General features: G+C 42.4%; 3 protein-coding genes across 3 annotated transcripts in view; 1 reads left to right on the top strand and 2 right to left on the bottom strand.

Moving 5' to 3' along the window:
* The first annotated feature begins 2,586 nt into the window (after positions 1-2,586).
* On the top strand, positions 2,587-16,682 carry LOC144526217 (uncharacterized). The gene is made up of 18 exons (XM_078263523.1): positions 2,587-4,431; positions 5,572-5,704; positions 6,037-6,157; positions 6,283-6,387; positions 7,947-8,034; positions 8,132-8,260; positions 9,595-9,648; positions 10,159-10,259; positions 10,477-10,605; positions 11,266-11,362; positions 11,452-11,521; positions 12,399-12,529; positions 12,637-12,869; positions 13,197-13,262; positions 13,403-13,607; positions 14,326-14,418; positions 14,587-14,775; positions 15,828-16,682. The coding sequence occupies exons 1-18, from the start codon at positions 2,587-2,589 to the stop codon at positions 16,080-16,082; spliced, it is 4,044 nt and encodes a 1,347-aa protein (XP_078119649.1). The 3' UTR covers positions 16,083-16,682.
* A 1,709-nt stretch (positions 16,683-18,391) lies between these two features.
* Positions 18,392-43,955, bottom strand: LOC144526218 (integrin alpha-6-like). Its single transcript, XM_078263524.1, has 26 exons — positions 43,690-43,955; positions 36,472-36,599; positions 36,270-36,349; positions 35,160-35,421; positions 34,487-34,618; positions 34,014-34,227; positions 33,509-33,702; positions 33,288-33,385; positions 32,634-32,761; positions 32,461-32,550; positions 32,290-32,351; positions 30,967-31,130; positions 29,805-29,948; positions 28,235-28,347; positions 27,988-28,144; positions 27,007-27,090; positions 26,825-26,904; positions 25,006-25,083; positions 24,265-24,367; positions 22,779-22,949; positions 21,232-21,330; positions 21,003-21,113; positions 20,391-20,489; positions 19,287-19,412; positions 19,040-19,118; positions 18,392-18,482 (listed from the first exon to the last, which is right to left on the bottom strand). The coding sequence occupies exons 1-25, from the start codon at positions 43,863-43,865 to the stop codon at positions 19,053-19,055; spliced, it is 3,159 nt and encodes a 1,052-aa protein (XP_078119650.1). The 5' UTR covers positions 43,866-43,955; the 3' UTR covers positions 18,392-18,482; positions 19,040-19,052.
* Positions 43,956-56,434: 12,479 nt separating this feature from the next.
* The window catches only part of metap1d (methionyl aminopeptidase type 1D (mitochondrial)), a 7,547-nt gene continuing 2,213 nt past the window's right edge, over positions 56,435-61,768 (bottom strand). The window contains exons 2-10 of the mRNA XM_078264745.1: positions 61,346-61,506; positions 61,020-61,169; positions 60,447-60,595; positions 59,190-59,232; positions 58,916-59,079; positions 58,692-58,789; positions 57,852-57,899; positions 57,688-57,766; positions 56,435-56,802 (exon numbers count right to left, since the gene is read on the bottom strand). Of these exons, the coding sequence (XP_078120871.1) occupies positions 56,718-56,802; positions 57,688-57,766; positions 57,852-57,899; positions 58,692-58,789; positions 58,916-59,079; positions 59,190-59,232; positions 60,447-60,595; positions 61,020-61,169; positions 61,346-61,506 (977 nt within the window). The 3' untranslated portion in view covers positions 56,435-56,717. The remainder of the gene's footprint in view (positions 56,803-57,687; positions 57,767-57,851; positions 57,900-58,691; positions 58,790-58,915; positions 59,080-59,189; positions 59,233-60,446; positions 60,596-61,019; positions 61,170-61,345; positions 61,507-61,768) is intronic.

Here is a 61,768-nt window from a genome sequence, read left to right as displayed (position 1 = left end):
CTCCACCTGTGGAGATAGGGCTCGCAATGCGAGACTTACTGTCCACAAACCCAAACGAACATGACTGTCATCATTTCAAAACGAAATGTGAGTTTGAGGAGGCAGTTTGAGGAGGGAAAAACACAAAGAAGATGTGTGGAAAGAAGTGTAAAAAGTCAAGGTGACCTGCTGCTGGTGAGAGAAATGGGAGTTGAGGATTATGTCAGCCCACACAGATCTCTGTATTTCTAACCCGCCATTAATTACCACTGGTGAGGGTATTTGCTTTTATTCTGAAGCAGCAATCATACCTGTCATTTACTCCTCTCTCCAATTGTACCACTCAATTAATATGCTTGCCACCCACTTTCACATTTCCACTGCTCCTACCAATCCAGGTTAAAATTCTGCCTCCAGTCTTTGTCTCCGTCTACTCTGCCTCGTTCACTTTCTTGCAGCCTATAACTCTCTAAATTTACTTTGCCACCCACCCTGACATCACTCCCTCATTTTCCATCTCTACTTCAATTCACTTTCCCTCCCTCCCCTCCCTCCTTGGGTTAGCCTCATTCAGAAGAAGGCTTTTGTGATTGGCCAGTATTTATATCAACTAGGTCCCAGTGCCACCTGGGACAATGGTCACCAGTCAGATCCAGGTCACGCTAAGCAGAAGAACCATTCTTTCGGCTCTGCACGGATCAGTCCAGTCCAGTCGAGTCCAGTCCATTTGCCACACAAGCCAGCTTACAGACAGACATAGGTACTGCACCGACTTACCCACTGGCATCACACACACACACACACACACACACACACACACATACACACAGGTAGGTAGGCACAAACACATACATCAGCAGGTGCTGCATCACTGCTCTACTCTGCCTCACACACACACACAGGTAGACAGTGCAAGATCTGGCTGAATGCACAAACCTGCATCATGCACACAGGTGACTATTCACACAAAGCTTACCTCTGAGCCCAGGAGAACTTCTGTCAGAGTGATATCGGTTTTCACCGCAGATGGCAAAGCTGGCAAAGATGCTGAAAGACAGGTAAAGGTAAGTGAATGTAGCAGTAACCTGCATGTTTTACAGTAGTGTAAGCTACAACTACAGTAGATCACATAGCCTATACAGTGTATGATGCCAAAATGTAAATCACTGGCTATTATGGAGAGAAAATGGTAAAAATGGTAATAAAGGCAGTATCTGTTATAATAGAAGGCATCACTGTCATTATATTAGCCTTCCCACTTAGGCATACTACAAATGTTCATTCAACACATGGCAATATTTTAACAGGCTGAAGTAAACTGTGACTAAATGTTCAGACTGCCTGCTGTAGGTGAATAAATGATAGGGCACAGATGCATAACAATTGCCCCCCCCCCCCAAATGTAGGCTAACTTGCCCCAGTGCTGGTACCCGCTCACCGTCATTGTCTCACAGTTACCGGAGTAGTTTACACAGGATTACATGAGGATAATCCATTTACAGTATTTAGAGACATGAGTCGCCATCTGTCTGTATTTATCACAGTGAGGGAGCCGTCAGCACCGACTGACTGCAGACAAACTCTTCTACGGTAAGATGAAGCTGTCGATAATAGTGTACCAAAATTCTACATAGCTAGCATTATTGTACACGGGCTAATAATTCAGGTTAGTTAGCGGTTTATTGACACTCAGGGCGACCCAACGTTTCTCATGATGAACTATGGTCACGACCTTTAAACTGCGCGCGCACTCTAGCCAGGTCGGTGAGATTTGCTGCCTTTATATGCTGTCGTAAACTCCTGGACCTCAGCTGATTAACTTACCAAGTTCAGTAAACAACACTTAAAACGTACACATACTTGCTTCAGTTTTTTATTTGACGCATAATGCCAAGACGTCAAGAGCAAAATATGGCTAGATCACAGCTGTTATTAAATGCGCATTTTATCAAGTCCCAATGTAGGCCTACTGTTAGTTAATTTCCCGACCGCAAGCGAATGCAGCGGTTGTGCAGAGGACTTTATTGCTGCTCCAGACAGGTTAATTGTAAGTAGCCTAGTTGTGTAACAGAAACGCCCAATATGTCAACGTTTGTGTTTTTGACGGCGCTCACAATCGTTAATCTTCCAATTACGCACTGAGTGTGAGTACTGAGCAGCCTGAAACGTTGTTGATTTTTAGCATCGATAGCTGCAAGTCATAAAGTAAAGCACTTGACAGTTTGACTCGGCAGTCATTTGCATGAATGACCCGCTGAGTTGTGTCAGTTCAGCTTAGTGAATGTGTTGTACTTCACTTTTTTCTCAAACCACTCTTCCAGGAGACTTGCTGTGGTGATGGTGAATCAATATCTTAAGACTACCTGATGACAATGGACTTTCTAGGGCCTGCCTTCATCCCCTGCTGTCACCAAACAGATGCAGTATAACCTTTTTAAAACCCACTAGCTCTATTATCCAGCATAGTTCTTGCCTTATTGCTACCATTCCACTGTACCAGCACATCCTTAAACATTATCTACCTGCTCAACACTTGCCCAGGTGCTTCCATTAGCTGTGAAAAGCTCCTCCAGTTTTTTTCTCCCTTCAGAGAACCTCCATTCCCAGATGATGCGGACGGACATTAAAGCCCGAAGCGCCTCCCCTCACAGGATAACCTATAAGTCTGACTTCCACGCCATCAAATGTTCATTTGACACTGCGACCAGTCTACAACCAGCGACCAAACCTGCTGCTGCCCAGCACTCTGCCGTGCACCCAACCAGACTGCCATCCAGCCTGTCAGATCCAATGATGTCCCACAGCAGCACAGGCAGCAGAGGGAGAGTCCACAGCACCAGGGGGACCAAGATCCGAGACAACATCTTCCTGCAAATGGACACCCAGCAGCTGAAACCAGATGGAGGTCCGGTGCAGAGTTCTGGCTCCACACCCCTCCTTCCTCCCCATAATCCCACCCTACAGCTCCAAACGTCACCTTTCTCTGCATCCAGACATTCAGTCGTCATTTCCTCGTCTGTTCTGAGCACCACGGCCAACGTTTCTCTTCCAGAATCATCTCTGCAGGATAAATCAACCAGATCAGAGGAGATGGCGGATATTGACAGAGCTGCTCTGGCTCAGAAGTTCTCTGTCACCCGGAGGTTGTTTGAGACCAAGGTGATGGAGGTTGGAGGTGGTGGAGGGCAGGTTTCGAAAGGGAGGGGAAGCAAGGCGGATGGGAAAGAAGAAGGGGAAGAGGGGATAGTAGGAGCCAGCCAGGTGGAAAAAGAGGGGGGTGGCTTTGATAAAGACAAATCTATAAACCCACCCATCGTAAATGTTTCCTTGCCAAATCCTCCTGCACAGGCCTCGCTGGCAAGGCACCCTACATCTCCCGTATCGGATGGCCCGAGTGAATCATCCAACAAATCTCCCTCCTGTCTTGACAAACATGGTCAAACCACAGAATCACAAACCAAGGAAGAAAGGACAGCAAGTGCAACTCTTAACCTGGACTTGACTCCTGAGGAGCCAGTGAGGGCGGAACTAGTGGACGTAAAGAATGGGTCATCAGAAAGTGATGAGAATGAGGAAGAAAAGGAGCGGAAAGAGGACAAAAACTGGCGTAAGGATGAGGGGGGAAAGTACATGGACATGGTTGTAGGAGAACGTGTGCAGGAACTAGTGGATGATGTTTTTGAAGAGCCCAGCATGGAAACACCTGGACCCTGTATGCTGGAAAACAGAGTGGAACCGAGAGTAAGAGGAGGTAGGCCAGTTGTTCCCTCAGAAGAACACCAGAAGGAGTCAGCATCAGCCAGCATGCCATGTGAAAGAGAGACTATGGAAGGCCGGGAAGGTGAAAGAGACAAGTATCAGCAGGTGAATGAAGAATGGGAGGATGAAAGGGAGGGGCAGAACACCCAGTTCATTGCACAGGTGGAGGAGTCAACAGACAAAAGGGACATCAGGGAGAAAAAGACTGTGGAAGAAAGTGCTGCAAGGACAGAGAGCGACATGATGCAAGAGGAGGACGATGACAAGGAAGTTGAGCGATACAGTGTGGGATTGAGGAAAGGTGGAGAAGAAGAACGCAAAGAAAGTCAAGAGAAGGAAAGAAGTGAGGAAAAAGGAGGTTCAACATCTGAGCTGCGAGAGGAGATCCAGCACGAGCAGCGCAGAGAAGGCAGTGATGGAAAAGATGAAATCAGAGAAGGCCAAGAGGACCAGACAGGATGTGCAGTTATCTGTGGGATTGAGAACGAGGCTTTTGTGCATGAGCAGGAATCCCACTCTCACCCAGAGCATCCAAGTCAGGAATTGGAAAACTCTTTACATGGAAATCTGCTTTCATTGCAATATGAGGAAATTCCTGGTGTGCCTGAACTGGCCGATCAGGAGGAGGAAGAGGATGAGGATGCAGCAGAAGTTGCAAAGAGAAAAGTCCGGTTCACGTCAGCACCAATCAAGGTAAGGGAAGCCTTGAAAGACAAATGGTACAAATGCAGGCTTTCTGCATTTATTATTCACTTAATTGACAGCTGAGGGTCACATGTCTCTAAATTCATGCTTTTTACAGAAGCTCTTTATGGTAGATTTGTGTGACTGTCACTTCCAGCTGGTGTTGGAATCCGTATAAGCAAAGTGTTAGCCCAAAGCCATGTTTCTCATCCATTAGAGTGGGAGGAAAGGCAAGATCCCACATGCTTCGTTGCGCCAGCGCTCGGCTCAGAGTTGTCTCGGTATATAAAGGCACAGAAAACATTTCTGTGGGTGTGTGTGGCGTTAATCTGGCTCAGTTCATCAAACAACTGTTGTAGGATTAGGGTTAGAATTAGGTTATGGTTAGGGTGAGGGTAAGGGTTAAGGTTAAGGTTAGGCATTTAGTTGTGATGGTTAGGGTTAGGGTAAGGGGCTAGAGAATACATTATGTCAATGACGGGTCCCCACAAAGCTAGTTAAACGCTGTGCGTGCGTGCGTGCGTGTGTGTGTGTGTGTGTGTGTGTGTGTGTGTGTGTGTACACATTTGAGATTTCCTTTTGCAATCCTATAATTATGCGTGTACGGTTTGCTGAAGTCTCTGACACTCTCACACGCTGACAGACTTGCCAACATAAACAGTGTCGTGTTGTGTCAATAACTACAGATGGTTGTCCTTCCAGTCTGCTGTGTGTTGAACACATGTACAAGCTATCAAAGCATGGAACTGTATCTTTAGCAGCGCTGCAACTAACGATTATTTTCATTGTCTATTATTTTCTCGATTAGTTGTTTGGTCTATAAAATGTCGGTAAACGTTGAAAAAAATGTCGATTTGAATGTCGTTTCCCTAAGCCCAAAGATGATGTCCACCAATGTCTTGTTTTGTCTACATCTCAAACATATTCAGTTTACTGTCATAGAGGAGTGAAGAAAATATTCACATTTAACACATTTAACAAGCTGGAATTTTTTTCCATTAAAAAATGACTCAAACCGATTAATAGTTGACAAGTAATCAATTAATCTTTGCAGCTCTAATTGTCAGTAGGTCTAAATTGGACATCAGCGTTAACATAATTGAGGCCGTCGCAGTGACTTAAACCATATGTTGAATGCTTGTCTTTCAGGTGTACAACACTTATTCTAATGCAGAGTACGACAGACACAACGACGACATTGACCCGGTGTCCGCCTCGGCTGAGTTTGAGCTGGAGAAGAGAGTGGACAGGATGGATGTCTTTCCAGTGGAGATAGAGAAGGGTGTGTAGGGTCTCTTTACCATGTTTATCTTCTTGTTTTTGGTGTCCATATGTGTTTCAAGTGCAGGCCCCAGCAAGAAAATAAATCATGTAACGGGTCATATGTAGTGGCATATGGGTAAGCTAAACAATTCAGTGGGACTGTATGTTTAAAAAAGACTACAAGGCTGATATATAATGGGTTAAAAAAACAGACTTTTCCCAATATTCTCACCTTCCACTCTTATTTCAAGTACCAGGTTTCTCCTGAGAGTTGCTTTTAATGGTGCAGCAGTCTTCTCCTGACAATAGTTGTTAATTTGAGGATACATTAGTCATATCTTTTCCTTCTAGGAGAAGAGGGCCTTGGCATCAGTATAATAGGAATGGGTGTAGGAGCTGACCAGGGAGTGGAAAAACTGGGAATCTTTGTCAAGACAGTCACTGAAGGAGGAGCAACACAGAAGGATCAAAGGTACATTTTAACATCAGTCTCTCTTGTTAACTGGGGATTGTGGAGTGTGGCTCTAATAACATGAGGTGTCTGTCTGTCTGTCTGTCTGTCTCGCTCTCTCTCTCTCTCTCTCTCTGTGTGTGTAGGATTCAGGTGAATGACCAGATAGTGGAGGTTGATGGGGTGAGTTTGGTCGGAGTGTCCCAGCTGTTTGCAGCCACAGTGCTCAAGAATACGTCAGGGCTAGTCAAGTAAGTGATCATGTTTCAGTATCTTTCCCACTATTCCATATATGTCTCTGCTCCTTTGGGAGAGAGGTGGAGCGTGAAGTCGTTTTCCCATTTAGTGATTCGGAGGCATGGAATTACAATGCATTTTTGGCCTGGTATTTCATTTGTGAGTTTCATACAAACAACTGTCCATCTGATCAGTGACAGAGTCAGACTTCTAAACGTTTGTTATATCACTGGAGTTATTTAAAGATGAAACGGTGGCAGCGAGATAAATATAATTTTTTTTCCCCCTAGATGTTGTTTTTAAAGAACCACACCAGTCCTTTTAAAAACACCATCTAGGATGTTTTAGCCTGTCAACTACATTTCTATCAGGAGGAACTTCATTTAAGAGTGAAATAAGTGTAATGAACATGGTGCATAAAAGGTCGATATGTTAGTCTTTGGCAATTAGACCCCATCGCAATGTTAAATTATAAGGGGTATGGAGGCCGTGGATATATAGGAATATCCCCCCCCCGATGGAGTCTAGACACTGGTGGACGTGATGAAGAGATATAGGAAGCCTGAAGATCTGGATGGATGTGATGTGGAGCGGAATTCTGATGATGGAGGAACTCTGGGTGCTGGGAATGATGAGAACTGGAGGTCGCATCCATTTTGCCTGAAATGACAACTGACAGCAGCAAAGAGTAGAGCAGATTTAAAGTTTGAATGTAACAACGCGATAGCTCACAGAGATTGTGGCAAAATCCGGTTGGTTTAAGTGGAAGAGTAAACGCCCAGATTCATCTGATGACAATGCAGCTGATTAGGATGGGAGAGAGGAATGTGAAGCATAGAAGTCTTTACTGAATGAACTTATGCTGAGCTTCATGTAATGTATACTTGATCGTACTGCCAACCATTTCTCTCATCATATCAGTGTTCAGATTGTCTGCCAGCCTTTCAGATATTAACGATATTAAAAAGTCTCCATTAGTGGCATTTTCTAGAATGCTTCAACACGTGAGAGTTCAGATCCGGATGCCAGCTAGCATTCTGCCAGTCTGTTTGATGGCAGAAAATGGACCACATTAACATTTCCTCACATACTATTTAGTAAGCCAAAAAGAGATTTAGCATGTTCACAACACATAGTATGTCAAATGGAGCGTGCTACAAATACCAGGATGTCCTACTGCATCCGGTCGCATTTTGCTGTATGCAAGCCAGCATGCTTTTCTGGCTATTCTGAACCACAATCTTTTTGCGCAGCATATATAAACATATGAAGTAGTAGTATGTCCCAATTGTATACATACTGCATACAACAGTATGTACTTTGTGAGGGCAGCTGCAGTACATACTAAAAGTAAAAAGAAAAAGTATGTGATTTGGAGATTTCGTTTGAGGAATAGTAGCGTTAAACCCGGAAACGGTAGCAATACGGTGCACACGGTTTTCAAATTGAACGTGCCCTTGGTGTTGTGTCCTAACTTCCTATGGCATCGTTAATGTTATATGAGCAACACCTGGGCTTTACCTGGACGGGGTGATTGCTCACAGCTTTGACTGAGCTCTCTGTTCGGCTGCAGGTTTTTGATTGGCCGAGAGAAGGCGGGCGTGGAGAGCGAGGTGGCACGACTGATCAACGAAAGCCTGGAAATGGATAGAACATCCAAGGTGTGTTTTCTAAAAGAAGAGAAGCAGTTGTGATCGTGTTAACAAATTCCATATGGTTTGCTTGTACTGGGTTTTTTGTGTGTTTTTATCTATGAAGAGGGGAAGAGCAAGCGGGGATGAGGATAATGACTGTAGCATGTCAGTGGAAGAGGAGGAAGATGAAGAGGAGGACGTCTCTGTTCTTTCCGGTCTGGACAACTACCAGCTTTGCCTCAAATACCAGCAGGTACTTTACATTCAACGTGAATTCATTGATTAACCTCCATAAACTGGGTGTATCCAGTGAAGTAAACAGTATACACCAAGCCTACTGTTGGATATCAGGCCAGCTCTAAATAAAATAAATAAAATAGGACATTGCTACATTGTAGCTTGTATGAGAGTGTTGGTTGGCCTTCTTTGTACATTCGCAGGTTGGAGCATTGGTATATTTTTCTTTTTAAGGCCATACTGCGTAAACTTCCTTCTTACTTATGTTCTCTCCTGACTCCTAAAGTCACCACCAGGAAATGTAATCTTCGATCATATGGGCAAATCATGTATGACATTCCCCGAATGCGAGCTGTCTTCGGTGAAAGTGCCTTTAAAGTTTTTGCACCCTCATCCTGGTATAAATTGCAGAATCATCTTAAATTAGACTACCTACCAACAATGACAGTTTAAAATTAGGATAAAGGACTATTTGAGTATTAAATGCACATGTGCTGTTACTGAGTGTGTTGTTGAGATGATGTTAAATTGCCAACTGTCTTTATCTTGTCTTTTTCACTGTATATTTTACTATGGAACTATTATACTGCTGTCTTGGCCAGGGCTCCCTTGAAAAAGAGATTCTGAATCTCAATGGGATTATTTCCTGGTAAAATAAAGGTTACATTAAAGAGGAAGTGGACAAAATGTTCAGGACAGATTTCACTCTGGACCCTTTAATTTTTTTACTGGAGAAAACACCTGAAAACTTGCTTTCTTGGGACCACGCTACATGTTACATATTTTGTTAATGATCGCAAGAAAAATGATCACTATTAATTGGATGACGCCTAGCCCCCCTACAATAGCTCAGTGGATACAAAAAATCAAACGGGTCCGTACAATAGAAAATATGACTGCTATTTTACATTTGAAAGTACCTTTGTTCATAAGACGATGGACTCCTGTCATTCTAGGCCTTGATTTAGAATAATAGCTTGGACATACTGTGATGTGCAATGATTTATTTACCCAGCTTCTATGTAGTCAATATGTGTTGAATGAAGCTCAACCACAAGGTGGTCGGTATTTTTATTTGCCTTGTTTTGTTGCATGAACCTCTCCTTGATAGTGTTTGCGGGTGTGTGTAGGTTTATGTTGGTATTGCATTGCTAAAATTGCCGGCAATGTTTTAATATGGGCAATAAAATAAAAATAAAATAACGGTTAATAAAAAAACATGAAATAAACATTACATTAGAAAAGAATCCCTCAAAACACTAAAAGGTGTGTAAAAACTAGCAAACGTGTATCTCCCTTTCATAGAAATTGTAATATCAAATGGGTTTTCCACCCTTTCTGTCTTTATAGCTTCAGTCAAAACTACGAAACCGAGCAGCCCAACTTCACCACGCCAGAGAAAAGGTAGGCCACTCAGTCGCTGAGATTGAGAGCTCTTCTCTCTCACACGCACAAACCAATAACTGCACTCCCTTTCATACACTACCTTTTGCATCCATGTTTGGAACAGTCTGACCCATTTAATTGAGCACGAGATGGCTCGGTGTGGAGTTACTAGGACACGGGCCGCGTTCCAACACTTCTCCCCGTCAGCCCTGCTTTTTTTTTCCCTGCCTTTGCCTTGAAGTAATCACCGCTGTGACATAATTGGGTTGGCAAAAGCCTTTCTGTAGAAAGTCTGGCTCTCTTCTACCCCCATTGTGTTAAATCAGTGGGTGCTTCTTTTGTTGTGTCAAAACTAAGAGGATTGAAGAAGTGTACAGTTTCTCCAACTCTGAGAATAGTTTTTGGCACATGTGACGTACACGTAAAATTCCTAAAAGTTTTTTTTTTTCTCCCTTGTGAATATGACATTTGTCACAGATGTTCGTAAAAACCTAGATAATCTATTCTTTTTACTGTATGTCTGCCAAGTTAAGGGCATGGGAGGAGCTGCAGGCCTGTTGGGAGAGCCTGAGGATTGAGCTGGAGCAAAGAGTGGAAGATGGAGAGGACAAAGCTGACAAACTAGAGAAGTACAATGCTATACTGTAGATGGACTCTATGCTTAGTGACCATTTTTCTTGTCATTGAAAGTGTATTTTGCCATGGTAGAAATGATAGATGACTAATTGTAAGTATATACAGATCTAGCTTAAAGAGTGGGTGGGAGCAAAAGGATAATCATTAAGAAACATTGTGAAGATAATCATGGTTAAGGTGTTTATGCTCCCTCCCTTTTTTTATTATCAGGTATTGGCAAGAGGCCCAGACACTGTGCAGGGTTGTGAGCCAGCGACTGGCTGATGCCCAGAGCCAATCGGAAAGCTTGGAGATCAAATACAGCAAAGCCAAGAGACTGGTCAGAGAATACCAGAGCAGGTATTTCTCGTATCTAGTTATTTCTCTGACAATGTGGAGTAATAGAGCTCAACAGTGGGGTTCCGGAAGTGCAAATCCCACTTATTTTCTTTTTGAGGCCAAGGATTTTGTTTATTAGCCATAATACTAAACCATCCAAGGTAAAATAACCACAAGCTAAAATATTGTGAAACGATGGTTTATGGCCCTGTAGAAGCCAGAAGTCCGTATGAAGTCACCATTGTTTTTAAAAATGCGACGTCATGGAGAAGTACTGCACTACCCACAATCCTCAGCGTAACGGCGACATCTCTGACCATGGAAATGTTTACCGAACCTGCAAACGCAAGCAAGCTGTTACCACTGAAGCCTATGAGCGTTAATGTACACATGTCTTCTACCTTTTACCGTTTTCTAAATGTTCTTTTGCAGCGACCCAAATGTTTTATGGCCACGATTCATCTCATAGCTGGTTGGCTTTGTTCCAGGCTTAAAATAATAAAAAAAAAATAATAATAATTATATACGCATTTTCTGAAACATCAATGGTGACATTGAATGGGGAAAATCACTTCCGGAACCAAAAGTGGGCACTCACTGTTGAGCTCTATATTCCTAAATAACTGGGAGTATATTTTGTAAGCTAGTAAAATTGTGCTTTTCAAATGTTTGTTTTTTCAGAGAGCAGGAGAGGGAGAACAGAGAAGCAGATTTGAGAGGACAAATGGTGGAGAGAGAGAAGCTGCACAGAGAGACAGTTGAAAGACTACAAATCCAGGTGAGGGGACACTTTTCACTCCTGTGTGGATTTACTTTACTGAGCCTGCCATTTTCTCTGTAGTCATTGTGTCACACTGCTCATCACAGATAGCACAGCTTGAGAGAGAAAAACCTGCAGCTGAGAGAGAGAACCACTCTGGGGACACTTCAGTCACAGGTAAGCAGCTAAAGTACTGTTAGTGTACAGTTTGTGGCTGTGTGTCTCTTTGACTTCGTATAGCTGCTGGCAAAACTATTCAAAACATAAATATTTGACATTTTGAGATAGATAGAATAATTTTTTATTTTATGGATTCAGATTAATGTATTTGTCATAGTTCCTTGCATACATAAGAAAAATGAAGGGGAAAAAAAAACTTCTCCACTAGGGGGTGCACCGATCGGATATCGGACCCGAATCCCAAAATAGCTGGATCGGGGATCAGAAAAAATAACAGATCCACGTGTGTCGCATGCTGGAAGAGTTGAGTGTATAACTAAATAAGAATTCAATACATTACATCTGTTATTTGGTCTTAGTTAGGAAAGAAATGTTTAGTTATGAAAGTCTGGTGTCTTTAGTCTCTTCCACGTGGTGGAAGGAAGGTATAAGGTGGAAAAGGTATACAGTGTATTATTAATTCAACAACGGTATCGACAGATACACAAAGCCCAGGTATCGGGACCGAAAAAGTCGGATCGGTGCATCCCTATTCTCCACCAGCCACTTGCAGTGCAACAGGAAAAGACAAAGGCATCATAAAAATAACTTAACATACATATAAAACCTGATTCAAAATGTAATAACAGTTGATGGCACAGTGTGTTAGTGCTGTAGTACGTTGAAAAGGTAGCAGCGCAGTGTTAGTGTTATGGTGCCCATAACGTGTTTGCAGCACAGAATATGTAAAGTCAAGTGGCGAGGTGCACTTAGTTCTTCAGAACAGGAAAAATTCAAAGCTTTTTATATCATTTTTAAACAATGTAATTTAAGTGAGAGAATAAAAACAGCTTTTTTGACTGAGCAAAAGGAAATGTGTTTGTCTCACGTCCAGACTGGCATCTTCCAGTTCCTGACGCAGGACGTCTAGACTCCAGCGCTCACAAAGCCAAAGCTCAGCTGGCCCAGAAATCCAAGCGCCACCCGCCCTCTCGAGACAAACTCCGAGAGAGCTTTAGAAAGCAGGTACTGTTGGAGACAGAGCTGTAAAAATCCAGACGGATCCATAACTAAATCTGCCGTTGAAACTCACCCGCACACGTGCTCTGTGTGTTATTTTTTTTTTTTTTTAGGAAGATGAAGTTGAGAAACCACAGGAGAGCGTTTCCCTGTCTGCTGCCACAGTGATGCAAAGGAGCACCAGAAGTGACCTGTCCAGCACCTCATCTTTCTCAGTCCTCAGTCCTCAACCTCCCAGCAGCTCCATCTTCACTCCCCCTCCCATCTACATCACTGACACCGTCACTCCCTCGTCACGCAACTCCTCAACATCCAGAAAGTCGAAAAGGAGATTTCCTGACTTCAGGTGCTGCCGGATCTCTCTTTCTGTTGTCTTAGATTTGGGATCATACAATCATATATTCATCTCATATTTCCTGGTTTTAAAAGCAGTGGTAGTTCATGGATTCCCTTTTAGCCGGTGCAGGGTCTCTGTCTCTTTCTGTTGTCTTAGATTTGGCATCATAAAATCATATATTCATCTCATATTTCTTGGTTTGAAAAGCCGTAGTAGTTTATAGATTCCACTTTCTTACTTGCCACTTGCGAGAGTGTTTTTGCTGGTGGTATACTTGTTCCTGATAGGTTTTTTTTTTTTTTTTTTAAATGACTATAGTCTTGTTTTCTTTGTCAGTGGCCTTCGCAAGTCTCTCAGCAAAAGGAGAAGTGAGAAACGCAGCAAAAGGTCCATGAACAGCAGGTGGGACATCGCATGTACTGTACATAAAATCAAAACTAAGCAAAATGGGTTTCTTATTTAGCACTGGATAACCTTTTTATGAAATGACGTACCTTAAAACGTGCCACATTTTAACTGCAATTGGAACTATTTTCCACCAGGGGGTCGTGTGGTGACCTGGTGGATGAGCCTGCTGGGGTTTCTCCGTCAGATTCAGTCACCTCCATGCCGTCTTGCCTGCACTTCCCCTGGTTTGCAGAGCGAGGGCGAGAAAAAGACGCGGCCGCTGAGAGAGGCAGGGAGAGACTTCGCTCTGTGTCCAGCAGCAGCTTACCGTACCTGACCACCACTGGTAGACGAGATCAGGTAAGAAAAGAGATGAATTAGGCTTTCCCTGCATGCCAACCCTCTCCTTTTGTGTGAACTTTCTTTTCTTTTTTTAAAGTGCTCATATTATGCTCATTTTCAGGTTCATACTTATATACATACACATATAAACATATTTAGAGGTTGTACCAGAATAGGTTTACATGGTTTAATTTTCAAAAAACACCATATTTGTTGTACTGCACATTGCTGCAGCTCCTCTTTTCACCCTGTGTGTTGAGCTCTCTGTTTTAGCTACAGAGTGAGACATCTCACTTCTGTTCCATCTTTGTTGGGAGTCGCACATGCTCAGTACCTAGGTAAGGACTACTAGCCAGTCAGAAGCAGAGTATGAGGGCGTGCCACACTAGCTGCTAGGCGAGCATTATAACGTGTGTTACAAAGTGACGCACGGAAGTAAAGGCTGGACTACAATAGAGCTGTTTGGAGCAGTTTGTGAACAGTGTTTTCTGTTGGAGATGGTAAGTCCCTTTAGGGTGGACTTTGGGCTTTTTCACTTTGTAAACCTAATAACGTGCATGATGCAAGATAGATAGATAGATATATCTCTCACAAAGGAAAGGGGGAAAGCCAAAAAGCATAATATGAGCACTTTAAATACGACTCTAGATATCTCATACAAACAGAAATCCTCTTTTTACAATAAAACGCATGCAACAGTATGCAAGCAGCCGAGGTGTTGTTCTCTTGGTTCCAGAGTATCGGCTCTCCAGTGGGCAGCTCCAGCATGGTGGGTCATGTCTCTGTTCTCTCCGGACACTCTCACACTTTCACCTTTTCCTCCACTGAGGTGAGTCGGTCCTGTCCTTCCCTTCCGGTTTCTTTTTTTTTTTCCTCCCCAAGCCTACACTCTCCTTTTTTTTTTTTTTTTAATTACAGTTTATCTCATTTGCCTGCCTTCCTTCCTTCACTTCTCCTCACTTCCTCTGTCTGCGTATTGTCTCTGGTGTCCTGTCAGACGTTGGACGGTGACCCAGTTCCCAGCAATAACAACCACCAGTGGCAGAGTCGACCCGTCTTGGAGTGGAACAGCCAGCAGGTGTGTCTGTGGTTAGTCGCCATGAACATGGAGGAGTACGCGTCGGAGTTCGCTGCCAGAGGTGTGGACGGGCCACAGCTGCTCAACATGGACAGTGAGAAACTCAAGGTGAGCGGGCGGTGAGGATAGTGAGAGAAATGATCCATCAACGGCAGACACACTGATCACATAACCGTTAGGGCTGCACCACATGAGGAAAATATCCTAATTGCGACTGTTTCGACTGATATTGTGGTAGGATTCACAATATTGGCGGGACGGGAATGAGCATTTTTGTATCATTCTCATTTTCACTGTAAAATGTAAATGATTTTATTGTGTGTGTGTGTTGTTTTTTTTTGGTGCAAGGACCTGTACCAAACAGATTTTTCTTTAGTCTGTAGGATACGATTTATAGGATAGGACATTCTTTGCAATACTTAATCCAGAATGGTTTGACACATTTTGCCTTTACAAATCTTGCCAGACTTACAAACTCCCAGGCCATGTTCTTATTTAGATTATTTTGTTTTGTTTTTTGTGTTTTCCATGTAACTAGATGTTTGAATTCTCGTAGGTGACAGGCTGAAAATGCCCAAAAACATAATCTTAAAACAAATTCAATAAATTGGGAAATAACTCTAGGTAAATACCGACCAACGCATTTTAAAAAAAAAAAAAATTTTTTTAACACAAACAAACGAGGATCGCTTTAAAACAGGTTATTTCCAGATGCAGTATGTACTGAGCAGGACATTTCAGTTAAAAACATGTCAGTGCTCTCTGGTGGACAAAGTGTGTAATCTATAGTCCACTGTCTTTAAATCTCAAACGTGCATATCTGTGCTGCAATGTCTTATCAGTCGACATGGACTATACGGTGATACCATTTAATCTGTGATGAGATCATATACAGTAGGCCATGTGGATCTATTGGCAAAGCTCTACTGGTAATCTCCTGATATTTAATTATAAAAATCCAGTTTTGTTGGAGAATCATTTTAACCGGTGTTTGGTACTATAAGCCCCCAACGTCGCCTTCCAGGCAGCGCTGCCTGGTAGGCACTAGGATTAGGCAATGGTTAGGGTTAGGTGCCTTGAAGTCCACGGTCACATCGCTGCCTTGAACCTGTATAGAAGTGTCTATTTACATTTACACACTTTCTTTTCTCTGCTGTCAGGCTCTGGGGGTGTGCAGTCAAAGCGACCGGTCCGCCTTCAAGAGGAAGCTGAAGGAGATGAAAAAAAGAGAGGAAAAGGAACAGAGGAGAGGAGAGAAGAGGCCCAAAGAGGAAAAGGAGAAAGAGAAGAACACCGTTTTGGATAAGGAGGGTGAAGACCAAGAGAAAGCGAAAGTGGTGATGATGATGATGATGAAGTCTGTACAAGATGCCAGACTCGGTGGCAAAACCATAAGAACGGAGTCCCTCTTATAAAAGGAAGGAGAGGTGATGTCTGAGATACACCACCAGCATGAGGGCGTGTTTGCAGCCTTAACACGCACAAAAATACACTTGAAACAATTTCTGTTTAGTTATTAGAAACGGCTAGTTCTACTGCATCCATCCTCACACTAGTTCTACTGCATCCATCCTCACACTAGTTCTACTGCATCCATCATCACACATCTCAAAGGCTATCATTTAGTATACAGAACACTGGTTGGTTTTAATTGATAGAAAGATCTTTGGAGCAGAGCAGAGGTGGACTCAAGAACCAAAGTTCACACTCGCAACAAATGTTTCTTTCCATATATTTATGTTATGTACATGTTAAGTGTGTGACTAGCTACTGTTTCACAGTGAAGTTGGGTTTTTTCTTTTTTTAAATCATGAATCTTAAATTATCCTTTAGAATGATTTTAATATTTAACGATGTGCTGATTTAAGCACTCAGGTATTTGCTGTAAATGCTTTTTTTATGTATTAATAAATAATGCTTTAAACTTGCTATTGTCTGAAACATTTATTTGGTCACAAATAATCACACACACAGGACACATGGATATTGACAACACTTAAAAAAAAAAAAAAAAATGTATTCAAGAAACTATTTGTTTGCTCTCACTCTTCCTATTTTACAGCCAGTGAATAAAAAATGTGAATTCTGCAGAGGCTTGGTAGTAGATTTAAGTTGCAGTTTTCATCCACAATGTACAACCTGAGGCACCTGAGTTAAGGCAGATGCAGCTCGATGGTGTTTTGAGCCCCCAACGTCTCCTTCCAGGCAGCGCTGTGACCGTCAACTTCAAGGCACTAACCCTAAAGCCTACTACACACCGAGCTGATAATCGGCCGTCGGACAGTCTGGCGAGGTCAGTGACTCAAGTCTGTTCGGTGTGTTCCGTGCTGTCATCCGTCTGAGGGGCCGTTGGCCTTCACTTTGACCGATTTGACATGTATTAGCGCGGCGGGCAGCAAAATCTTTTTTTGCAGGATGGTAGGGGAAGAACTCTCCCTCTGAATGGCTAGTGCTCGTTGCCTGCTCTGGTGGGATTGGTTATGGTTAGGGTAAGAATGTCAGTGTTAGCCAATCAGGGATGAGTTCCCTAATGAATATTCATGAGTCTTCCCCTACCATCCTGCAAAAAAAAACTCGCGGGCAGGCACTACCGGCAGTCGGACTCAAATGACCCATCTGATTGGTAGAGTGCTAACCCGGAAACGGGGAGCGGAATGAGTGTGACTAAAGTCTCTCAAAATCTGACGAAAATCTTTTAAACTGACCTTTTGTTGATCTGAAATGAAGACAGATTCAGCAACTGTATGGCCTATTTCTCGCTTAAAATGTTTTCAGAAACACGTTTCGGTGAACTATTTCAGTACAATATGAGATCGTATTCTGAACAAGCCGCCATGACAGTCTGTCTTTGAATTTCTGGAGAAACCAGACCCACGTGACGCGTTCGTCCAATCAGCTGCCGGTTTTCATTTTTGGGCGACAATACAGATTAGCGCCGCCTGCTGTGATGTAGACGTATTACGTCTCGTCGCTTTGGTGTGTTCCGAGGCACTTTTTTGACCAACTCGGGGACACTGATCATATATCAGTCCAACTGCCTTTTCTTGCGAGGGTCGGCCGTCTGGTCTGTGAGTCTGGGCCTTAACCCTAACCATGACCATTGCCTAATTGACTTCAAGGCAGCGCTGCGATCGTTGACTTCAAGGCACCTAACCCTTACGTTTTAATCCAAACCTAACCATAACCATTGCCTAATCCTGGTGCGAGGCGTTGGGGGCTTACAACAGCGATAAATGCAGATGCACAGTAGTAATGATAAAAAAAATTGGAAAATACAAAGGTTGCCTGTAGATGCATTGCGTGACTCTTTGGACTATAGGGTACGTAACATAAAGTACTCCTCGCGAAGAATAAATACAAATGATTCTGCAAACCCGTTCAAAGACTGTACAAAAAAAAATTTGAAATACTCCCACCCACCTTCCCCCGGTCAACACTGTGAGCGTAGTAAATGTATAAAACTAATCTCTGACAGACAGCAGTTGTGCAGGGACATCTTCCACACTGTAACTCTCCTTCCAGTGATTCATATAGACTTTTTTTTTAAAAAGCTTTTTGTTTCTTGATATTTACAGTCCATGCTGTGCAAAGAAAAGGCAGGGAAAAATCATTGAAATTGGGAAGTTCATCAGCAAGCGACAGGAAATCTGTTAAGAATAATGTTCTTTGTCATGCCAGGTTGTCATCCAGGGCTTCTTTTCCAGGTTTTGCCATTTCCCATTACCGGGGCTTATTGCTCTCTCCTCCCGTTTTATCCAAACAGCGTTGTAACTGGGAACCTTTTCTTCATATTTGGCACGCTTAAAAAAGCCACACTGCAGAGAAGGAGAAAAGAAAATCAATATATTCCGTTTGGGGAAAGGGTAACTTAAAAGGCATTCAGAGAGCGCAAAGGAGGTAGATGAGACATTTAATGCCATCAGACTGATTAACAGACAAGAGCAAGGATGCAGTGAATCCATTAAGAGGTGTAGATAGGCCACCTGCACTCCTCTTAAAGAAAGGAAACAAGTTTGCCCCTAAAACGATAGAGAAAGAAACCTGCCCGCCAAGTGACTGCATGTGTGATAGCAACAAAAGAAAGTGGAAATAGAGGAAGAGAGAAAATCAAAGAGATGCAGATCCATTGCTTATCAGCCATCACCTCCCCTGGCCATGCAGGTAAACCGTAGCGATCCACACATAATCATGTGTGAAAATCTATTAGGCACAAACTCTTTGCAGAAACAATCAGTCAGCTTATATAACAGCATCCGTGTCACAGTGTGAGAATTGCCCACTGCCTGCCTAATACCAGGAAGCAGCACTTTTGTAGCAAAAAGGATCAGAGAGAGAAAGTTTCACTCATTCATGGCAGGCCGGGTAATTTTACCCTCTCTCTTTTTCTATGCATTTGTCAGTTTCTCTTTTTCTGACGGGTCCTCTTTATTCTTTTTCCCGAAGACTCCACACTGAGGAGAGGAAAGGGGTTAGAAAATATGTTCAACTGCTGTTATGGATGCCTACAGTTCTGTAAATGATGCTCTATAGACTGCTAGGTTACAGGATACATGAGAATCTATGGGTTTTCATTAGCTGGGTCGAGGTGCTTCCTCGGGCCCCTTGTCCCTCAGTCCTACCTTCCACAGAAGGAAAGCCAACAGGGCCAACAACAGCAGCCCAAACAGGATGGACAGCACGATGATCCACCACGGCACTCCTCCAAACTGGGCTTCACGCCTCTCTGGGAACACCGTCAGCCTCACCTGGGGGAACACAACGCAGTGGCACAACATCAGTAATAACATCTCTGGATCTGGAGTGTCAACTACACTTCATGTCTTTTTAGTCTCTCTATATCATACACAAACTCAGGTTTTTCAGATTGAGATTTGAGATGTATTTATTTAAAATAGGGACAGTGCATTTACTTCTTCAGTCCCTATGGCAGGTAAATGGAGAAAAAAAAAAATGTTCCAACACAATAAATGAATAGCAAAGAAATAACAGTAAAAGAGTACAATAAATAGACAAATAATAAATGTTGCTCACGACAAACCAAGATTTGGGGGACCAAATGAATTAGGTGTAAAGTGCTAAAGTGCTAGGTATTAAGAGTGCTAGTGTTATTGCACATCGCCCTATTGCAAAATGTAATAACGTGCTGATATAGATTGCACAATGCCCCATTGCACACACAGATGTGTGTGTACGTGCACTACACTGACATCAGCATTTCAGGCCTGTTTTATAAAACGTTATGCGGGAACACTTTACTTGAAGGTATCTACATAAGAGTGACATGACACTGTCATGAACACATGAACCCTAACCCTGACTTGTCATGACAAAAACCAAATGACGCTTAATGACAGAAGCGTTATGTCATAAACGTTTATGACTTGTTTATAATGTTTATGACATGTTCATGACAGTGTCATGTCACTCTTATGTAGATACCTTCAAGTAAAGTGTAACCCCTTATGCAATACATTATCATTTCCTCTACTTTTTTTAAGATTATCTTTTTATTTTTAGGCCTTTATTTATAGAGGACAGCTGAAGACATGAAAGGGTAGAGAGGGGGGGGGGGGAATGACATGCAGCAAAGGGCCGCAGGTCGGAGCCAAACAAGCGGCTGCTGCGTCGAGGCGTAACCCTCTATATATAGGGGCGCCTGCTCTACCAGGTGAGCTACCCATCATTTCTCTAAATACTATTTACTATTTTCTGTGTTTAATTACCTGTGTGTCAGCATTTTCCAGCATTATGTTCTTTGCTCCGCTGTTGACATGCAGAGAGGCCTTCACTGTCACCTCCACGTGATGGAGCTTGGAATAATCCTGAAATAAATGGGAGAAGATCGAGTTTAGATAGTGCTGGCAGTAATCAAAGAAAACACTAAACTACCCATTCATTTTGCTGCAATAACCCTTTTCCCTGTAATAAAAAAAAAAAAAAAAAGGTTTTCTAATGAGTACCCTCATTTACTGAGTTAATGTTTATAGTGTAATGACTACAACATGTGATTTAAAGTCAACATGTTGATGATCATTATGGAAGTGATGGCTACGTTTTCATAAGGATGTCTGGTGAAAACTTGATACTGCTCTATCACGAAATGATTACATTTAAATTTTTCTTCTACGTAAGTTATAAGTTAATTCATAATAAGTTAATAATTCAATTCATATCACTCAATTCCTTGTGTTTGTGTGTTTAGTTAGTAAGTCCCAAAACCCAATGACTGTTTCCGTTTCACATCGCAAATCATAATAACCCACGTTTGAGTAATTTCCATTTTAAATATACAATATATATTTGAATCGATGACTTCTCCTGCCGTCTGTTGTTACCTCTATAAAGGTGCTGTTAAAGAGGCGAGAGCTGAGCGTGATGACTGCATTACTGTCCAGGCCCCGCAGGGGGCACGTTATCGTCACACATCTGGCCCCATCGCCACAGGACTGGCAACGGAGAAGGGAGCACAGAGTTAACAATGAGATCCCCTTACTACTGGTTGCAAATGTGCACACAATCTAGTCATATAAAACAAAAGAATAGAACTCGGTTGTGTGGCGTTACCAGAGTTTCAGATTTCTTCTGGTCAAGTAAACGTGACAAAGTCCCCTGGTCAATTCCATGGCTGTTTTCTGCTCTTCTCTTCCTGGTGTTGCTTCTTCCCTTAAAGCAGAGAAGATTAAAAAGTACATTCAAATATTACATGAAATGAAAACATCTTCATTTGTTTCAATAAATATAAATCTATAACCACATACCTCTGCCTCTATTAAAAAAAGAAACACCAAGTGAAAAAAGTATCCGTGCAGGCTGAGTGACCACCACATCTTAACGTGTTGTGTTCCAGTGTTGTGACCACGTCATCTTTGCTCAAGTCCCAAGCAAGTCTCAAGTCATTTGGTCCAAGTTTCAAGAAAGTCTCAAGTTACTTTTTCGGGGCAAGTCAAGTCAGTAATCCAAACAAGTTCATTTAGCCTACTATTCAAATGTATTAGTGAGTTTTTCTTATACGACAGGCTTAAAGTTTTTTGTCATACCTTGACAAACTTGTCATTCCATCACACAGGTGGAATGACAAAAACTAAATATATCACACCCACAATAGACGTCACAGCAACATCACGTGACGCTTCTGAAGATGACTGCAGAGTCAGCAGTCGAAACTGTCAAGGTATGACGAAAAACTTTAAGCCTGTCATATAAGAAAAAATCCCTTATAAGTCAAGTCAAGTCGAGTCCTAAGTTAAAACAAGTCAAATCCCAAATTAGGTCACTTTTTTTTTTTTTTTTTTTTTTTTACACCCAAGATAAAGCACTCCTAAGCCCCTGACACACCAACCAGACGGCCGACCCTCGGCAGAAAAGGCAGTTGGACTGATCAGTGTCCCCGAGTTGGTCAAAAAAGTGCCTCGGAAAACACCAAAGCGACGAGACGTAATACGTCTCCATAACAGCAGGCGGAAATGAAAACCGGAAGCTGATTGGACGAACGCGTCACGTGGGTCTGGCTGCCCCCGGATGTTACAACTGGGCATTAATGGCGGCTCGTTCACAATACGATCTCATATTTTACGAAGATAGTTCACCGAAACGTGGTTCTGAAAACATTTTAAGCGAGAAATGGGCCATGCAGTTGCTGAATCTGTCTCTATCGTCAGATTTTGAGAGGCGTTAGTCAGGCTCATCCTGCTCATCATTTCCGGGTTAGCGCTCCACCAATCAGATTGGCCATTGAGTCCGACTGCCCGCCTTCCGATTCAACATGTCAAATCGGCCCAAATGAAGGCCGACGGCTCCTCCGACGGACGACGGCACGGAACACACCGAACAGACTCGAGTCACTGACCTCCCCAGACTGTCCGACGGCCGATAATCGGGTTGGTGTGTCACGACCTTTAAGTGTAATATCCAGTCTTTATGAAGAGAAAACATAAGGTATTTGTAGCCCATCAAATAAAATGAAATTTGTATAACTAGTTCAAAGAGTATGATAATGAATTCAAAGTGTATTATACTAAAAAATATAATAAGTCAAGCATCAAAACTGTGACTCGAATCGACTCGAGTCCAAGTCACCAAGTCTCAAGTCCACATCTCTGGTGTTCACTGACCTTGTTAAGAGGGTTGATCTCCTTTTTAGGAGAGCACTCCACCTGGTCCAACCCAGTGGAGCTGATCTTCATCAGGTAGAGCAGCCACTTCCCATTCGCTGTCTCTTTTGGCCAGTCGATGTGAAGGGTGGCGGTGCCAAAGTCTTTCAAACTCTTTCCCAGATTGATTATCTGGAAATCAAGACATGATCAGTGTCCTACCCTCAGATGATAAAAGCTATTTCCCAATGCAGGGGCTGCAGCCTTTGGAGGCCACAGCCTTCCAAGTCTTCCTCGGCCGCATCCTTCCAAGCCCAAGAAGGCCGAACCGAGATCACAGTCTAGTTAGTCTCGCGTTGCCAGACCTTCCTCCACAGCGCTGCGAAAGAGGGTCTGGCTAGTCCACACAGCATTCCAGAATGCTAGAAAAACATGCTCTGGTTTATTGGCATATTTTTAAACCAAACACAATCGTCTTGGGCGGCGCTAAGCGCTGGACGAAGCCACGGTGCCTCTGCAAAATGGCCTCGGGAAGGAACTTGTTTTGGTGGAACGTGTACGTTCAAAAGTAGTTTTAGTCGTGCAACAGAAAACTCAGATTGGACAGATAGTCTAGCTAGCTGTCTGGATTTAACCTGCAGAGATCTGAGGAGCAGTTAACCATAGTCCTCAGAAATCCACCGGAGTTTAAAATTCCAACACAAAGAAAGAGGAAGGTGACGGACATCCGGCGGAATTTGGATATAGACTACAGTCTGGTCTACAGAGCATTTCCTGTTTGCTTCGAAGTGCCGCTCCTGTCGCCTAGCATCCTTGATAGCTGCAGCTGTGATCAAAACGTTAACTAAAGCACCGAAATGGAGCCACAAGTTGTTCTTTTTATTCATTTATTATTTTATTGGGCTTTTATGGCCTTTATTGACAGGACAGCTTGAAGACAGGAAGGGGAGAGAGAGGGGGGATGACATGCAGCAAAGGGCCGCAGGTTTGAATCTGCTGCCAAGGAACAGCCTACATGGGGCGCACACTCTACCGGGTAAGCTAGAGGTTGCCCCCTCTTTTTTTGATGTTATCATAACATCTACACAGTTAAGTTCTCGCCTAAAACATTCTCAAAAGTGAATTTAATGATGAAATGGCAGACAAAAATTGTAAAATAAATCTTGGTTGTTGGCCATTGCTGGGAATCCTGGGGCTGCGAAGGATACAACAGTTGGATCCTCCGAATTCTGTAAAAGGAGGATGCATTTGTGGACCGCATTTGAAGGAGCCTGCGAAATTAAATAAAATGGGACAGCCTTCTTCGCGCCACTGTGACACAATCGGTCAACGAATGGGGCCTCCGAAGGCTGCAGCCCCTAAATTGGGACATAGCAATAGTCTAATTTATCTAAAGCACATGCAGAATGCTGAAATAATAAACATGTCAATGAAATAGAGGAGATACATGAGGAGAGCTAGCCACTCTGTAAAAGTAAATGACTTCTGGTAGCTGTCCTGTACTCACTCTAAACTGGTGTGTGATGGCACTGCCGATGTCGCTTTCAGTCTTCATGGCCGTGTCACTTTTGACCGCTCCTGTGAAGTAGACCTGAGACGGCTGGGCTTGTCTGGAAAAAAACGGAGAAGTGCAGTTAGTAGCATGAATCTATACATACTTATATGTTTTTGGATATAAGCTGTGTGTGTGTGTGTGTGTGTGTGTGTGTGTGTGTGTGTGTGTGTGTGTGTTAGAGGATGGATACCCGACCCGAGCCCCACGGTCCCCAACGGGCCGGGTTTGGACAGATATTTAGAAATGAGGTTCGGGTCGGGCTCGGTCACATCAGCGTGATAAGGCATTGAACATTTTAAATTTAAAACAGCTTATTATGTAGCCAATGGGCCTGTTTCACTTGACTAGGTTCGTTTTTGTGATCAATTATGTATACAATATGATTGGGCCTCTTGTGCGCGCCTGTGTTAACGTGCGCTTGTTGCCCCTTGTGCGCTGATGCGCTTATCTGCGCATCATCCTACAGTTGCTTAATAAAAGCGAGCTTTCCACACAAACAAACGTACATATGTCATGAGTATGAGATTTTAACTGTTCGTTGTGTCGTTGTAACTGTGTTAACTTAATGCCTGTAGGGCTCGGGTTCGAATACTGCTCTGTCGGACGCGGGCCGGGCTCAGACAGAAAAATGCGGCCCAATTTGCACTCTAGTGTGTGTGTGTGTGTGTGTGTGTGTGTGTGTGTGATTCTTACCCTGATACAGACAGCTTCAACACGATAGCCACCTTTGCTCTTGCTTTGACAGAGACCATTTCCTCCTGGGAGCTCGTCCTGTTGGATCAGAGGTTACACACAGGCCAAGTCAGAAACTCCTCTAATGGAACTACAAATGTTAACGCATAATTAAGATGAGTGCATTTTCTTTATTTGTTTATTATAAGGTCAAGACGACCAGCTAGTCTTCATGGGGTCCAAAACAACAATACATCAGACAATATTAGAACATTTCATGACACACAGGAGAGGAAAACAAACTCTAACAGGTATACCGTAAAACAAATAACAAGAAAAAGAACTAGAAAAACCCACAAAAAATGATCCCCAAAAAAAAATTACATTACACTATATTACACAACATGACACATGGGTTTAGAGTTAACATCTAGGTAGTTCACAAACACAAAGAATTAATATTTATTACAATAAAGAAAATAAGATATAAAACCTCAAGATAAAAAAAATGTAAGTTGAATGTGAGATTTAAAGCTACATTGTGTAAAAATTTCTCCCATCTAGCGGTGAAATTGTATATGACAACCAACTGAATATTACTTTCTAGCCCCTCCCATTCCGATCGCGTTTTAACTCCTACGGTGGCCGTATTATTCCAAGAAGTACGACTTTGTCCGTGAGCGTTCCTTCCAGTGTAATAATAGTTTTACGTTTTCGTTATTTTGGTACCATTTCATTGCTAACATCAGCTATCAGGTTCCCAAACGAATGCAAGCTAATATTAGTAAAGTATCACCGTGATCCTCCATCTTCAACAGGCTTTTAAAATCTGCCGGCAGATCGAGTATTCTCTCCCTGGCATTCGTCACGGTGCCACTGAGTGTAAAAGCGCGAAACGCGGAGGTATGTCCCTCTTTGGCTAATGTATTTTAAAGATGGAGGCGCAACATGGCAGAATACATACGAGCTCGTATGTATTCTGAATGATTCTGAATGGCTGATTCTACGCGTACGAGAATACTTTGATTAGTTGGTGGAAGTAATTACACATGAATGAGCACATATTTATGAAAGAACAAAGGGGTTTTTGCTAAGAATCAACTCAAAACATTGCACAATGGAGCTTTAAGTTTCCTTTTTAAAGTTGCCATTCCTTTGATAAAATGTATTGTCATGATTGTGATCTGTTTCCTGTTTTATTTTGAAGTCTGTCTTGTCTCCCTTGTCCTATCTAGTTTACTTCCTGTCTTTTGTTTTCCCGCCTGTTTGATTGTTCTGCCCTGATTTGTTTCACCTGCTGTGTCACCTGTTTCTTGTTAACCTGTGTATTTAGTATCTGTGTTGTCATTGTCTTGGGTGGGAGCATTATGTTTCTGTTCATTCTGTTTGCCGTGTATTCTGTTGCTGTGTGTTCGTGTCTGGAGTCTACCTTTCGTCTCTGAGTTCCGGTGTTTTGAGATCCTGTTCTGTTTGTTCTGGAATTAGTTTTTGCCTGTTGCTTTCTGGACACTTTTGGTATGTACTTCATTTTTGTTTAATAAATCATCTAAACTGCATTTGGGTCCAAGTCATTCCTGACATTCCGTGACATGTATGTTACTTGGGAGATGGGACAATAGCTCTGTATATTTTTCAGGTATTTGGATTTTGGTAGAGGTGGAGTCATCTGCCCGCAACTGGCTCCTTGAGTGAAATAAGTGTAGATCTCTAAGCTGTAATTTTTAGTATCAAAACTAAATGTCTGAGTTTAAAGTGTGTTAGTTACATCTGCTGTATCTGAAGTATTCTCTATCCATATTATGTATTGCTTGATACAATTGCGAAGCTTAGATTTACTCACGTGTTTAGCTGCAGATCAATCTCCAGTTCAGTAGAGTTGGGAGAGATGCGCGATGTACCCAGTATGATGTAGAAGGTCGTCTGTATGCACAAACGCAGAGACATTATATCAGAGTGAACAATGCTGTGTGTGCAAAGGAGGCAGCACAATGTCCAAAAGGGGATTTTTTTTTTTTCCCTCACCTCAGCGTCACGTCTGAAGGGGTTCCCAAGCTCACAATTAGCCTGAGAGCCGGCTTTATTGGCTCCACATGTTACCAGCCTCTCCTGAAATCATCAACAAGTTCCAATTAGAACCACAAATTGGAATGTGTGTTTTTTATGTTGCGACGTGTGTGCGGTGGTGGAAGAAGTATTCAGATCCTTTACTTAAGTAAAAGTACTAATACCACACTGTAAAAACACTCCGTTACAAGTAAAAAGTCCTGCATTGAAAATGTTACTTGGGTAAAAGTATTTTAGCATAATCAGGAAAATGTACTTAAAGTAGTGAAAGTATAAGTACTCGATGCGGAAAAATCCTCACATTTTAAAAACTGGAAACAATCAAAACAGGTCTGTCAATTAACTACGTAAGTGTTTAATCATCTAATCATTTCAGCTGGACTTGTAGGCTGTTGGGTAGTTTAATTTACAATAAAACATCATTTTATTTGTTTTGTGTGCAAAAATCTTAATTTGTAAAGCAACTAGGTAACTGAAGCTGTCAGAGGAATGTAGTGGAGTAAAAAGTACAATATTTCTCTCTGAAATGTGGTGGACTAGAAGTAGAAAGTGGGAGGAAAAGACTCAAGTAAAGTACAAGTACCTCAAATTTGTACTTAAGTACACTGTGTGTGTGTATGTGGAGATAGACAGTCAAACACTATTTCCTGCATTCTGGTGGCTTTTATGCAACAATTTATGGTGCAAATGTTTTTATTTATGTACAGGAAATTATTCCCCTTAATATTCAAAACATCACACGTTTTGGGATTTTTTTTTTAGGAATCATGTTCAGTACATCTCAACAATAAATCTGTTAGAGAATGAGACCTTGTTAAAGCCAGAGGCTGCAAAGTTTAAATCTACATAAAAGACAACAAAATCACAATCAACAATTTTTTTTTTGGGGGAGATGGGACATTTCCCGTGTGTGTGAGAGACGGAGGAAGAGAGACTCACACCAGGTAGACTGCGGTAAGTAGAGTAGGTGAGGGAGTGCGGGAAGGTGGCTATCAGCGAGGCTTCGTGCGCATCGTCTCCATTCAGATTGGACACTTTGACCTCCAAGGAGATGTCCTTCTGGTCGCTGAGCGAGATCACCGGCAGGCCGTCCTCCCTTCAGTCAGACAAGTTATGAGCCCGTATGCCACGGAAGTAACACACGTGATGCTCTTGTGAATAAAGGTGTGCGTGTGTGTCATCTTACAGTTGTAACGGAGTGAACATGTCGTCCTTTGTCCTGTAGCCGTAGCGATGGGTCACCTGCAATTTGCTTTGACAAACATTGTCGCTGCCACATCCTTCCTTCAGGAAACTCACCTACAACCACATTCACACGCAAAAAAAAGATTACAGGGATGCAGCGGGGAACATCAAACCTACTGCATGTCATAGCTTTCATATTAGACCAGACTTTGTATAATGAGGGCTTAAAGGAGAGAATTCCTTGGTTAATTGCTACATAATGTTTTTTTTTTTTGTTATGTAGATATTATCTTTTACCTGATACACCTAATTTTAAGGTCCTGATAGACCTTAAAATGTAGTGTTTGGGGGAGGTGACACAGAGTGGATTCTCAAATAAAAAGGGGAGTGCAGAGAACATTACTAAATGTGCATTTACTTCCTTTATTTGAACTTAGCTCTCATACATTCTATTTGATTTAATATGATTTTGTAATATACCACAGTTTTTTTTAATCTTATTTTTATTTATTAACTTATTTATGTAATTATTTTTCACTATGGTTGCCATAATTGTTGTTTTGTATGTTTCTCATTTCTTGTATAGTTAACATCCCTTTTGTCAAATTAAAGGTCCTATGACATGCTGCTTTTTGGATGCTTTTATATAGACCTTAGTGGTCCCCTAATACTGTATCTGAAGTCTCTTTTATATAGGCCTTAGTGGTCCCCTAATACTGTCTCTGAAGTCTCTTTTATATAGACCTTAGTGGTCCCCTAATACTGTATCTGAAGTCTCTTTTATATAGACCTTAGTGGTCCCCCTAATACTGTATCTGAAGTCTCTTTTATATAGGCCTTAGTGGTCCCCTAATACTGTATCTGAAGTCTCTTTTATATAGGCCTTAGTGGTCCCCTAATACTGTATCTGAAGTCTCTTTTATATAGGCCTTAGTGGTCCCCTAATACTGTATCTGAAGTATCTTTTATATAGGCCTTAGTGGTCCCCTAATACTGTATCTGAAGTATCTTTTATATAGACCTTAGTGGTCCCCTAATACTGTATCTGAAGTCTCTTTCCCGAAATTCAGCCTTGGTGCAGAATTACAGCCACTATAGCCAGTCCCACAATGAGCTTTACTTAATATGTGCCATTTCTGTGTCTGTAGCTTTAAATGCTATTGAGGAGGAGGGGGGGGGGCCTTGACCAACTGCCACTTGGCTTGTTTGCAAGCCATGATGTGTCTCTCTTTCTCATGGGTGGGCCAAATTCTCTGGGCGGGCAAAGCAGAGAAAGGGGAGGTAACCTTCCTCCTTATGACCTCATAAGGAGAAGATTCCAGATCGGCCGATCTGAGCTTTCATTTTCTCAAAGGCAGAGCAGGATACCCAGGGCTCGGTTTACACCTATCACCATTTCTAGCCACTGGGGGACCATAGGCAGGCTGGGGGAACTCATATTAATGTTAAAAAACCTCCATAAAGTGAAATTTTTATGCCATGGGACCTTTAAGAAAAAAAGGTATGAGGACATAAAGAGTCTCATGGATGTTTGAATGTGTAAAAAAAGTCTATCTTTTGTGCATACGCACCTCTGATCGAGTTATGGCTGGCTCGTTGGCGTCCAGGACTGGGGACAGTTGAGGAGTTGAGCTCTGTCTGCGTTTACGGTTGTTGTTCAAGATGCTCACGGACACATCGACGGGGATCCCGCGCAGTTTGTCACGAATATTTTCCTATAGAATGACACATTATTCACTACCCACAATGAAGGCTATCAACGAATATTCTAAATTCAAATATATATTCGAATAGTAAAAAGAAACAGACATTTGAATGTGAAAATGTATATTTGCATATTATAACAGAGTAAAAAAAAAAATGGGACTCCAGTGGCTATGTGCCTCGCGCAATCGTTCACGGGCCTGGGTCGCAGCTTCCTGTCTGATTGAGCCTAGTCTATATCCACGACGTTCCACTTCTGGGATTGCCAGAAATTCCGCCAGATGTCACTTTTTATGGCCGGATGTCCGTTACCTTCCGCTTTCTTTGTGATTCTTTGTAATTCTAAACTTTGTGGAAATTTGTGGATTTCTGAGGACTATGGTTAACTGCTCCTCAGATCTCTGCAGGGTAAATCCAGACAGCTAGCTAGACTATCTGTCCAATCTGAGTTTTCGCTCGCACGACTAAAACAACTTTTCAACGTACACACGTTCCACCAAAACAAGTTCCTTCCAGAGGCTATTTTGCAGTGACACCGTTGCTCCATCCTGCGCTTAGCGCCGCCCAACACGATTGTGATTGGTTTAAAGAAATGCCAATAAACCAGAGCACGTTTTTCTCCCATCCCGGAATGCTGTGTGGACTAGCCAGACCCTCCTCCGCAGCGCTGTGGAGGAAGGTCTGGCAATGCGAGACTAGATTGAGCCCAGCCGGTCGGGAAGAAAATTCACAGCGAGCGAGTGGGCGTGTTCTATCATGCGGCTGCCGCTACCGGTAGTGAACAAACAACGAGGGAACAAGAAGAAGACCCCACAAAGACGCTAACGTAAATCTTTAACTGCAGAGACAACGAGAAAATACCATCGGACAAATTCATGGAACAGCAAGAGACTCGGTTGTTCATGACCAAATTGGGAACGGCTTCGTGACGGCGGTGTAATCCGCGGCCTGTCCTGTCTCCTGCACGCTCCAGAGAAAGCAAGATTATGTACATAATGCGCGAACATAGATGGAGGAGAGAGTCACTACCTCTATGACAAGCTGACGCTTAATGCACTGTTTCTTTCCTTTGCTGTCCAAGGTGACTGTTCCGCTGGACTTGTAGGAATCCTCCGAGGGCTCGGAGATGGTCACCCTGGGGATGAGACCGTTCTTCCTGTGGACAGCGTCCGCCTCGAGGGAGTATGACACCGCTAGATGGGACGGAAACAGGGAAGTGAGAGAGAGGAGGATAAAGACCTAGCTCTGGGGAGTTTACTCCCCGGAGTCCTTATGTTTCTTCTTCGCCCAGAATATCGCCTTGGATTAGGGTGACACCAAGATCTGGGTCTTGGGTGCAGCTGTCGCTGTGGACCTGCTACACCCTGCTATGCTCTGAGATTCCCTGCAATGTCCGGCTGAGTCCTGCCGCATCCACTGCATCCACCCATGCTCTGCTGTGCCACGCTACATCCCGTAACGCCCTGCTGTGCCCTGCTATGACATGAACTACTATGACTACCATTGTAGTCACTGTCCCATTATCTTTATTGTGACTATTATTGCCACTGTTCATCACACCCCCAACCGGCACCGTCAGACACCGCCTATCAAGAGTCTGGGTCTGCCGAGTTTTTCCTCGCCACTGTCGCAATAGCTACTGCTAATGCTTGCTCTTGAGGGAATTACTGTAATTGTTGGGGCTTTGTAAATTACAGAGTGTGATCTATCTGCAAAGTGTCTCGAGATAACTCTTGTTATGATTTGATACTATAAATAAAATTGAATTGAATTGAATTGAAAGAATGACAGATGAAAATGCCTGTGCATGGCTTCTTGCTGTTGAATCTGATTATAAGAAGCAAAAATTCTATAGAGACGACATGTTGCTTTAAAGAGACCCTATTATACTCCTTTTTCAGCATTATATTATTATTATTATTATATTTGTACTATTGGGGTCTACTAGAATAGGTTTACATGCTTTGATGTTCAAAAAAACATATTATGTTTCTCATACTGCCCATTGCTGTAGTGCCTCTGCCTGAAAGACTCTGAGCCCTTAGCCCGCCTTCCCGGAAAGCCGAGTCTGCTCTGATTGGTCAGCTGGCCCACTCAACCAAATTCAAACAAGCCACTGGGCGGGCTGTGCTTGCTTTGGCATCACCAATGGGCAGCACATATAAACAACTGGGCAGGCACTCTCAATCAGTGACATCACTAATTGAGGAATTTCAAACATTTCAAATGAGTTTTTTTAAACGTTATACATCTATTACATACACAAAACCCTATATAACAAACTAAAAGACAGGGAAAAAAACTAAAGCATTATAGGGGCTCTTTAATAAAGAGAAAGATGGCTCAGCTTACTCAGTCTGGGAGAGTAGCTCTCGGGGTTGGCAGTGAAGGTGAAGCATACATCAACGTCCAAACTGGGGACACAATGCAGTTTATCCACAATCAGACACAGTACTGGCAAAGTACTTGACAGTTTTTCCTCATAAGTTTGATGAAGGTCCAGTGTCAAAAAGACAAACTTACCAGAATTTGTTTCCACAGTTCTTTTTGGTGAGGTCGATTACCTCCGGTGAGAACTTGATTTCCTTCTTGATGTTAACAACTGGACGGGCTCTGGGGAGGACAGAACTCAAGTGAGCAACTCAATAACCACAATCAGAGATGTACAGTGAAGAGAAATGTGTCAGTCCACTCACCTGTAGACAAAGACGGAGTCAGAGAGGGATCCCACGGCCAGGTCAGGGTAGGCGTTCTTATCCAAGTCCATGTTTCCTGCCAAAGAGTAGCCAAACAGCTTCACTCCTAAAGGCTTGCCGGACAGAACCTGAAGCAAGAGAGACACACATTTTGGTAGAGCGCACGCCCATGTAAAGAGGCTTAGCCCTCGATGCAGCGGTCGCGGGTTCAACTCCGACCTGCGGCCCCCTGAATGTCATTCCCCCTTTCTCTCACCTTTCAAGTCTAAGCTATCCTGTCGGAAATAAAGGCCTAAAATTACGGTTGTAATTGGTTTAAAGAAGTGCAAACAACCCAGAGCATTTTTCTCCTATCCCAGAATGTATGTGTGGTGTAGCCACAGCGCAGTGGAGATAGAGCTGGCTAAGACTAGCTACAACCTAACAAAAGTAGTAATCTATATTATGATGGACAATATCGCCACATTTGACCTAAATTAGATTTTCAGGAAGCTCTTAGGGTTCGAGCATGACGGTCACACGGATTTAAGACCTTTATCGTTATTGAAACAATACGTTTATTTGGATTTAACTTTCTTAGATGGAAACATTACACATTTGGACAAAATGTATATGTAAAAATTAAATCAGCTATACCACCGGCTTATTACATACCTGTGCAGCTTTTTTAGAGCTGAGACCCGTGGCTGCTCCATGGTAGATGTGAACTTTCCCTACACCAACATCCGAATGGGGAGCTCCCACTGCAAAATCTGACACAAGAACGACAACGGTGTCTAACAGTGTGGTTATACAGGTACATTTTTTCATTCAACGAAGGACACGAGAATGATCAGCTGACAGTCTATGAACAGGCAAACACATTGCAGCCTCACCCTGGAAACCGTCCTGATTGATGTCTCCCAGGTTTTCCACAGCCAGGCCAAACATGGAGTCCTGAGGTCCGTCTATTCTGGTGGGCCTGACTTTGTTCCACTTTCCCTCCTTGTTGACGTAGACGTAGACAGCTCCTCCGATTTCCCCGTCCTTCTCAAAGTACTGCGGTGCTCCCACCACTATGTCCTGCCAGCTAACAAACAACAGCAGCGCTAGTCCGTGAGTATGCAGTAATAGCGACAGCCCTGTTTTTTTTATTTATTTTTTTTGTGGCATTTTTAGGCCTTTATTCGACAGGACAGCTGAAGACATGAAAGGGGAGAGAGGGGTAATGAAATCCAGCAAAGAGCCGCAGGTCGGAGTCAAACCCGGGCCCGCTGCGTCGAGGAGTAAACCTCTATATATGGGCGCCCGCTCTACTAACTGAGCTATCCTGGCACCCGCGATGGCCCTGTTTAAAGCAGAAGTTACAGGTTGTGTGCTGCATCGCCCTGCGTCACTCACCCGTCCCCATTCAGATCCATCACAGTCAGATCGTAGCCGAAAGACGAGGCCAGCCCTTCCCCTTCCAGGGTGTACTCCTCTACCATGACTTTGCTTGTTTGCGGGCCTTTCTTCAGCAGCACCACCGCTCCACTGTGGTTCGCTCTGGGAGCTCCCGCCACCACCGTCAGCTGGCCCTTCTTGGTCAGACTCTTCCCCGAGTCCAGAGCGAAGCCTTGGAGACAGAGACAAACAAATGCTTGCTTACATAGCAGAGATAGTCAGGTCCTTGGGGGCTTTTTTTTTATTTTATTTTTTTTATCAGATAGTATAGACCGAATGGGGGGAGAGAGGGGGGATGACACGCAGCAAAGGGTCGCAAGTCGGATTCAAACCCGGGCCGCTGAAAATGACTGGGCCTACGACGATGGAGCAACTGAAGTGATGGTGTAACATTGGTAATGAGGGGATGAAGACAGCAAGCGGCGTTTTACCCAGATAGCTGTTGGGAGGAGCAGGGACCAGGTCAGGGTTCTTTTCGTTCTCATCTCCCACCTCAAAAGGACCGTCGTCATAGATGCCCATTTCTAGGAGGGTTTCGTTGTGTTGTTCCAAGCGTACCACACCTGGAGGACACGAGAGAAAAGGAGTAGATGGGTTAAGACAGCGGGGAGATCTGGCTTGGAATAAAACCATGCAAAACCCATTACACACTCATTCTAATTAGCAGTAGTGTTGAACACATGACTGAAAAAAAACATCACTGGCAAATTCCTTTGTAATGAAAAGTGGACATCACAAATCATATAGAATAGATGGTAACACTCACTTTACTTGAAGGTATCTACATAAGAGTGACATGACACAGTCATGACACATGAACCCTAACCCTAACCATAGCTTGTCATGACAAAAACCGAATGACACTTACTAAAAGAAGTGTTATGTCATAAACGTTTATGACTTCTTGATAATGTTTATGACACGTTCATGACAGTGTCATGCCACTCATATGTAGATACCTTCAAGTAAAGTGTAACCGAGATTGATAATGAAGGACATGTGCAGTTAAGTTCTTTTACAGTACATCCTTTTCATAGCTTACTTACTAACTGCAAGCTGCTCACACACACACACACACACACACACACACACACACAAGACTACCTTTCCAGTTGTACGCTCCAGGAGCCCCAAAGATGATGTAGTGGTATTCCTTGTCGAATGTGGCAGAGAGGCCCTGCTGGCAGGAACCGAACAACTCGTGGCCTCTGTTCCTGCTATCGCAGAAATGCCAGCTTTCTCCCTCCTCAGGCGATAAGGGGTCGATAGTCAAGGACTGACTCATCACGACGCAGCGGCCGATAATATCACGGGACTCGAGGGGTTTGCCCACATTGTTCCGCCGCTGGTAGCGATGGGCACAGGTCTACCGAGGAAACAGAAACCCACAGTCGCGTTGATGTGATGTTCATTAACAGGAAAAGGCTTACGGCGAAATGTATGTTTTCGGGTTTAGATGCCACGGTGATTAGCCATTTGAACTCCAATTCCAGTTGAATTTCACCTTACAGTTTTTCACAATCGCTATGACAATCTTTTCAATACACTGTGTCTAACAAAACAATGCAAACATGTCTCAAAATCAAATAATTCTTCCAAAACACTAACACTTCCAACAGTAACATTTAGTCAATCATAGCACAATATCATAAAAAACACTAACAGAAACTGCATTATTTTATGTGTCAGTTCCGCCCTTATACAATAGACAGCAGTATATACTGCTACAACAGTATATTGTGTTGATCCTAGATTGTGTTTTGCACTGCAGTTTCTCTTGAAGCCTCTCTACATTTTTGTTTTGTTGGGTTTAGTAAATGCATGCGTTTGGTTTCTTTTCCTGCAGAAATTCAATACAAAAAATAAATGACCCATCTCAGAGTAGCTTTATAGAATGTACGGTTCATGAAAAAACCAACCAACTGTCCGAAACCCATACATTATTCAGTTTCCAATGGTACAAAACAGAGAAAAACAGCAAACACTCACATTGGAAAAGCTGCAACCGGAGAATTTTTGCCACTTTTGCTTGGCGCAAATGACTGAAATGATTAATCAATTATCAAAATAGTTGCTGATTAATTTCCTGTCGTCGACTGACCAATCGATAAATCAACTAAAACAATGTTTCAGCTCTACAACTGAGTTTGTAATATCAAACTGAAGTTGTTAAATTTCAATGTCATGGTCAGATACAAAGACACACAGTCTTACCACAATCTTTCCTCCTGGCCCCTGGCTGTTGACCGACACTCCCATCCACTGGTTCTCTTTGCTCTCTTTGGTTGTATCCTCTACACAGAGACAGAGACAGGGACAGGAATACACACAAAAAGATGATATTCTAACTTAAATATTGGGGGGGGGGGAAAGTGTATGAATGGCTTAAAACTACAGATGCCAGCAGATATCTCACCGTTGTTGTCAAAGTTAACTCTGGTGCAACCACCTGAGGTGGAGGTCATGTCACAGTTGTACAGTCCTCCTGTCACTTTAGACTTTTGGCGACTCAGGGCTTTTGCTCTCGGTGCACCAACCAGCAGCCTGCAACAGACAACACAAATAAATCTGTTAAACCACATGCAGCTCAATCAGAATGAGGAGCATTCTGGCATTTTCTTCCACTTGCACATTATATTATCACACATTCCAGTCTACTGTGTCACACAGCAGCCACATTCACACACACAAACACACACACACACACACATCCGCCACCGAACTGATGTTCCATGTCCTCACGGTCCGACTGAGTCAAAGACCCCTTTCAAACGCCTGCTGTGGTTGATTGTACTTGGCTGTCTATCTCTATCTCTCCACACACACACACACACACACACACACACACACAGAGGCTGCCATTGTGGACCAAGGACAAGGACAAATGCCACACGCAACCCATCATTACCTACTTTGAGAACTTAAAAGAACTGGAGTCCGAACCCATATGATCTACCTTACATTTCCACTTAGTTTTTTTGAGAATGCGCGGTACACAGGCTAATGCTCTTAAAACACCTACTTTTATGCTATGATTTACTAAGGTTATTAATATCAGTATTATTATGGCATTTCGATATGATACCTTGATGTTTGTCAATGTTTTTTGATGGATGATGTTTATGATGGATGTTTAAAGAAAAAGGAAAAAAAAAAGAAGTCATCCTTTGAACTGATCTCTCTCTCTCTCTCTCTCTCTCTCTCTCTCTCTCTCTCTCTCTCTCTCTCTCTCTCTCTCTCTCTCTCTCTCTCTCTCTCTCTCTCTCTCCCTCTCTCCCTCCCTCTCTCTCCCTCCCTCTCTCTCTCTCTCTCTCTCTCTCTCTCTCTCTCTCTCTCTCTCTAATTCAAAGGGGCTTTGAAAGTTTCACTAACAGTGTTGCCAAAGCCTCGACATACAAGTTGTCCAAATATTCGGACAGAAAACAATAGTTATATGAACATTAACATAACATTAGGATGGATTCATATTAATTATATACATGTATTTGTATGGCAAATATGAAAATAAAAGTTATTGAGCAATATGAAAAATAAATTACAATTAAATTATAATACAAATGTAAAGAAATAGGAGTGTGTGTGTGTGTGTGTGTGTGTGTGTGTGTGTGTGTGTGTGTGTGCGTGCGTGTGTGCGTGCGTGTTCCAGAAGCTCTTTGGCTTGCTTTGTCTGTCCAGAGTTAATATTGCGCAGCACACTGTCTTCACCAGATGAGATTAAGCAAAGCCATTTTTAGCTGGAACACAAAGCGTTCTCAGATACGCACACCATCTGGAAGGGAATCATCTACAGAGACATATAGTCAGAATGAAGTCTAGAGCTGAGGCCTAATGTGATCAGCATGTTGGCAGCATAGACGCCACTAGTCAACACAGCAAACACTAACTGCATGTGGGAGAAGATGTCGAAAATAGAAAGCGCAACGGCGTAAATCATCGTGAATATTGACTCGAGAGGGCGTGATGGGGATTAGCAAAGGACAATAAATCTATTTATGTAACATACGAAATGATGGCTTGTTAAATCGCTTCACAAAGTTGTCCACAGTTTAATATGCTGTCGTCATGACATGAATTTAAATGGGTTTTAGAGGAAATATTGAAAAAGTATGAAGAAATATCTCTTAAATAAAATGCTTTACGATAAGTCATCACAATGGAAACAAACTCACACACTGTTTATCCAATGTGAACCACTGGATTGGTTTGGCTTTGTTTCACAAACCAGAGCACTATAATTTGTGCCGTTACCATCCAGTAAGTGTCCAATCCTGCCTTTTTTTTTTTTTTTAAATTACTAGGGAAGGGAATGACACTTGACACAGAAGTCAACTCACCGCCACCTATGTGCACTACCGTAGCGAACAGAAAAACATGTTTTCACACCCAGTGGAATTGTTGGGGCATGTGCTTGTCTATCAAAGATGAGTCTGATTCGTCACTTTAAAGATGGTGAATCCCAGTGAATCACAGGTGGGCACGTCTTCACTCCCATTGTCCTCGGAGACACAGGAAGTCAGGAGAATAGACGGAAAGAGCTCTGCCAAGACACATTGAACTCTGGGAAATGGGGTCACTGGGTCTGGGGTCTCTGCTGCATTAATGGATACTGTAGTTCCTACTTCTAAATAATCCCATTGTGATACTTATTCACTGTCTCATTCAGGTGTTTCCTTTAAGGTAATGCAAGCAACACTAGTACACAAACAGCATCAAAAGAGGTTATTATCTTGTAATTTCCATGCAACAGAAATGTGCTCGGTCCGTCGGTCACTTTCTTTTTTTGGATTTTAGTCCTTCTGCTGAATGTGTAGGTCTTTTCTTAGCAGCACAATCACTGACTGAAGCATTTTGTGGACGCGTCTTTGGGTTTTCAGCCGTGCCCTGACCTGTTGCAGCAGTCCTCTTCGTCTCCAAAGCTGAAGCTGTTGTCCTTTCTCAGCCTTGATGCATCACTCGAGCTGCTGCACGTGAAAGTCGCATTGCTACACCAATTTGTAAACTTTCTCAGATATACTGAGAAATACAGAGAGAGTTTTGTGGAGCCGATAGGCTTAAAGTTATAGTGTGTAGTTTCTGTCGACCCCAGGAGGAATTCTAAGTAATGACAACAACACTGTCGGCGCGTCCACATGATACAAGCCTTACGTGATCGCGCACGCGCCCCACTACCCCCAGCCCTCTGCGATGCAGTTGCTTGCAGCGAAGGAGGACAGGAGGATTAAAAAAACATGATGGACCCTTCAGAAGAGGTAATTATCTTCACTCGAGTTTCTGCGTGGGATTATATATATATATATATATATATAATATATTTCAGTAATATAAAATAGTCACGCACTATAGCTTATAAGTAGTTGAATACAAATGATGCAAATTATAAAAAGCCTTGTTTGAGAATCTAAATTGGAGACTAATCTTAGTACACACATATTATCTTTATTGCTACACATTATTAATATGTTTTGCTATTGATGAGTGAAGTGCTCACATGCTGTGTAGGGGACTAGCACTGTGATAAGGTTGACCGGCCGCTGCTGTCACTGACAGGGACTCAGCTGTAATCTAATAGTTCACCACCTGCAGAGGAAGCCCCAAAATGTCTATTGGAAGGACAAAGACAAACAGAGTGTGTGAGTGTGTGTGTGTTTGGGTGCAAGTGTGCAATGACTGGCAAAACAGACAAACACATAAGCTAGCAGTGGCACTCAGACACACAGGCAGAGTGACCATTACAGAGACATCCCATTGAGAGAGGTGTGTGGGTGTTTTTCACAGCAGCAAACCGGCTGCCGGCTAGGGCACAGCCCGTTGCTTAGCGACAGCCAGCGGCACCCTATCAAGTAGACCTCCAAATGGGTTGCAGATCCAGAGGTTCATGTCCTGTGTTACCCAACTTCTCTCTCCATCCGTCTGCCAGGATCGAGCCCGCCGAGTCTGAATAACAGCTGATGTTTGGTGCCCAGATGTAAAACTGATTTATATTCCTCTCAGCATTCTTTCAACCATCACCACTTTCTTTTCTCTCTCTCTTTGATGTTGGATACCCTCAACTAACCCGAGGGGAAAGGTGTTTGGGAAAGGACTAAATCAGAGTCTCTACACTTGTACACAGACCAAATACACACTCACACACAAAGTTGACTTACTGTAAATTCTACAGTCTCCCTATCTTACTGATCATTTGACCTAGACACAGAGTGACATTGACATTACTATTTAACATGCCAGATTGTCCGGCTTTCCTCTTTCCCACAGCGTGTCCCTATATATCCTTCACTCTTCTTGCTAGCTCTACATTTTCCCAGAGCCAGTTTTATTGCTCAGAAACACACACACACACACACACACACACACACACACACACACACACACACACACACACACACACACACATGCATTTACTTTCTCCCACACATTTCTCAGACTCCATCCAAACTCTTAAACTTCCCTAACCTCTCACACCATCTCCTCCTCCCTCCGCTCCCCGCTCATGCATTTTGCGCTTTCCCTCTTGATTGTATTATACAGACAGCTCCTTCTGGCAATTATGACCAACTATGGAATGCAACACAAACACACAAACACACAAAAACACACACACACACACACACACACTGACATGTGCACACATGCACATACACGATCCCACCAGCTCCTGCCCTCTCCTGCAGGTACATGTAGCACTCATCCGTGTGGGGCATGAAAGACACTGGAATATATAAGTCTGAATTCAAGTTGGCATACATGGCTGGCAAAGGATTGTGACTCAGTGTGCACACCCAGCAGTGAGGAGACACATACGGGAGGGAGGGGGGCGGGGTACACAAGCACACACGCCAACACTTCGTTCTTTAATTTCCCCTTGGGGATCAACAAAGTATCTATCTAGCTATCTATCTCTATCTACCTATCTCAGCACACATGTTGCAATGTACTTTAGTGAACTAAAATCACCGTCGGCACATACAATCTATCTATCTATCTATCTATCTATCTATCTATCTAGCTATCGTTTCTTTTTTGCCTCAGGTTAGGAATGTATCAAGCAGCTTTCTGACACTCTTCCAAGTGACTGACAACAAGGCGCTCCTCAGTGCTAAGCCACAGCATGCACCAGCACCATTAAAACACACCGAACACACATGCATATACACACACACACACACACACATCCACAGGCAGCACATGAATACATGTGCACACACACAAATACACAGTCCACACAGTGAGAGCACATTCCACCTCTATAACAGCAGTATGAGCACCATCACTTGCAAAACAAACATCTCATCTCAAACAGCTCATTGGTTATGATGAGCTTGGACTGAACCATAGCTGATTAAGGACAAGACTATATTGCAAAAGACTTGTTCCAAAAACTATTCAACTAGGTGGAGTATAATTGTACTTGACAACATATTGGGGCAAATAGCTCTGCATGATGGTAAATAAACCTGAAAATTACTCTCTAAATGAATCAATTAATAGTTCCATAAAATGTCAGACAATAGTAAAAAAAAAAAAAAAAACATGTCAATGGCACTTTCCCAGAGCCACAATTGCCGTATTGAAATAGCTCATATTGTTTGACTACCAGTTCAAAACTCAAAGTATTCAGTTTACTACCATAGACGACGAGGAAAACCAGCGTATCTTCACATTTAAAGAGCTGGAATACGCAAATGTTTGGCATTTTTGTATAAAAATTATTTGAGTAATTAATGGATTATCAAAATTGCAGATTCATTTTCTGTCTATCTTCTTCTCGGTTACAGTAATTGCCTAATTGTTTCAGCAGTTGACACCTCCACTGACAACTCAATCTACATTACTGTATCTACACTGATGTCTGTTGCTTTCCAGTTCACAGAATCTAACTGTGTTCTGTTTTCTTATATTTTACTTTACAACCTGAAGCAGAGGGACTCTGTGGTGACTTTGGTCTTGTGCTGATCACCATGTGTCTTTCATTTAGACACAGCCTAAAACTAGGACACTGTGTGTGTGTGTGTGTGTGTGTGTGTGTGTGTGTGTGTGTGTGTGTGTGTGTGTGTAAATATGTTTAAAGAACAGGTTTTAACCTCTGTGGAGAAAGTCATAGACCTGGGAATTCCTAATAACTCTGAGCCTTAATAGTTTGAATATCTTCCACTGTGTATACATACTGTTGTGACTTTTTGGCATTAGTTCCAAACCCAATCCAAACCGCTAGGCTACTTAGAGCACAGTTTCATCCCATCCGTTGACCAATTACAAAAAAAGAAAAAGCTGTGTATTGATAATTTCTGAGTGAAAAGCCAGTTGATAGCAGCACAAATAGTTTGCATTTATCATTACCAGTATTAGATGTGGATCCCCGCCAGAGGCACTCATGCTGTTGCTGGTACTGTAAGTAAGGATCCCCTCTTGTATCCTGTATTCAATTGGAATAATTTAACGTAGCCCTTTATTTAGACTCCTATAGTCTTAGTTATGTGAAGGAACAACACAAGAGAAATGTATTAAAAAGATATTAGACATGTATTAAACATGTTTGCAGATAAGAGTTATAGATTTGTTAGATTCGAAAGTTATCTGTTAACTAGTATAGATTATCTTTTGTAAAAAATAAATGACATTCATCAAAATACATCACAAATTTTCATAGCATAGTAAATTAAACGACTGAATCTGAAAACGAGAGTATTTATAAAGTGTGGTATTGCTACATGTTGCCTACTTTTAATCTGAATACTTCCTCCACCACGGATTATGGACCAGCAAAACAAAAAGTCCTTCAATCATAAACAGAGGAACACATTTCTGCCTGGTCCATTATACTCAAACAGACTCCCAGATTAAAGAATTGGACTGTTCTGATCTCAGGTCAGTTACTATTCAGGCTATTCAAACCAGTGACCACTTGATGGCAGTTAGCCTTTATGCAGAATGACAAATCCCTATGAATCAATGCCCATAAAAATGCCAACAATGATCCAGTGAGATGTTTTGGAACAATTAACGCCAAAGCTCGGTCTTATCTAAAACCACTCTGGGAGAAAGTTAGCAAAAAAGACAGAGAGAGAGAGAGAGTGAAATGTGCCCGTGCGGATCGAGGTCCAAAAAAAACCTCACAAATAAGGAACCTGAAAGGAAAGACTCAACAAAGATGGCCAAGGGGTAGGCTTATGGTTAAACTTACAACAGGTGTACATACAGTAGCCTACAGTGCATTCTTTTTAGAAGCTGAAGACAATGGTTTGTTGAAATCTGGTGGTAGGCCTAAAAAGCCTAATGCTTTGAAACTAACGTTACCTGCGACATAGGCTAAAGTTACCTGAGCTCAAATCATAAACGTTAGCATTTAGCACCCGTGACATTTCTACAGTAACTTATTAAATGTTGCGGTTCTCAAAAGTAGATTAGAAGGGATTTTTGTCTTTCTTCCTGTAACAGCTGAAACACTCCAAAACTCCAGGCGTCTACATTGCTGTGACATTTTAATTACATGGTCCCATAAGTTATTTTAATCACATAGACCTATATAGCTTGTTTCCGAGGCGAGGACGGTGCAAAAGTAACATTAACTGCCCCTCCAAACATGTGCCCCCTTAAAAAAAGAAGAAAAAAAAAGAAAAAGAAGTGTGGCTCTTACATTCTCTTATCCACCGGAGCAAGTTGCCAGTGCATGGCGAGAGAGAAGCCGAACAAACTGCCTGGATCTCCGCTCTTCCGCAGGACATTCTCGGTGTCCAGGTTGAACGCCGACAGTCGCCCACATCCCATTAGAAAGGCGACCGTCCACAGTCCACAGGTGATTCTGCCCTCCATTAGATACAATCACATACAATACTGCACTTGAACTGGTGAAAGGTGAGTCCTTACTGAAGGAGGTGCAGAGTGCGACTGAATGACTGACTGCTGGGGGGGGGTTGGATGTTGTGCACTTTACAGCTGCCCCTCCCACTGGCCTCTCCTGACACACACACACACACACACACACACACACACACACACACACACACACACACACACACACACACACACACACACACACACACACACACACACACACACACACACACACACACCATCCCACTGTACCACACCCACCTAGTTGCTTGGATATCTGACTTATATTGTCAAGTAGATTTTAAAGGGAAAAGATAAATGCCTTGTTTGTCTGTTGTTAGTTTGCAGCAGATCAATACTGTAATATAAGCAGCTCAATGATGCCTTGAGGCTTTGTCAAAACACGTTTGCAGCAATAAAACAGTGATTCAGGCTACACTGGCAGCTTCTGAAGGTATATCTCTAAGTCGTTAATAAAACATACTGTATGCTAAAGTCCCACAAGAGGGAAACTATTGGCAAAATACCCAGTAACATGTGAGTGAAATCTGCACACTTGCTCCACGCTCTCACAGTAAATTGTGTTTACTGACATATTTGCAGTTAACAAGTAGAAGCAGAGACAATAGGCTGGGAGAGAGAAGATGGAGAACCATGCTGGCACAGTAGTGAGTCAAGAACTAGAGCTAATGCAGCAGTGTGTTTGCAATACAGTTACAGTAGCATGCTAGGCTTCTAGAAGCCACAGCCCAGAAATCCAAAGCTAGAAATTAGTCCGATTTTAGAAATGCAATCCTTTCTGCGTTCTCCCTCAGATCATTACATGCTATCACCACAGGTCCTGTAATGACTCATTAAATGAGTCACAGAGCACAGAACCAGCACATTAACACACTCCCTCTCTAGGGTTTTCAAGGCATTCCATGAGACCTAAAGCCCGTCGCTGCAACACAGCATTTTAGTAGACAACGCCGGCTTTGTCTGCACATTGAGAAAGAGGGCAAACAGAAAGGGAGAGGGAGAAAGAAACTGCCCACTTACAGTATAAAAGGCACACATAATGGTGGAAGAGGGGAATGCAGAAAGGGAAAAGGGCAAAGGGAAGAATGTGGTTCCTATGCAGGTCTGTTGTTAAGTCTTCATGATCTGCAGTGAGGATCAGCTCTGTGATTCGGCATCACATGGAATTAAACAAAAACAGAAGTTTACTCTTGATCTTTTATATTGTATATTGTATTTGATGTGTTTTTGAACACAAGGACAGGCTAATTGAATCAGAGTTTAAAAAACTGGTCAGTCACAAGTTTGGCAAATATCCTAATAAAATTACTCTAGCTTATAAAAATCTCCCTCTTGAAAGTAGTGGATTTGACCATCCGCCTGTTTTGCATCTGTGTTGTTTTTCCTGTCCAGTTTAGGCGGTTCCAGTTCCAGGTAAGAGCAGCAGCCAACTGGACAATCGCCACTGATTTATGGTTCTGTCTGCAGTAGGTCAGAGACAGGAATCCACGATATCCCTGATAAGAACAGCAGTGTGAGTGAGTGAGGTAAGGTGTGTTAGCTTGCCCTTGCCTTGTGAAGTTCTTTCACAATAAACGTCCATGCTGAAAGTGTGTGTGTGTGTGTGTGTGTGTGTGTGTGTGTGTGTGTGTGTGTGTGTGTGTGTGTGTGTGTGTGTGTGTGTGTGTGTATGGTAACGTATTGACACAGTGGCAACAGAAGGACCCCTCATTTAGTTAACATACATATGACACGTCCTCTGTTGGACGGCTACTGCTGTGTTTAGTGACAGCCAAAACACATTCTTTATTTTGTTGCTGTTCTTTTTTCAATCGTATAACCTCAACGCCACACACACCGCACCCTGACAACATCATTATCTCCCCCTTTTCTTTTTCTCCTCTACTATCCTCCAGGGAAATAAAGACATACACATAAACAGACTGAAAGGCCACTGCAGCTACTGTGAGCATCCATCTATTGGCATTGAGTCGTGATTTTAGGCACACAAAATCCTGCTTAGATAGCAATGAACCGATCCGCAACTAACTGTGAATGAACGAAAAGTAAGTAAGTAGTTCTCAACTCTGAATAAACAAATATATAGTAGGCTAAATATTGGCAAGCTTCTTGTGAACAGACTGTTAAATGAACCAGTATCAAATGATTGCTTGGATACATACAGTATGTCTGAATTTGCTTCCTGATCACTTTATTAATGAATCATTGCTGATCAACTCTGAGTCAGGAGCTGAATGGCACATAACTATAATTAATCATTAGTTACATACATATTTGCTAGCCACTGCTTATTTTATCGGGTTCATAATTTGACAGGTTTTTACTCAATCTTGACCAAAATATGCAGGAATTACCTCTACACAGAATTAAGAATGAAGTTGTGTGTGTGTGTGTGTGTGTGTGTGTGAGATCCATGTACAGCATGTTCAGTATTACAAGAGCAGAGGAGCACAAACCTCGCCTTGGGTGCTAAAGGAGAGGAATCACAGTGAAAGCAATGTTCTCTGACACACACACACGTGTCTAAAATTCAGCGCCCAGACTCGCCCGAGCCACATCCCTGTATTTGTTCTTAAAGCTGCAGTCCCAGGTACACTAAGGGAAAACAATCGCACACTCACCTTAGGGTGTGGCGCAATGTGCTGAGTGGTATGGGTGTGTGAGTGTGTGTGTCTTTATGACACTAGAAACATGTAGCCTTGGGATACATATACATACACACACACACACACACACACATAGTGCGGCTCACTATCTTTGTGGGGACCCGTCATTGACATAATGCATTCCCTAGCCCCTTACCCTAACCTTAACCATCACAACTAAATGCCTAACCTTAACCCTTACCCTCACCCTAACCATAACCTAATTCTAACCCTAATCCTAAAACCAAGTCTTAACCCTCAAACAGCCCTTTAAAGTTGTGGGGTCCAGCATTTTGGGCCCCACAAGGCTGTGCAGACCCCACAAGTATACTGTATTCCCCGGTTTTTGGACCCCACGAATATAGTAAAACAAGCACACACACACACACACACACACACACACACACGCACATGCACAATCAGTTTCACAATCACATTGAACTCCAAACCCGAAATCTTTCACAACTGCAACACGTTAATGCACTTTTCCCTGAGCACTTAGCCTGTAAATATGTTCACAGCAGATCATCTCAGAATGACTTTATGGCTGATTCAGATCAGAGTAATTGATTAAACATTTGCTGGCTGAAAACCTAGAACAGCTTTAAGAAAAGTACAGGACAGACAGAAGATTACTGATTGTTGACGGAGCTCTTCTCAAGTACCAGCAGGCCGGTTGGGTTTGAGTATACATGGTGTAGCATACCTTAAAGGAATACTTCAACATTTTGGAAAATACACTTATTTGCTTTCTTGTGTTTTCTGTTGGAGATGTTAAGTCCCTTTGGGGTGGACTTTGTGCTTTTTCACTTTGTAAACCTGTAACGTGCACAAAAAAGATATATAACACAATAAAGGAAAGGGAAAAAAAGCCAAAAAGCATAATATGAGCACTTTAAGTGGTTTGGGGGGGGGGTCCTTCTGTAAGTTATTTCGGGTTACAATTTGGTTTTGGAGAATTCTACAAGCAGCAATACCACAGGCCAAGCAATCGGCCCGTTCCAAACAGGCACATTTTCAATGGGCACTGTACTAGCTTTTCTATTTTCAATTTCTGTAGCCAAAGTGCTCATGAGAAAACATAAGCTACAAAACTGAATCTACATGACCCAGTCATGTTGAAATAATACAAATGCCAAAACAAAGAGATTTCCTAGTCTAATGCATTTTAATGCATTCTTAACATCACGTGAAAGTCTAATACCCATAAAAATCACGATTTTAATGCTCTAATTTCAGAGGAGCTGTCCTTTATGAGAGCGAGTTCATAGCACGTTGCTGACATAAACGTTAAGGTCATATAAATGTGGTGAGGACGCTGTGTGTATAATGTCCTGCAAAACAGAAAGAAAGCAAAGCTATTAGTTAGCAAGCAAGTGACATTGTGGGGACAAACGTCTTATTTACATTCCCCTATGGGGTGTCTCTTATTCACAGTATTGATCCTATTTCTTAGTAGAACTTATACTCATGGTTAAAACATAAAGAGACACACACAGTGCAGGCTGTAACAGATCTGTTACCCTTCTTGATGAGTGTATTGATTACAGTCAATAAGGAGTAATGATGTATTCTCTTGTCCAGCAGTGCTTTACACCCTTGGGACATTTGCAACTCCCCTTTGTACATTTACGTGTGTGTGTGTGTGTGTGTGTGTGTGTGTGTGTGTGTGTGTGTGTGTGTGTGTGTGTGTGTCAGCCCTGGCCAGAGGATGTAATGTGAGACAACAGTAGCTGTGGGAGGGGTCCCAGTGTTGATCGGTCCAGGTGTGCTACAAAAAGCTGTCAGCTAACCTGAGGGAAGTGCAGAGTGAGAAAAGTTGACTTTTGAATTGACAGATTCATGTTGGTGGATGTCTCAGCTGATAAAAACATCTTATCAGTCTTTCACTGGTAGGATTATGTGTCTGATTCCGTTAAAGTCGGAAGTCACATTTCAGCTCACTGCACACAACTTCAGTATCTCTCTCTGACAACCGTGAAACTGTAACATATACGTGATGACAGATTTGGGTTTTTTTAAATGCCATGTTGACCAGGCAATATAACAAAAGTTGAGAGCACCGTCCCTGGACTAGCTGGGAAAATATGGGCATGGTTGTAAATATCGCTGTCCCCACTCTCCTGAGAGAGACAGGAAAGTCAAAATTGCTCCAGTAAAGCAGCTCACTGGCAAACAATAAAAGACTGTGACAGTACTGTGTGGCGTCCACATGTCAGGGTGTAGCGGCTGGAAAATAAAACAAGGTGCTGAAACAACCTGATTGCTAATCGGCCATTAATCTGCTGTTTTTTTTTTTATTTTTTATTAACTTTATTATCTCACACATTTTTATTGTTGTGTCTACCACTTAATCCAGACTGGAAAATCTCAGTTGACGGATTGCAAGTCTCGCTTTGTCAGACCTTCCTCCACAGCGCTGCGGAGGGAGGTCTGGCTAGTACACACAGCATTCCAGGATGGGAGAAAAACGTGCTCTGGTTTATTGGCATTTCTTTAAACCAATCACAATCGCCATGGGTGGCATTAGGCAGCAGGTAAAGCCACGGTGCTTCTGCAAAATAGCCTCGGGAAGGAACTTGTTTTGGTGGAACATGTATGTTCAAAGGTTGTTTTAGTCGTCCAACAGAAAACTCAGATTGGACAGTCTAGCTAGCTGTCTGGATTTACCCTGCAGAGATCTGAGGAGCAGTTAACCATAGTCCTCAGAAATCCACCGGAGTTTAGAATGCCAATACAAAGAAAGCGGAAGGTAACGGACATCCGGCTGAAAAGAGTGACATCCGGTGGAATTTCCAACGGCAACTGAGCAATCCTGGAAGTGGAACATCGTTGATATAGACTAACGGATTGCTATTGAGTTTTGTACAGATCGTGGTACCCTGACTAGAGTATGAACCCTGCTGACTTCAGGGATCCTCTGACTTTTCCTCTTGTACCACCATTTGTGGTTTTGAGTGTCCCAACAATTGTTTGATGGATTTGTCATGTCATTTGATAAAGTCATTCATGGTCCGTCAGGAGGAGTTGTGTGATCCCTTAACTTTCCATCCAGCGCCACCCAGGTCAACTTTTTGAATTGTGGGTTATTAAGAAACACCTGCAAAACTAATGACATTCCATCAGCCTCAGCTGCACTTTGTTTTTAGTGCTAATTAGCAAATGTTAGCATGTTAACTCGCTAATGTTAGCATTGGCATTGTGAACATGTTAGCATGCTGATGTTAGCATTTATACATACAGTAGCATTTCAATTCTAATAAATCATACTACATGTCTCTTCCTTGTATTTGGTGTGATATTTAATAGTTAAAATCTTCAAGTTTATTTAGGTAATGCGCGCAAGCACACACACACAAACACACACACACACACACACACACACACACACACAAACACACTTTGAGGATTCTGGCAGGGACCTGATTGTTTTACAAATTCCTCCACCATTCCACTATTCCCTTTGGCTCAACAAATCAAACTTCCTTTCCTCTGTTTGTGTCCACTGTACTATACTGCATATTTAAACCCATGTGCGCACACACACACACACACACACACACACACACACACAGACAGAGCTCAGTTACTATTGTTGACAATATCTTTGTTCTGTAGGAAGGAGCGTAGTCAAAGCAGGAAGGCTCAATGCAATGTCTGTCACTCATCTACTTCTCTGTCCACTCCTGAAGACAGGACACTCTAATATAAATAGTATCACATATATCATATGATTGTATTGTCTATCGGTGACATTGACACCATGTGGGCTCTGCCTGTCTTTTTTTGCTGAAACCTTTCTGAAATAGATCAAAGAAAACAAGGGTTTTTTTTCTGAGGAATGAAGAAATAAAACACTTGTTCTCCTTTCAAGTGTATCTGATCCTATCCAAAAGGCTGCACATCTCCAGGTGAGGCCAATGCATGCACATGCACATACACACACACACACACACACACACACACACACACACACACACACACACACACACACACAGCTAAAAGGGTATTGCTGCATAACCGGTTTTCCTCTGGTCCAAACACTGTAAAGAGAGGGCATTGTGCAGGGTAGGGCACACAGTTACCATTTATCAGAGACCTTTCAGAGCTGCCTCAGGCGATGCATACCATGTCCACACACACACACACACACACACACACACACACACACACAACACCCATGCTCTTATTTTTTATCTTCTTTTGTTGTTAGACACAGAAAGGGTGTCAAAGGAACAAAGAGACACACCCAGGAATCAAGGCAACACACCGGGATGTGTGGATACTAACTTCCTAATCTGTGGTCAGGGAGCATCAGCTCACGCCTCCAAAAATATTTCCACTGTGTTAAAAACCCAAAAAAAGCATTCCTTGCAGCGAAAGAGTCAAAAGGTAAAAAGAGAAAGTTTTCCGTCTTGTAAGTGTCAATCAAGAGGGAACCCTCCCTGCACCAGTCTGGTGACTCGAGTTTACAACTGTCTTCTTCTGCCCCCCACACACACACACACACACACAAATGCATTCTTGCAGATTAACTGTAACTTGTGACACACATATAGCCTACTCTGTGTGGCCTAATTTGACACCAAACTCCCAATTTAAAGGGGCAAAATAAAGGAAAATAAGTACAACAAATAAAGGCAATGAAACTAAAAACAAAGATATCAAATAACAGCATGAATACAAATACATTGCTTGATGCGCAGGTGTTTTAAAGACTTTTTTCCTTTATCAGAGCAGCTGGAGAGAGATAGGAAATGGGGGAGAGAGAGAGAGAGAGGGGATGACATGCAGTAAAGGGACTCGGGTCGGATTCAAACCAAGGCTGCTGCGAAGGACTATGCGTACATGGGGTGCACGCACTTTCTGTAAACTAGAGGAGGCCCCAATTGTAGTAACTTTTAAGTACTTTTCTGTGGTTTCCCTCATTTCCCCTTTCCTACAGTCCCATGATTTTTTTTCACTGTAGGAACGTCTATAGGCTACTCACCCTACATCACTCTGCAGCTACATGTCCCGGCACAGTGCATGTTTGATTCCAACTATCAAACTCAGCTGTTTTTGCTTGCTTCAGGTGCTTTGACTAAGCCCCTACAGAGAGGGTTACTCAGTCAAATGCAGTACATGCCATCTGTGCATGTGTGTCAGAGAGATCTGCCTCCACAAGTCTGAAAAGTATGCCTCACTTTGTTCATGCCACACTTTTACAGGTCACCAAGGAAACCAAGAATTCCTGTGGCGTTTCTCAGTGAGATCCCAGGTAAGTGTGATATATCACAGTCTCTCACACACACATACAGTACAGTGATGTAGGTATGCACACCCGGAATGTGAGAACGTGGGAGAGACACAACACATTAATCTACTCATCCAGTAGTTACAAAACAACTTAGCACCGTATACATATGTAAACACACACGCACACACATACATACACAGCGGTATCCTAACACATGATGAAAGGAATAAGTATGGCAGATATGAACATCACGTGATTGTATCTTCAGCATCAGTGGTGCAGAAATGTGTGTGTTGATATAAAGACAAAACCTCCAAAACGTACAGTGTTTTATAGATTGATGAGCAGCGTCCACCATGAATGCACGAAAAAACGCTGTATTTATTGTAAGGAGATAAATCAGTAATATCTGTAATAGCACATCTCTTTCGAGGCTGTACAAAATTCCAACAATAACAAACCAGGAAACTGTATGCAGAACAACATTTGGAGGAGCTGCATACTGAATAAACAGCTGATCTGATAACATTGGTTCAAAACTAGTCAAAACCATCAGGTTTGATGCAGGAGTTCAACTCTGAAATATACTGTATGTGCCACTTTGGCATTAAGAGAATGTTGCACCACTTTTTGCCAAACGATTTTAACAACAAAAAATGTTTAGAAACTGTTAATCTGCTTGTGAATCAAAAAAAACAAACACACAGTGATAGACAACCATGCATGCGGATTGGCTAATGGTGGAGATACGTAAACCCTGTTGGGATATACTGGGCTTTTACAACAACGAAAGATGACCAGCAGTTATGCTCATTTAAAGTGAAACCATTCATTATAATAATAATGAATATTAGATGGTAGTATTATGTGAATGTTTGTGTTCTTGACATTTTTAAATTGAATAATTGCTGTTGCTAATTAGTCTTTAAGAGCTAAGGCAGTTTCACCTGAGACATTTTTCATAGTAAACCTTCGAAATCGAGTCGCAGGCTTTTGATTTATTTTGTGTCAGACATAATGCTTAGACACAAACAATGCATTCATTATAGCAATTTATGTCAAATGCTACACGCAGATGAATTTGGCAACTAATCATAAGAAAACAGTACATGGCTCATCCAAATGTCTTATGATTATACGCAAGATTATATTAATATTGTAGGAATTCATAGTAAAATGGGAAGAAAGACCTTTGTGGGTGGAAAACAAAAATCATAAAGTGCCCCACGATGGAAGTGTTTTCCCATGGCTCATAGCCTAACTTTTCACCAAATCTCACTGGAATAGATTGTAAGATACCTTGCTAACAAACAGGAACAAAAATATAACCTTCTTTTGCAGAGGTCATGATAATCCATAAGGTTTCAATCATAGGCAATAGAAGCATATCACTTTTTTTGAAATGTGGAGGTGTTATTTCAAGATGGAATACCAAAGAACAGGCGGTGATTCACAGGAGCTCTGCAGAGCATGAGGAGAGCGCAGGAATGAGTCCCGACATGCAGGAGAGAATTCATAACCACAGTCCAACACCTCACCCCGCCACTCCCTGCTCCTCCCTAAAACTTACCCTCTTACCCACCTCTACTCCCCCCTCTGCTCTTTGCCTTCACTTTCTCTCCTTCCTGCTGACAAACCTCTTCTATCTTTTCAGATTTTTTGATGATTCAAATTTAATGCATCATATGCTGGTGGGAGTCAATTAAGAATTGTTTACATGACTCCTATCCTGATTCACAGGAAGCTCACACTCATTCAGCCAGCCAGCCACACACACAGCTATACACACACACACACACACACACACACACACACACAGAGACACACACCACACCCTGTCCTCAAATTGAAAGGGAAGTACTGTATTGCTTCAACAAATAACCCAAGATGCAATAAAGATTGCGTACTTTTAGATTTTAGGTCTTTCTTTACAGTTCCGAATTCTGATTTTGTCCCTCAATTTTAATTAAAGCTAAGCAAATGTTCAAATAAAGCTTATCATTATATGTCTTCAAATAAAATTATAGTTTGTGAATCATTTCCTGGCTGGACATGACTAGACTTTTGATTAACTGACCCACCTTTATGTGTCTAATCCTTCCTGCCCCACCCACAATCTGGCAATGGAATGAGCACACACACACACACACACACACACACACACACACACACACACACACACACACACACACACACACTTAAGGATGTAATGGCTGTTTGCCTTTTATTGGACATTAGTGTGTGTTGTTTCTCTGCCTACCTCCTTCATACCTTCCCGCTGCCCTTTCCCCCATAGCCTTTGTACTAGTCTCGCATTGCCAGACCTTCCTCCACAGCGCTGCGGAGGAGGGTCTGGCTAGTCCACACAGCATTCCGGGATGGGAGAAAAACGTGCTCTGGTTTATTGGCATTTCTTTAAACCAATCACAATCGTCATGGGCAGTGCCAAGCACCGGACGGAGCCACGGTGCCTCTGCAAAATAGCCTCGGGAAGGAACTTGTTTTGGTGGAACGTGTGTACGTTGAAAAGTAGTTTTAGTCGTGCAACAGAAAACTCAGATTGGACAGATAGTCTAGCTAGCTGTCTGGATTTACCCTGCAGAGATCTGAGGAGCAGTTAACCATAGTCCTCAGAAATCCACCGGAGTTTAAAATTCCAACACAAAAAAAGCGGAAGGTAACGGCCATCCGGCAGAATTTCCGGCGGCACCGGAACAATCGTTGAAGTGGAACGCTGTGGATATAGACTACCTTTGCGCTAACATACCTCTTTCCCTTATGTACAATTTCTCTCTCACACACACACACAGAGTACATTGGCAGGAAGTGAAAACACACCCAACCCAAATTCTCTGTCCTCCGTTACAGACACATCAAATTAGCATTTCTCCACAAAGCATTATAGACAGATGAACCCGTTGAGGACTCGACGAGCTTGTAGGAGAAGCTTTTAATCACTCTCATACTGCACACTGTAATCTACCTTCTATGCCAATTAACAAACCTGTATTTGGAGCTCTTTGGTGAGACAGATGTGCAAGAGTGTTACCTAAAAATAGTACAAGGGGTTAGGGGGAGATGGTGAGGTAAAGAGAGAATGAACCTTGTGAGATATTTAATCACATGCTCTTTTCTTTATAAAACCCACCTGTAGACAAAAGATACGGATAGTAGAGAGGAATTGGAAAACTAGAACAAAGGGATACTGTGTGAGTGGAATTTACAACCCCAACGCAGCTATTTTGCCCTCTAGTTTGTGCAGATTTTATTATTCAGCACATAAACTGGAAAGGAGCTGAATCAATCTGTCAACTACATCTGGTGATACTATGAAAAACCCTCGTCTTGTTGGCCTTATGCCCTGGGGGTAGACATTCAACAGTGATGAATTCTTACAGTAATACTTGGTTTAGATGCTTTCCCCTTATCGTTATGGGCCACACACAAATTTGAGATGGTCTGATGTGGTGTGTTGTGCCGCTGCCCATCAGGAGTGACGTGAGGGAGGATGAGAAAACTGTGCTTGCTACATGCTTGTACACAACTTCCAATGTATTAGTGTGTGCTGCCATCTACTGGCAATATGTGATGACACAGTACGTCACCTACCAAGGGTGCACAAAAGGGCGCCTGGGTAGCACACCTGGTAGAGCACGTGCCCGTATGCAGAGGCTCAGTCTTCGACGCAGCGGCTGCGGGTTTTGGTTCTGACCCTTTTGCTGCATTTCATTCCCCCTCTCGCTCCCTTTTGAAGTCCAAGCTGTCCTATCGACAATAGTCCTAAAAATGCCAAAAAAAATCTTTAAAACAAAAAAGGGTGCACAAAATGTCCCGACCACATGAACGCCACTCCCACTGAGCTCGTGTCCCAGCCTATAGCTACTCCTGAGGACACTGAGTCACGTCCTCTGTAATGTTTCTGGGAATTTTGTGGGGTTTAATGACATAAAGACGATTGTATTCTAGAGTTCCATAAATATATATGAATATGAATTCATAAATGTATGGATGATTCAGACAATATTTTAGACAAAAACAATCTAAAATTTGATTTTTTTTTGGCACAAAAACCCTGAACTAAATGAAAATAAAAAAAGGGTTTGATATTCTATAACACATTTTCATATCTTGCAGTGGTGAGAAAGCTTTGAAACATTTAGACAATGATGGAAGTGAGAAAAATATTACAGAAAATAAAATCAAACAGGGAAATTAATACATACAAGTGAAATAATGAGATCATTTCACAGTGTTTGGTTGATGGCAAGTGTTTCATTTTGACTGTAGGTGGATGGGGTTGTGCTAGGGGAATATGGACTGGCGATGACTCAGTATTTCTAAAATCCTGGCCGAGGCCCGACTCGTGTTGCTCCCGTTTAACTGTTTCAAGTCCCACTCGAATGTCATACATTACATTTAACTTCGTGGTGCCCCATTGAACTAACTAGCTGTCATAAAGGATCACACAAATCTGAGTGTGCGCTCAAAAAACCCGTTAAACTGGCTGAAATGGTCAGCTGCTGATGGGTTAGGGAAAGAACAGACTGACATTTTGAGAAGATTGGGCTCTCATGACAATAGAAACACTCATTGCATGCATAGATCTCTACTTAATTATTTAAGTATTTAGATGTACCAGCAGCCACTTTTTTTCTGTATGTTTTAATCAAGGGTGAAAAAACACCTCAGTCAAACTGAATATACAACAGACAATGTATGTGTAATCCCTAGTTAATATTTATAAGCAAAATAAGAAAACTTATTTCCATTTCACTTTACAGGTAGGAATTACACACTTGTGTCTCGGTGAATCACCATTCAAGTTCTTGTAACAATGTTTTGGTATCTCAGGTAGTTTACATCCTTTTTGAGGTAAAGAGACTTCTAACAGTGGATGTGGGGGTCAGCAGTTAGATTTCCTTCAGGTCACAGATTGCTCTCTTCTGGCAGTTTGGTGAGAATATCCACTCCGTCAGATGTGATGACCACCGTGTGTTCGAACTGAGCCGACCTGCACGAATGTCAAATTAAGAAAACGCAATACATACATGTAAGATTTTAGAGGAATAGTTCAACATTTGGGGAACTAGACTTACTCGCTTTCGCTTATACTGTACCACTCTCGTCTGTGTGGAAGTATGGAGCTTAGAGGCGATTATCTTATTTTAGCATTAACACTGGAGGCAGGGGGAAACAGCTAGCCCGGCTCTCTCTAAAGTTTAAAAATGGGCCTAACCAGCACATCTAGAGCATAGATACATCAACGTTGTATCTCATTTGGGTCAAATTCACACACAAAACAGTAATGTAGAAACAACTACTTGGGGTTTTTAAGTGCTCTAATGATGCCAGCTCGGAAACCATTAAAGGAACACGCTGACTTATTGGGACTTTAGCTTATTCACCGTATCCCCCAGAGTTAGATAAGTCCACACATACCCTTCTCATCTCCGTGCGTGTCGTAACTCTGTCTGACGCACCCACCGCTAGCCTAGTTAGCACAGATCCTGGAGGTAACCGGCTCCAACTAGCCTACTGCTCCCAATAAGTGACAAAATAACGCCAACATTTTCCTATTTACATGTTGTGATTTGTATAATCACAGCGTGTACAAATAACAAGGTCACATGAGACACAGCCATCTTCTAACCGTATACATACTGGGAACTATATTCTCAGAAGGGGAAGCACTGCTACTTCTGCTACTTGGGCGGAGTGATTTGCTCGCAGCACCTGAGAAGCCCCGTGGTGAGGAGCAGAGAGTAACAACGGTGCTTTTCAGGTGTTGCGAAGGGTATGTATGGACTTATCTAACTCTGGGGGATACGGTGAATAAGCTAAAGTCCCAATAAGTCAGCGTGTTCCAAATGCGCAGCCACGATATTCGACCACGTACCTTTTATCGTCTGCAGACACTGCGGTCCACTTGTCCTTCAGGATTCTAAACTCTGCAGACCCCTCCATCAGTATGGGCTCTACACATGAACAGCCACTATCAGCCCCAAGCTCATACACAGTGGCAGCTTATTGTGTACACAGAAAGTGAAAAAGGTAACTTGCCTATTGTGAAAGACATCCCTTCGTCCATGGTCAAGTCATTGTCATTAGCTGAAAATAAAGAGTAAGAGAGGATTCTCTTCATTAAATAAAAAAGACCTTTTGGCAACATGGGCATGGTTTTCGTTTTACTTTATTTTCCCTGTTTCAGTTATCAATTGGGTTACCACCGAGTTCTTGAGGGGATGGGGAAACATGACATAACATAAAACCCGGTGTTTTTGGTAAAATGAAGGTTTTTTATTTGTGAAATAAGTTTTTAATTAATTGACAAAAATCAGGAAAAAAGGGCCTGTGGATGCTGTTTAAAATAAGAAACAAATATAACCAAAAGAGGACTCTTAACCACTAACTACACAAACGAACCTAGAAACAAAAGCTCACATATCATTTTAGAACAAACAAGTAAAACAGCACCCCTGAAACTAGCGTATCTAACATAAAGTATCTACAAATCTGACTGTCTCCTAGGTAGGTCTTACTACAAAGCACCTCAATCTCAACACATGGCAAGTGCTTGACATCCAACTAATATTCAACAAAGAACAACCAGAGACAAGTTGGCAGGCTGCTCAAGTGAAATCACAGCTTGCCTCCCAAACTAAATAAGTCTTAAGAGTCTCTTCTAAAAGTCATCTGCTATCTAAGCTATCAATATCCCAGAGTTGAATGAGATTAACAGTAGAATGACTATTACAGTACGCTATATACACAATATGTCCAGACGGCCTATACTTGATTACAAGGAACCCGTACAATCCCACAGAAAGCATTGACAAACGCATAGTGTGCATGCACACAAACTCCTGTTGAAGTCTCTGCTGACCACAGACGCAAACTTACCATGATGCCAGATTTCAGGATGGCAGTGAAAGTAGGAACCTATCCCATGTCCAATGAAATAGGGACACACTTGGAAGCCACTGGCGTGAGCAACTTCACTGCCAGAGGAACCAAAAATATCAGTTGGCATTTTAGAAACAGTGAATGTGATTACATAGTACGCATGTGTTTTAATGAGTATACAGTACATTGTGTGTATATTTAGTGTGACTGTGTGTGTGTACCTGATAGTGTTTCCTATTACACAGAGCGGTGCACCCGGCTTGCAGGTAGCGATGGCCTCATCTCGGCAGCGCCTGGCTGCTTCCACCAATCGCTGCCCAACCTCATCCACCTGGCCAATCAAGAAGGTCTCTGAGGTGTCACCATGGTAACCATCCAAATACACCTATCACGAATAGGCAGACGTCAGTGCGAGGACCAGCGTTGTTCTGACTGGTTAGCGTTTGCAGTGATGTCTTTGAGTTTATTTGCGTGTCTGTCAAGGCATCAACTCACAGTGACATCAACGTTGATGATATCTCCGTCCTGAAGCTGCCGACTGCAGGACAAAAATTGAATTAAGCAAATGATCCCATTTTGGTATATGGCAAAAACTGAATGGTGCACACAAACACAATCTGTATTGTGTTTATTAGATTTATCTAAGAAGACATACTGTTTCTCCAAAATGATATGGTTGTTTTGGATGATAAGAAAACTATTTCTAAACTACCTCAACCAAGTTCATCATCCAAACTTTCTATAAAAAAAATGTCCAACATTTAAAGATTGAAGTTGCCATGATTCATTTGAATGTGGTTAGTGTGTTTTACTTTTGAGATAAAAATAAGTTTCTCAGCGGCACATGTTTTATTTTCCCATATGTAGAGTCTCATTTTGGAAGGAAACAAATGTAAAGAGAAAAATGACATACCATTATATTAAACATTTTAACAACAGTACAGTAAGATGATGCAGATGAAAAGTATGGAAACCCATTTTAACGGCGTCAATTTTTTTATTGCGAGATTAACGTTCTTTTTGGCATAGCAAACGTTGTAGTTTTTTTCACATGCTGTTGCAACAACTAGTAACATTGGAAAAACTACAACACCACACCGGATCTAGCTAGACCGGAAACAAAACAACAGGCACGCCGCACACACTTGTTTGGTCTCGTGAGCCGGCCAAAGAGTAGTAGGCTAACGTTACGCTTTGAGTGGATGGCGAGCGCGGGACGCCGAAATGGATGCCAATAAGATTCTGAATGGAAGGTTTACTTTTAAAAAGTTGCTAAATGGTTCCATTGACAAGACCAAAGCGATATGTGTGTTTTGTCGTTGTGAACTGAGCTATCGTCGCAGCACGTCCAGTCTATAATACCACTTGATGGCCAAGCACACAGCTGATGCCAATTCTCCGCCCCCTCGTCAAAGCCAGGCGACAAAAGCACAAAGCCAGGCCGATCCACTTTTCCATGTTGATAAGAGCATTAAAATGAGAAAAAAAATAATTGGACAAAAAGAAATCAATGGACATTTAGAATAGATTAAAAAAAAAGTGTGATTAATTGCGATTGTGAGTTAATTATGACATTAATGCGATGAATCGCGATTAAATATTTTAATCGTTTGACAGCACTAATTTTTACTAATTCTGGCATAAATGGTGTTTTTTATACAATGTTCATAAATATACATGGTCCCTATAAAAAAAAAAATAATAAAATAAAAAAATAAATCTAAATAATGAGTGAATGTTCTGCCCATTTACCTGTCAGGTATGCCATGGCAGACCACATTGTTCACAGATGTACAGACTGACTTGGGGAAACCCCCGTATCTGAGAGGGGATGGGTATGCATTGTGCTTGATTGTCTCCTGGTGCACGATAAAGTCTATTTCATCTGTCGTCATACCTACCTGGAAGTCACATATCAAAAGTGTTAAGTTGTTTTTGATAACATATAAATACTGCATAAACAAGCTTGTAAATAGGAATGGGTGATAAGAAGAAAATATCACTGTATTTTTGACCAAATACCTTGATATCGATATTGCGACAATATTGTAGGAATGTCAATTGTCAATGGTGCTTTTACAAAATATTTACACAATGACATTTGTGATAAATAATCATCAATAATGTGGACATAATGACTAAGTAGGTAAAGGCAAACAATAGAACAGCTAGAACAGTCTGGTGAGTTCAGAAAATAACATCACTTTACTATAATGCAGCCTTTAAAACCAGGAAAAGACAACACTTATGACATATTACGATATCCAAAATCTAAGACAATATCTAGTCTAGCCCAGCCCCTACTTGTACTGATTAGGTGCTTACCTTCAGACTGCGTCCAGCTAGTAGCAGTACATGTCTGGCTAGCTGACATGCTCTGGCAAGGCCTTGGATCTGCTCTTGGTCTTTGATCTCTATGTAGTCTGGCCATTCTGGGATAAGCCGGTGGCCTACATAGTCAGGCCGCACAATGTGCTACAGTGAGGGGAGGAGAGACAGGATACGAAGGGTGGGTCATATTGTTGTCCCAAGGCTTCATATAAAATCGGATTAATAATTTAGAGATAGAGACCAAGCTACAATATCAAATTATGTTCAGTAGGGGGAGCTGACTTGCCTGAGAAAGGCTAGAAACACATGAGGCACTGTACCTTGGGTACTGCATAAGCAGGTCTAACAGCAGCTGGGCGAACTACACTGTGACAACTTTTCCACTTCCTCCAAAAGAAGCGGCGATGTTGCTGACACAGTACGGCTGTGGGGGGGCCACAGCTTCTGAAAAAACAAACTCTTCGCAGGAAACCACCCAGTCCTAGGGAAAAGGAAAGCAACACAATGAAGGAAAAAGCGTTCTCTTTTACAGAGCTTTTCTGCAAAGAATCATTGGTAGAAAGGCAATTCTTATGAGGCTGTCACCAGTGCTCTCCTTTAAGTCAATTGAGCAATGAGAATGTGTGAGGAGGGATCACAGAGGATACACAAGAGCAGCCTTCCCCGGACGCTGTGCAGCTGAACGTTGCTAACTCCGCCCATACAGCTGACAAATTTACGTGACGCTTCAGAGGAAAGGACGT

This window comes from Sander vitreus, chromosome 12 (genome assembly GCF_031162955.1).
Source record: "Sander vitreus isolate 19-12246 chromosome 12, sanVit1, whole genome shotgun sequence".
In the NCBI taxonomy this organism is placed as follows: Eukaryota; Metazoa; Chordata; class Actinopteri; order Perciformes; family Percidae; genus Sander; species Sander vitreus.
This window is presented reverse-complemented; position numbering and strand designations above follow the sequence as displayed.

Excerpts from the sequence above, each read along its gene's own strand:
- LOC144526217 (XM_078263523.1), top strand. The coding sequence starts at position 2,587 with ATGATGCGGACGGACATTAAAGCCCGAAGCGCCTCCCCTCACAGGATA. Across the intron at positions 4,432-5,571 it reads TCACGTCAGCACCAATCAAG|GTGTACAACACTTATTCTAA; the intron begins GTAAGGGAAGCC and ends CTTGTCTTTCAG. Across the intron at positions 9,649-10,158 it reads TTCACCACGCCAGAGAAAAG|TTAAGGGCATGGGAGGAGCT; the intron begins GTAGGCCACTCA and ends ATGTCTGCCAAG.
- LOC144526218 (XM_078263524.1), bottom strand. The coding sequence starts at position 43,865 with ATGGAGGGCAGAATCACCTGTGGACTGTGGACGGTCGCCTTTCTAATG. Across the intron at positions 33,703-34,013 it reads ATGGATCTGAATGGGGACGG|CTGGCAGGACATAGTGGTGG; the intron begins GTGAGTGACGCA and ends GTTGTTTGTTAG. Across the intron at positions 31,131-32,289 it reads GAGCTACTCTCCCAGACTGA|CGGTGTCATACTCCCTCGAG; the intron begins GTAAGCTGAGCC and ends CGTCCCATCTAG.